We start from the raw sequence: 72,089 nt of genomic DNA on the forward strand, positions 1-72,089 counted from the left end.
ATTCAGCAGTCCTGTGAATGATCTTTCAAGCTTCTCCAATGGTTGCAGAAAGAGAACTGACACGGGAGGAGATTTTCATGGACAGGTTTGTTATCAAATCTTCTTTGAGAAGAAAGAAAAATAAAGGTTCTATTTTTTTTTTTTCTGAAGAACGTTGAATCGCTCAATTGCTTTGAGGAGATGTCATTTCATAGAATAACAACCCTTATACTCTGTTAATCTTAGAACTTGAAAGGAAATTCCGCTGCTACATTGCCACTGCCAGGAGACGTTTGAAGCAAAAGGGGGAACTTTGAGTCACACTATCAATTTGGCAACGCAAGAATTCCTTGAAGCAAGATCCAATAAATGATAACACCTTTCGTTGCCTCTACTTTTGCTTTTCTTTTCAGATCTTTCGCTTCCTTTTCCCTTGCTTTCAAAGGCGTGATATAGTTGTTAATGTATGGTGAGGAACTGATTTGTTCATGTAAACCCTCACCAGAATGAGGCATGAAAGACTTTTGAAGAGAGAAATCATAAGATCGTGAGACATTTTAGATTACCAAAATGCATCGCGTTCAAGATTTAACATTTCCTACACCCTGACACTGCCACACAACTAAACGAGATTACAAAGATGCGAAAGGTATACACTACTAATCAAGCAGCCTTCTTGGGGGATTTGGTCGCCTTGGAAGGCGATTTGGGCTCCTTGGCAGCCGTCTTCTTCGGTAGCAGCACCGGATTGATGTTAGGCAGCACGCCGCCGTGGGCAATCGTCACGCCGGCGAGCAGCTTCCCTAACTCCTCGTCGTTCCGTATCGCCAGAAGCACGTGGCGCGGGATGATCCGGTTCTTCTTGTTGTCGCGCGCCGCATTCCCGGCCAGTTCCAGCACCTCCGCCGCCAGGTACTCCAGGACGGCGGCGAGGTAGACGGGGGCACCCGAGCCCACGCGCTGGGCGTACCGCCCTTTCTTGAGGAAACGGCCAATGCGACCAACGGGGAACTGGAGGCCGGCCTTGGTGGACCTAGAGACTGCCTTCTTCTTGGGCCCTCCGGCTCGGCGCCCAGCTGCTCCCTTCTTCGCCTTCCCGGCGGTTGCTCCACTGGCGTCCATCCCCTTCAGGCGAGATCTCGAGTCGTGCGCGAGAGAATTCGAAGAGAAGGCGGCGGTTTGGATATTTGAAATCGCGGCAAAGCCGAAGCGAACCGAAACCATTTTATAGCCATGGGTTGGTTTTCGTGAGCTGTGCAATCCTCAGATCGACCTCCGTAGCCGTTGGATAGGTTTCGATGGACGGGTCGAGGAAGCGCGCACTGGTGATCCGTGAGAACCGATTACCGACCAATGAAAATTGGCCACAGATGGATGCTCTGATTGGCACCTGACACAGCCTCATTCGCCACCTCTCCTCCGTTGGATTGATGAGATTTAATCACAGACATACAATATCGAGCAGTTAAAATTAAATTATGTGGGTTGAAAATTGGCTTAAAAAAAGTGTTCTTTATATTTATATTTCTACAATTATTTTCTATTATACAATGTGCCATCACTATTTATTTATTGTATTTATTTAATTATATTAGATATTTAATGTAGGTCGACTAATTTTAAAAGAATCATCTGTTCAACTCTATAAAAATTTCTCAGTAACTATAGTAAATCGAAAAATACACAGTGAATATTTTATCATTAATTTATATAGAATTTTCTCTTAAAAAAACAAACACGCAGCAGAAAGATAGAAAAAGAAAAGAAAGAAAGACAAACGAATGAAAGCAGTTATAAAACTACTATTTGTATATTACCATAGTTCAAGACTTCAGAAACATCGTCATCCTGAAGAATTCTTCAAAGTTCAGTTGTCCATCACCATCAGTATGAGCTTCCCCAATCCATTATGCTGAGAAACTCATTGAACTCTATGGTCCTAATGTCATTACATCAACCTATGGTCAAATTCTGTAGTTCTTGTTTAGTTGGGTCGATGCGTCTTGATCTCGTCTGAAAGCGTGAAATTGGAAAGCTAGGGGGTGATGACTTCGCTGACCAAACATAGACTTAGCTTCGTTCTGCAAAACAAATGATGTTAGTGTCGGGCCAGGGAAAGGGTCTCCGACATTGGCCCTTCGACACTTAAATCAGTCATCGGAATGTAGAGAAAAGTGGAGCAACAGTAGCAATAGTAGAACTCAAAAATAATGCACACCTCCATCGGTGATGAACCTCCTTTTATATAGAGCTCTGGTGGACGACGTGAACGCTTCTCAAGGCATGAGCACAGTCTCCAATATATCTTATAAAATGACCTATCAGGAAAGTACCTCTGACACCATACATTAACAGGGCATGCATATCTCTGACAAGACAATAGAAGCTTCCGCCGTACGATCCGCCTGTCGACCATGCCTCTTGTCAGCGGCACTATCTCCCAAAAGGATGTCGAGAAATACTACAATGGTCTCGTTGCTAGGCCGAGCGGGATAGTCGCTCTCCTGCTCGGTCGAGACTCTGATCCGTCCGCGGTCAGGTTTCGCTGCTTGGCCGAGCGGGGTAGTCGTTCGATCGGAACCCCTCCGCTCTGACGACCTCAGGTGTAGGGCTGCAAACGAATCGAGTTGGCTCGAAAAATATTTGATTTGCATTTGAATTTATCGAATTCGAGTCGAACTCGAACATGTTTGAACTTTTTTTTCGAGCCGAACTAGAGCCCAAATTATATTGTTCGAGCCGCTCGCAAGCCTTAATATTTATTAATATAAGTTAAATATATATTAAATAAATAAATTTCGAGTCTTTCGAACTTATCTTCGAGCAATAATTTGAATAGTTCGCAAACATGAATATTTCGAGTCGAACTCGAACTCGAGCCCTAATTCGAACCGAACTCGAACCAAACATTTTGAATTTTTCGAGTTCGAATATACCTATTTCGAGCCGAATTTGAGCCTTAAATTTTTCTGCATATTTGGCTCGATTCGATTTGTTTACACCCCTACTCAGGTGGCTCTTCCATGCGGTGACTGTGTAGTAACATGACTGCCCCCGTTCGAACCAGTTATCCGATCTCCCTCGACGTCCTGTTGTGCCGTATTGAGCATCGGTTGTCTTACGCGTCATCCCGAGCTGGACGGGTACGCTCAGACATGTCTCCTGCCCGGTCGAGCCTTGACTACCCGACTGACTATTGCAATTGTCCTCCGTTCGACTCTCTAACACCCAGGCGTTGGTCGTTGACCACTTTGACTTTGACCTCCACCCTGGCAATTGACCCCGTGCTAGGTTGACCTCCCCCCATCGCCGTATCACAAGCCTTCCCCTCAAGTCTAGTCGAAGGAGGTTGCAAGTTTGACTGACTGAACCAGTAGAGTCTTCAATGACTTCCACGCCTTTGTCGTTTGGCTTCACATCATCAGACTGGTATATAACTGCAGCTCGGCCCAAGCCTTTCAAAGCAAAATGTATCTCGGTCGTTCGACTGTGTGATAATCGCTTATCTGTGCCGCTCGGGCAATGGGTGGCAACACTTGGCGAAAAAATTCTTCTTCCTTTTTTTGCGCTCCTCGGCTGAACGCCCTTACGTCATCTAGATTTCTCGAAGACCGTATAAATCCATGATTATTATGGTCGAGCACGCGACCATACCTTTTAATTAAGTCTCATTAATATCGTCTTATGGTTGAGCATCGCATGTCTTCCTTTTTGCTGCCGCACATTTGACGTGACAGACGTCTTCTTCACTTTGCGGGCCTTCGTCTTCAAGCTTCTTGGTGATGTTTCGCTTCTTCTGCCTCTCCGACGATCCTTCCTGTAAGCCTCTTCATCTTTTTAGTCAGATCTTCCCATTGTTCCTTGTCGTCCTCCTTGTTTTCGATGGCAAGCTTCTCACAACCTCCTGCCTCTGTCTCTGGACTCTGGTACACTTCCATTGAGTTCAGGTTCGATGGGGGCGACGCTGAGAGTTTGAAATCCGCTTATGAATTTCCATCTGGCTATCAAATCGTTCTTTCTTTTGCTTTCGACCCACCGCATGGACCATTGCCAAGTTTTTACTGTTTCTTTAGGGACTAGTTCACCGCCGATCTGCGGTTCCCTGTCCACCCTTTTTTCTCCACGATCTGTAAATATTTCTGTATTTCCATTAACCAATTAGTGTCAAACTCCTTTCAGTTGTTGTGTGGGGTCATCGTTTTGTTCCACCTGCACGACATTCCTCTAACTCCTTGGTTCTTCTATTATTTCTAATATCCGAAATTGTCCAAGTTAGAGACTGTTCTCTTCCAAGTCCGAGTGGGCTTAGTCTTCTTTGACAAGATATCGTCCTCTAACAAACATTGGAGAGACTACTATTTCTTCGTTCGCTTTCCCAAGCGGCTAGATTTCCTGACCAGCTGGCAGCTAAAAGTGTCGAACCCTTCGGAGCTCAAAAAGTATAAAAACCGATCGGACTACCTTCATGCAGCCTCCAGCTTAGCCATCAGAAGTATCATATCCATAAGTTGCTACTAGAGGGAATCCTCTATGTGTTCGGCTTGAGTCCGATCTGCACGAAGCTTCTGTCCAGCCTAGGTATACTCTTTCTTCTTCCAATTTTTTAATTTAACTGATTTTCCTCCTTTTGTGTAGCTCAAATCTTGTTGCGAGCACGGCTGGTCAGCAAGTGCAAGCTCGCAGACGTAGAGATCAACGCTACGGTCGTGCCCGAGTTAGAGAGTCGTGGCCTGCAGCCGGTCGGCTCCCATGAGGACCCGCTCGTCGACGAGGAGGGAACACAAGAATTGGAGAGCAGAGGTGGAGCCAGCCAGACAACAGCTAGTGGAGCGCCAGCCAATGCTGACATTCCGCCCGAACGTCCGTTGATGGTTCCGATCACGGTTGTTTCAGAGTCAACTATCTTCTGTGAAACACTACCACAGCGCAAGAGACGCCGAGCAGAGGGGTCCTCCCGATTTACAACTTCTGCCTTGCAGACCCCAACAACAGTCGTCTCCCAACCCTCCTCCGAGCGGTGTGAGACTTCCCTTCTGTCTCTTGAGCAAGGAGTCGTGGAACTCCCTGCGTCCTTATCATCCGACTGGATACTATCGCTGTCCAGGTTGCCTTAAGGGATGATTTGTGCGATGTCGGTCGCCTTCATGCCACTACCTTTGCCAGCGACGCAGGTGTCTCGCATCTAACCAGTTCCAACGTCCCGAACTTCTGGCAGGGCGACTTCAGACTTCTCTGGCCCGAACAACCAAAGGCAAATAACAACAATCATCCATCTGTCGACGGACAAGTATCGCAGCGCAGACAACCCAGTGTCCCTCACCCCCGAGCACTAGATTAGGATACAAGGGTGAGTCGATGCTCGGGCTCACGTGGCGGTTATCTCTCTGGGGGAGCTCGCCAACAGTCACACCCAGATGTCCACTGGGGTATGTACGTTGCTTTTATACTTACTTTTTATCCGTTTGACTTTTTACATTTCTTGTTGTTACAATTCTAGGTTGAGAGTCTGGTCACTTGCCACAGACTCTACTATTTAGAGCACGAAGTCCAGGAGCTACATGCTCCGAGAGGCCAATATGTTGCTTCACAGGCGCAAGTGGAGCAGATGAGCGCCGAAGTGGCCTAATTAAGGATTGATCTGAATAAGAACTCCGAGCTGCTAGAGGTGGAGAGGGGTAAAAGCGCCGAACAGACCACACAATTGGCTCGACTTAATAAATAGGCCAACACCTTCGAATCTAAGATCCACTCGACCAACACCAGGAAGCTCCGGGCCATCGAGGATCTACAAATCAAGAACAAAGAGTTTCAGGTGTTGGCTCAGTACCTGAAGGAGGCGGAGGCCTCGCTGAACGTCGAGCGAGAAGGCAGGTCGGCCGATCGGTCTGCAGCGAAGGCCCAGCTCGACGCCAAAGATGAGGAGTTGGCCAAGTTGAAGGCGGAGATGAAGGCATCCTGAGTGGCCCTCAAGACTTATCAGGGTGCTGAGACTAACCGATTCGAGCTCATGAAGCGAGCCTACCTCCACTCGAACACCTTTAATGAAAAGGTCACCAATTGGGCACTTCGTCTTTTTAACCATGCCATTGACCGGACGCTTGACCAACTGAAGGGCGACGGCTATATCCCGACCAGCATGATGAGCAAGGTTATCAGCCGAGACAAGATGATTAAGTCGCTGCTCGACAACGTACTCGACTACCTCGAGTAAGCTTGCTTCTACATATCTTGTCATTCTTTTTGTATTGCCCCTTCTGGCCTTGTAAAAACTAAAAGTGTTAATGCATGGTCACCCGTTTGGTGCACCTTTTTATTTGATGTCGCTCTTTCATGCTACGTCGTTCGATACTTCCTTGTTTTATTTTCTGACTTGTTTGTCCCTGTGTCATCGCTCAAGATCGATTAGGACTATGAACTGCTTACCATTTTGCGAAAAACTTCCAAGTGTGGCTCCGTGGCCCATCGGTCAACGCTTGTACTACTCGTTTGGATAAGCCATTTTTCGTTGGTCTCATGTTTATAGTCGTCGCTTGGCTGTTGGAGTCGTAGACTTGGATTTAAGGTCGTTGCTCGACTGTAGACATGCGTAGACAAAGATTTAAGGTCACCACTCAACCGTTGACGAAGACCAGGGTTTAATGTCGCTGCTCGACGGTTGATGAAGATGAGGGTTTAAGGTCGTCGCTTGACCACTGATATAGACAAGGGTTTAAGGTCGCCGCTCGACCCCTGATGACAACAAAGATTTAAGGTTGCCGCTCGATCGCTGATGATGATAAGGGTTAAGGTCACCGTTCGACCGTTGATGAAGGCAAGATTTTAAGGTCGTCGCTCGACCGTTGATAACGACTAGGGTTTAAGGTTGCCGCTCGACCGTTGATGAAGACGAGAGTTTAAGGTCGCCGCTCGACCGTTGATGATGACTAGGGTTTAAGGTCGCCGCTCTACTGCTGATAACAACAAGGGTTTAAGGTCGCCGCTCGACTGTTGATGACAATAAAGGTTTAAGGTCGTCGGTCGATCGTTGACGACGACTAGGACTTAAGGTCGTCGCTCGACCGTTGATGAAGATGAGGGTTTAAGGTCACCTCTCGACTGCTGATGACGACAAGGGTTTAAGGTCACCACTCGACCACTGATGATGATAAGGGTTTAAGGTAGCTCCTCGACCACTAATGACCACAAGGGTTTAAGGTCGTCGTTCGATCGTTGACGAAGACGAGGATTTAATGTCATCGCTCGACCGCTGATGACGACAAGGGTTTAAGGTTGCCGCTCGACTGTTGATGACGACGAGGGTTTAAGGTCGTCGCTCGAACGCTAATGACGACAAGGGTTTAAGGTCTTCGCTCAACCGTTGATGACGATAAGGGTTTAAAGTCACCGTTCGATTGTTGCAATGAGAAGACAAGAGTTTATAGTCGTCGCTCGACTTTTAACTTGGTCGATCGACTCATGAGTCTGGAATACTTGTGATTTTATTCATGTTCATCCTGCATCCAGAAGACACACATACACATATACAGGTACATCTATATTACTTATGCTCCTCTCACCAAACCCTGTAAGGTTTGAGATGATTCACACTTCATGGTCGCTCGAGCCGTCTTCCGTCTTCGTACTACAAGTAGTAGGCTCTTGAGCGGAGTTTATGCATAATATTGTAAGGTCCCACCCATGGTGCATCGAGCTTGGTGATGTCGTCGGCTGACTTTATTCTCTTCCACACCAGATCGCCGACCTAGAAAGATCTCAGGATCACCCTTTGGTTATAGTTCTGCTTCATCTACTGTCGGTACGCCATCAGTCGAACGGTAGCCTTATCCCGCTCATTGTCCACCAAATAGAGCTCCATGAGTCTTCGCTCGACGTTCTCCTCATCGTAGAGCTGCACCCAGTTGGATTCTACTCTGACCTCCACGAGGACCACCGCCTCACCACTGTACACCAGATGAAATGGTGTTACGCCGGTCAACTCCTTTGGAGTCGTGTGGGGGTCCACAGAACACTCGGGAGCTCGTCGACCAAGCTGCCTCCTGCGTGGTCGAGCCGAGCTCGTAGGCCTCTGAGGATCTCCCGGTTGGTGACTTCCGCCTGGCCGTTGCTTTGGGGGTAGGCCACAGAGATGAAGACCTGTAGGATGTCATAACCTTCGCATCACTCACTGACACTCCGACCGACGAATTGCCTCTCGTTATCCGAGATGAGTCGTCAGGGGGATGTTGAACCGACACAGGATATTCTACCAGATGAATTTGACAACCATCTGTTCACTTATTTTAGCCAACGGTTCGACCTCCATCCACTTTGAGAAGTAATCCACCGCGATGAGCAGGAATCTCCATTGATCGGTCGCTATTGGAAATAGTCCCACATGTCCATACCCTATTGGTCGAACAGGTAAGACACTGTGGATGCCTTCAACTCCTTGGTGGGTCGATGTGAGATGTTATGATACTTTTGACAGGGGGTCGTTCAGAATCCCCTCCGAAAGTTGCTGATTGTGTTAGTGAGAGCCTTAGAGCCAATCATGTGATGGTTACTTTTTGGACTCTTTGTATCATATTCTTGTACATATATTTCTGATATATAAATAAAGGCATTGTGATTATTATACTTGTGTGTATTTGTGCTATATAAATAAGTATAATAATGTCCTAGGGTAGTAGGTTCATATCTATATCAATCGATTAGTTGAATCGATAGTGAGATGATATAGAGAACACTACACTTAATTATTCCTAGTCAAGTATTAACATAGAAGGACAATGTTAATGCATTGAGACTAGCATGTAGGTCAACATGATGACTTGATCTCACAAGTCATGGATATGAGATATCAAGTTGACACATGGGTATACATTGGAGAATGTATACTGAATGACCCGCCATGAGAAAGTATCATGGATCGTTATATGAGTGTCATATACTTTCTCAAGTGACTATTAGTATGACTTTAGTCCTTAGACCTGAAGTCACCATGGTTCCTTACATAAGGAGTTATGTACTTTGGTTTCGTCAAACGTCACCCGTAACTGGGTGTACTGTAGAGGCGATTCTTGGGTATGTAACAAATTATGCGGAGGGATGTGAGTGATGTAGATGGGATCTATCCCTCCTATATTACAGGAGTGATATCATAGTCTTGATAGAGTGAGATCACTAAGTGCATGACCATGCCCAAATAAGGCAATATGTGATATTGCGCTTATTTGATTATAGTGAGTCTACTTGGAGTTCAAGACACTTAGATTGATTGGAGGATGACACGGTCTATGCCTCATATAAGATCAATCTAGATATCAAGGATAGAAGGACAATGTCACATATTGTGAGAGTCACAATTATTAGTCATATTGGTGATGTTGGATCTCAACATTCTTGTAACTTGGGTAGCAATGATGTGTTGCTAGATACCTCTCATTGCTTATGTCCCTAATTGGATTTAGGGACATTGCCAACGTTGACAAGAACCTATAGGGTCACACACATAGAGCAATAGATGGAGACTAGTTCATATGATGAACCAAGAGGAAAGATGAAGTCAAGTTTGACTTGGCTAAATATGGAAAGTCTATAAAAGGCAAGTTTGACTTGACCTAAATCCACAAGTTTGACTTGACTATGAGTTAGACTCAAGTATGATCCAAATGTTGGATAAATCAATTAAGGGAGTTAATTTGGTCATGTTTGACTTTGGCCAAATTAGGAAGGTTGAAAGTCAATATTGACTTGACTTGGATGCCACCACATTTGATGAGGTGGCATGGGAGAACCAATGGGGATGCTACACATCACCATGCCACCTCATGCTTGCCACCTCATGTGAGGTTACCCATGAGTGGCCGGCCACATTAAGGGGGCAATTAAGAGCATTAATTGCCCACTTAATGACATTTATATGGCCGGCCACATGATATGGTGGATTGATTGAATTTTTTGAATTCAATTTTTTGATTCTCCTTCTTCCTTGGTGCTCTCGGCAACTTCTCCCTCTCTTCCTCCTCTTCTTGGCCGAAAACCACATAGGTGCTAGCACACCTTGTTTCGGTCATCTTCTCCACCTAATTGCTTGTGTGGACACATATAGAGGGGCTCTACTTTGTGCCCTCTAGATCCAACTTCAACCTTGGTTGAGCGGGATAAGCGAAGGGCACGCATCAAAGGTAGTTTTTCTTTAAACTATAGATCTAGGAGTAGATCTAACATATTCGGGTATTAAGCATGATATAAATACGTGGAATTTTTCGAATCGGATTTTTTCTTTGCACGAGATCCTTGGCTAGGGTGTTTCGGGGTTTCCGCGACGCGAAAAGCGGTTTTCGTGGCCCGAAAAATTCTAACAGTGGTATCAGAGCCATCGTGCGAAGCACGTATTTATTTTTTTCTGTATTAGATACAAAATTTAGATGCTTTTAAGTTTCTGTGATTTTTCTAAATTTTAGGAATTTTTGGGTATTTTTCTCGTAGAGGCGAAAGAACGAGTGCGAAGCACTTGTACACTTTTGTCACCGAGAAAAATTTCTCCGAAACGGCAAGTTTTACCCAAATAGATTTTGGGATAGCGGGTAAGGGCGCTGTATAATCGCAAGAGGACACTCGCGAAGGTTATTTCGCGAATAGGGGCGCTGCCCCTAACCCCGCAAGGGGCCTTGTCCCGCGATTACGCCCGAAACCCGCTTAGAGGGACCGCCGTGGAGAAGGGACTCAAAAATTCAGAAAAATCAGTAGAAAAATTTTAAATAAAAAAAAATACACAATTCTGAATTATGTACAGTATGTGTTGGTCATGGCCCAAGTCCCAAAATTTTTATGAAAAATTATGCGTGTAATTCATAATACGGCCTGCGTGCCGTCATGTGTTGTGTGTGCTGTATTGTGGATGCGACCTGCGTGTTGCCTTTTTCCATTATTTTATTTCTGTAAAACATTAGTTTTAAGACTCGAATGTAACTCGAGTATAAATTTTGTAATGTACAAAATTTGAAGATGACGAAATTCCGGAGAAGACGGACTCGCGGGAGCATGCCGGCAACACATGGGGATCGGAAGGAGGAGCTTGGAGAAGCTGCCACCTAGACCCTAGGATGACCATTGGATCTTCTCTTTGGCTAGAGAGGATCCTAGTAGGGCCATGACCAATCACATAATTTAAATGTATATATTTTATTTTTGCTTATGTGTATGTGATGCATGTTTGTGTAGAATAGAATATGCATGAGTGTATGTGATGCACATGTGATGTGGGAACCACATCTTGATGTGCACAATACACATTTAGGATTTAAATTAGATTTAATTTACGCCTAAATATGATGCACATCGTCGATTAGATTAGATCTAAATCGAAATCAACTCGTAAACGCCTACCGGGCCATGATACCCATCACTACCTCGATCATATGCGATTGTCGTATCTGCCAAAGCAGAGCAACGCATTTAATCTTGGTAGGATGCGGAGGGACAACCTTGGTCCCGCCTATCACGCTCGGGTTAGATTGAGCTCAATTAGATTGAGTAGCTAGCAAAGCTCAATTGGATCGAGTGAAGCTATAGGCGTATTCCAATAGTTGGAAAGGTAGGACAAGATCACGTTTATAAATAATCTTGGGCGATTTAGCCAAAGCTAACTCAAGATTATTTGTAAAAGTTAAATCTTGATCCTATAAACAAGAGTTGCATGGAGATGTAATTGGTAATTAGCTACCTACCGATCATACTAGGTCTTGGGCGATTCAGCCAAAGCTGACTCAAGATGTAGTATGATGTGGATCTTGTCCCACAAAATTCAGTGGGAGCATCATTTAATTAAAGGCCTAATTAGATGATAGAATATGATATTGATTCTCTGCATGTTTAATATGTTGTAGATTGCCATGTCACCAAACGCGAACACTCTCTCCCTACGATCTGTCCTTGAGAAGGACAAGCTCACAGGAGCTAACTTCCTGGACTGGTACAGGAACCTGAGGATAGTCCTCATGCAGGAACGTAAGCTGTACGTTCTGGAGCAAGCAGTTCCTGAAGCACCACCAGCCTCTGCCGCCCGTAGCATTAAGGATGCTCATCAGAAGCATCAAGACGATGCGTTAGACGTGTCGTGCCTAATGCTATGCTGCATGTCCTCTGAGCTTCAGAAGCAACACGAGAACATGAATGCCTTTGATATGATTGGCCATCTTAAGCAATTATATCAAGGGCAAGCCAGACATGAGAGGTTTGAAGTGACTCAGGCCCTCTTTTCATGTAAGATGAAAGAGGGAACCCCTGTAGGAACTCACGTACTCAAGATGATTGGGTACGTCGAGAACCTAGAGAGGTTGGGGTTCCCATTGGGCCAAGAGTTGGCCACTGACTTGATCCTGCAATCGTTGCCGGCAAGTTACCGTCAATTCGTCATGAACTATAACATGAACGAATTAGACAAACCACTGCCCGAGATGCTCAACATGTTGAGAACTGCTGAGCCCAATCTCACCACTACCAAGACCAGTACCGTCCTGATGGTACAAAAGGGCAAGGGTAAGGGCAAGTGGAAGCCCAAGGGTAAGGGTAAGACCCAGACCAAGGGCAAAGCCAGCTCTTCAGCACTCAAACCCAAGGGCGGGGTGCAAAAGGATGCTACCTGCTTCCACTGTGGTCAGACAGGGCACTGGAAGAGGAACTGCAAGATCTACCTGGAGGATCTTAAGAAGAAAAGAAGCGAGGCTTCTACTTCAGGTATAAATGTTATAGAAGTCAACCTTTCTATTTCTACATCATGGGTATTAGATACTGGATGTGCATCTCACATTTGTACTAATGTGCAGGCGCTGAGAAGTAGCAGGGCATTGGCAAAGGGCGAGGTGGACCTACGAGTAGGCAATGGAGCAAGGGTTGCTGCTGTTGCTGTAGGAACATATTTTCTATCTCTGCCCGCTGGGCTTGTATTGGAACTAGATAATTGTTGTTATGTCCCTGCACTAACAAAGAATATTATTTCAGTTTCCTGTTTAGATAATAAAGGTTTTTCATTCATAATAAAGGACAAATGTTGTTCTGTTTATTTGAAAGATATGTTCTATTGTAGTGCACATCTGATGAATGACCTCTATATTCTAGATTTAGAGAGCCCTATCTATAACGTGAGTACCAAGAGGTTGAGATCAAATGAGTTGAACCCAACCTATCTCTGGCATTGCCGCCTAGGCCACATAAACGAGAGTCGCTTGTCCCAGCTCCATAAGGATGGTTTGCTGGACTCATTTGATTTTGAATCATATGAGACATGTGAGTCATGCCTTCTAGGCAAGATGACTAAGACTCCCTTTAGTGGACATAGCGAGAGAGCGACAGACTTGCTAGGACTCATACATAGTGATGTATGTGGCCCTTTCAATATCGCTGCTCGGGGTGGTTATAGGTACTTTATCACATTTACTGACGACTTCAGTAGATATGGTTATGTGTACTTGATGACACATAAGTCTGAATCCTTTGAAAAGTTCAAGGAATTCAATGAAGTACAAAACCAGCTCGGCAAAAGTATTACGATCAGATCGAGGTGGAGAATACTTAAGCCATGAGTTTAGTGACTATCTAGCCGAGTGTGGGATTCTATCCCAACTCACTCCTCCTGGAACACCACAGTGGAATGGTGTATCTGAAAGGAGGAATCGTACCTTATTAGATATGGTACGATCTATGATGAGTCACGCAGATCTTCCTATATCCTTTTGGGGATATGCTCTGGACACGGCAGCGTTCACACTTAACCGTGTTCCATCAAAGACGGTCATGAAGACACCATATACGATATGGACTGGGAGGAGTCCCAAGATGTCTTTCATGAGGGTTTGGGGTTGTGAGGCTTACGTTAGACGTCAAGTCTCAGACAAACTGGGACCCAAATCTGATAAGTGTTATTTTATAGGATATCCCAAGGAAACTAAGGGATATTACTTCTACATTCCTAGTCAGCACAAAGTGTTTGTTGCTAAGACTGGGGTCTTTCTAGAAAGGGACTTTGTTTCTAGAAAGGCTAGTGGAAGTTCGTTTGATCTTGAAGAAGTTCAAGACAACGACCAAAACACTGAGCCATTGATGGATACTGAACAGGAACCACAAAGAGTTGTGGATGATGAGATTGTTGCACAAGAAGTTGTGGAACAACAACCTGTTCATGTAGACCTACCTCTTCGCAGGTCTGATAGGGTACGTCGTTAGCCTGAGAGATACTCATTTCTCTTGCCTGACCAGGATGACGTTATGCTCATTGAGAATGAGCCTACCACCTATCAGGAAGCTGTGATGAGCCCAGATTCTGAGTCATGGCTAGAAGCTATGAGATCCGAAATGGATTCCATGTACACCAACCAAGTTTGGACCTTGGTTGATCCACCTGAAGGGGTCAAACCCATTGGGTGTAAGTGGGTCTTTAAGAGAAAGACTAACATGGACGGACTTACTCATACCTATAAAGGTAGACTGGTAGCTAAAGGTTTCAAGCAGATTCATGGTATTGACTATGATGAAACCTTCTCTCGATAGCGATGTTTAAGTCCATTCGGATTATGCTTGGTATTGCGACCTACCACGATTATGAGATCTGCGGATGGATGTCAAGACCGTTTTTGAATGGAAACCTCCTCGAGGATGTGTACATGACACACCGAGGGTTTTGTAGATCCACAGATACTAGCGTAGTATGCAAGCATAGGGCCATTTGTATGGTCAAGCAAGCCTCTCTGAGTGGAATCTTCGATTCGATGATGCAATCAAGCAGTTTGGTTTCATCAAGAACGAAGATGAACCTGTGTCTACAAGAGGGTTAGTGGGAGCACAGTTGTCTTCCTCGATTGTATGTGGATGACATACTTCTCATTGGGAACGACATTTCCTCGCTACAGTGTGAAGACTTGGCTAGGAATTGTTTCTCAATGAAGGACTTAGGTGAAGCGACTGCATTCTAGGCATTAAGATCTATAGAGATAGATCTAAGAGATTGCTTGGCCTAAGTCGAATACATACATTGACACCAGATACTTGTTTGCCATGCAGAATTACAAGAAAGGAAATGCCGATGTCACATGGTGTGAGTCTTTCGAAGACTCAAAGTCCCTCTTCTAGAGAGGAGAGGGACCGCATGGATAAGATCCCCTATGCCTCGGCCATAGGATCTATCATGTACGCCATGTTATGTACTCGTCCTGATGTCTCGTATGCTTTGAGCATGACGAGCAGATACCAGTCAGATCCAGGTGAGCATCACTGGATTGCGGTCAAGAATATCCTTAAGTACTTGAGAAGGACTAAGGATTATTTCTTGATATTTGGAGGTGATGTGCATCTAGCTGTAAAGGGTTACACTGATGCTAGCTTCCAAACTGACCAGGATGATTACAGATCGCAGTCAGGGTTCGTGTTCTGCTTGAATGGTGGAGCTGTGAGCTGGAAGAGTTCGAAGCAGGACACAGTTGCAGATTCTACAACGGAGGCTGAGTATATTGCTGCATCAGAGGCAGCAAAGGAGGCAGTTTGGATCCGCAAGTTCATTTCTGAGCTTGGGGTGGTTCCTAGCATATCTGATCCCGTAGAGCTCTACTGCGACAACAATGGAGCTATTGCGCAGGCTAAGGAACCTCGCTCACACCAGCGGACAAAGCATATACTACGGCGCTTCCATCTCATTCGAGAGATCATCGATCGAGGAGATGTGAAGATTTGCAGAGTAGCCACAGAGGCTAACGTCGCAGATCCCTTGACCAAGGCTTTGGCACAGACTAAGCATGATGGTCACACTAGGTCATTGGGTATTAGATACTACAGCGATTGGCACTAGTGCTAGTGGGAGATTGTTAGTGAGAGCCCTAGAGCCAATCATGTGATGGTTACTTTTTGGACTCTTTGTATCATATTCTTGTACATATATTTCGGATATATAAATAAAGGCATTGTGATTATTATACTTGTGTGTATTTGTGCTATATAAATAAGTATAATAATGTCCTAGGGTAGTAGGTTCATATCTATATCAATCGATTAGTTGAATCGATAGTGAGATGATATAGAGAACACTACACTTAATTATTCCTAGTCAAGTATTAACATAGAAGGACAATGTTAATGCATTGAGACTAGCATGTAGGTCAACATGATGACTTGATCTCACAAGTCATGGATATGAGATATCAAGTTGACACATGGGTATACATTGGAGAATGTATACTGAATGACCCGCCATGAGAAAGTATCATGGATCGTTATATGAGTGTCATATACTTTCTCAAGTGACTATTAGTATGACTTTAGTCCTTAGACCTGAAGTCACCATGGTTCCCTACATAAGGAGTTATGTACTTTGGTTTCGTCAAACGTCACCCGTAACTGGGTGGACTATAAAGGTGATTACTGGGTATGTAACAAATTATGCGGAGGGATGTGAGTGATGTAGATGGGATCTATCCCTCCTATATTACAGGAGTGATATCATAGTCTTGATAGAGTGAGATCACTAAGTGCATGACCATGCCCAAATAAGGCAATATGTGATATTGCGCTTATTTGATTATAGTGAGTCTACTTGGAGTTCAAGACACTTAGATTGATTGGAGGATGACACGGTCTATGTCTCATATAAGATCAATCTAGATATCAAGGATAGAAGGACAATGTCACATATTGTGAGAGTCACAATTATTAGTCATATTGGTGATGTTGGATCTCAACATTCTTGTAACTTGGGTAGCAATGATGTGTTGCTAGATACCTCTCATTGCTTATGTCCCTAATTGGATTTAGGGACATTGCCAACGTTGACAAGAACCTATAAGGTCACACACATAGAGCAATAGATGGAGACTAGTTCATATGATGAACCAAGAGGAAAGATGAAGTCAAGTTTGACTTGGCTAAATATGGAAAGTCTATAAAAGGCAAGTTTGACTTGACCTAAATCCACAAGTTTGACTTGACTATGAGTTAGACTCAAGTATGATCCAAATGTTGGATAAATCAATTAAGGGAGTTAATTTGGTCATGTTTGACTTTGGCCAAATTAGGAAGGTTGAAAGTCAATATTGACTTGACTTGGATGCCACCACATTTGATGAGGTGGCATGGGAGAACCAATGGGGATGCTACACATCACCATGCCACCTCATGCTTGCCACCTCATGGGAGGTTACCCATGAGTGGCCGGCCACATTAAGGGGGCAATTAAGAGCATTAATTGCCCACTTAATGACATTTATGTGGCCGGCCACATGATATGGTGGATTGATTGAGTTTTTTGAATTCAATTTTTTGATTCTCCTTCTTCCTTGGTGCTCTCGGCAACTTCTCCCTCTCTTCCTCCTCTTCTTGGCCGAAAACCACATAGGTGCTAGCACACCTTGTTTCGGTCATCTTCTCCACCTAATTGCTTGTGTGGACACATATAGAGGGGCTCTACTTTGTGCCCTCTAGATCCAACTTCAACCTTGGTTGAGCGGGATAAGCGAAGGGCACGCATCAAAGGTAGTTTTTCTTTAAACTATAGATCTAGGAGTAGATCTAACATATTCGGGTATTAAGCATGATATAAATACGTGGAATTTTTCGAATCAGATTTTTTTCTTTGCACGAGATCCTTGGCTAGGGTGTTTCGGGGTTTCCGCGACGCGAAAAGCGGTTTTCGTGGCCCGAAAAATTCTAACAGATTGATCCGCTCGGGCGAATCATCCTCCCTAGGTGCCTTCCCTTTCCTTGCTTCCCGAACGGGTGCGTCATCCGAGAAAGACCCCAAGTTCTTGTCTGCTCGGCCCCGTTCCTCCGATGGGATCCTGAACAACGCTCGGTGGAAGGCGATAGGCTCATTAGGCACTTCCCCATACGTGTCAGTCGACTTCTTGCTATTACCCTGAGTAGATATTCGGTTCGCTTGGTCACCGTGTTCAGCTGGTCGACCAGCGGCTGATGCTGTGGACTCCTGCGCTTGGCATTCATCCAACGTCTGTTGTTGTTGTTGCTCTACTATCTTCGTCGTTCGGGCTTGTATTAGAATATCGAGCTTCTCTTGCGTCAACATTACTATTGTGAATCGTCCACCGTTTTCCATCTTTTCGTTCAGATGTAGGTTGCGTTCTCACAAATTACGCCAAAATGATCATGTCTGAAATCGTGAAGTTGGAAAGCTGGGAGGTGGCGGCTTCGCTGACTGGAGGTCGACTTAGCTCCGCTCTGCAAAATAATGACATCAGTACTGGGCCAGGGAAGGGGTCCCCGGTGTTGGCCCTCCGACACTCAAGTCAGTCATCGGAATGTGGAGAAAAGCGGAGCAACAGTAGCAATAGTAGAACTCAAGAATAATACGAACCTCCGTCGGTGATGAACCCCCCTTTATATAAAGCTTTGGTGGGCAATGTGCATGCTTCCCAAGGCATGACTCTCTCCAATATGTTCTATGAAAGGACTTGTCAAGAAAGTAGCTTTGACATCATACCTTAACAGGACATGCATATCCCTGACAATACAGTAGAAGCCTCCACCGTACGATCCGTCTGTCGACCATGCCTCGGTGTCAGCGGTACTATTTCCCAAAAGGATATCGAGAGATACTACAGTGATCCCGTTGCTGGATCGAGCGGGATAGTCGCTCAGCCGAGACTCCGATCCGTCTGCGCTAGGTCCCGTTGCTTAGCCGAGCGGGATAGCCGTTTGGCTGGGACCCCTCCACTCTAACGACCTCAGGTGGCTCTTCCGTGCAGTAGCTATGTAGTAACATAGCCTCCCCTTTCAAACCAGCTATCCGGTCTCTTTCAATGTCATGTTGCGCTGTATTGAGTATTGGCTATCTTATGTGTCATCCCGAGCTGAACGGATGGTTTGCTCGGACATGTCTCCCACCGGTCGGGCCCTGATTGCCCAACCGGTTATTGTAATTGTCTTTTGTTTAACCCTCTGGCATCCGGGCGTTGGGTATTGACCATCTTAACTTTGACTTCTATCCTAATAATTGACCCTGTGTTAAATAAGTCTCTTCTATCATCGCATCACGTTCCAATGACCCTGGCCAGTTCTTCAATTGTGATGCAACCTGAGATTTATTTCCACGGCAAAAAGGGCAAAGATTCATTATTTCTTAATGATCTAAAATGACTAAAAACTAATTCATGTCGTAAAGAAAATGTCAATCACCAAAAAATGTCAAGCAATATACCAAAAATTGAGAGAGATAAAGAGAGAATCAAAGTACAAGAAAGAAACCGAGCAAAGTGTAAGATCATCTCCAACTCACATCATCAAATTTGATGTAATTTTCACATCAAAATGGTGCTATTTCAACACTAAACATTATTTCAACTCCAACCCATTATTACTATATCACACCCAAAAAAAAAAATTCTTTAGAATATTTTATTATTCTTATTAATTTTTTTATATGATAATTATTATATTTAAAATTAATACTTCTTAATATTTGATTTTAAAATTAATACACTTAATTTAAATTTATAATAAATAATAATTACATTTAATTATACTATAAATAAAGATAAAGAAAATAATAATTATTAACTAATTATATTTGATTTTATAATAATATAATAAAATTTAAAAAAAAAATCTCTCTATCACCAAATATGGTGATGTGAATAGTGCAACACCATATTGGTATTGTACTATTCACATCACCATATTTGGGATGGATTTTTGTGTATTGGTTGGAGTAATTTGGTGTCAAATTGACACCAAATTTGATGTTTTGGTGATGGGCTGAAGATGCCCTAAGAGCACCTGCAACGCGGCGTTAAACGCCGCGTTATAACGCTACTGTACGTTAACGCCACGTTGCAGCATGCCAACATGACGTTCAATAACTTGAACGCGTTCAAGTAATTGAACGTCGTTCAAGTGTTTGTGGGGCGGGCCCACCCCATGTGCAAAATTTTTTTTTATTAACGGTACATGCAACGACTTTTTTTTAAGTTGTTATTTTTTTTTTGTTTTTTTACCAACGGCAGATGCAATGCAACGGCTTTTTTTTAATATAAGTTTTTAAATAATGATTTTTTAAAATAACAGCTTTATATTTTTTAATTAAAAATTAAATAACGGATAGTTATTTAACGGTTACTTTTTAACGGCTAGTTTGAAATTTCGACTATAAATATCCATCCATATGTGCACATATTTTCATTCTCACTCACTACTCTTTCAATTTTACTCTTAAAATTCTCTCCCCATCTATTTTTTCAAGTTCCTACCATCTTATTTTCTATCCAAAATGGATGAAAATAATAGGGCATTTTTTACAAATTTCTTGAATTCTACAAACAACTCGCAAGAATATTCATCTTCCCAAAATCCACAAATTCCACCAAATTATCAATACCCACATCCATTTCCCAATATGTCGTTTCCTCTACAAAATCTTCAAAATGTCCAAGGTTTTGAAAATTCTATGAATCATCTGAATTATGCCCCTCGAGGTTCATATCAACCGCTTCCAGCCGAATATTGGCTAAACATGAGTCATCCGTATTTCATGCCGTCGGCTGTTCATGGATATGGTACCCCGCATACAACAGGTATGTCTTTCACTCCTTCGATATCAAATGAACATGCAACTTCGACTTTTGTCCTGGAGACTCAACTTTCCGACTGTGAATCCCCAATTGAGGTGGTTAATTTAGAAAAGGCGATTTCAAATGCTGAGGGTACAAGAAAGCGTTCAAGTTGGACAAAGGTTAAAGACGAGGTCTTAGCGAGAAGTTTTGTCACTATCAGTGATGATCCAATAATCGGAAATGATCAAAAGGCGGATACTTTTTGGGGACGGGTTGCAAGCTACTACAATGAGAATCTTCCCCTAGGTTCAAACACCAGAAGTGCAAATGTTATACGGTCACATTAGCACAATACAATCCAAAAGAAGATATATCGATTCAACGCAAATTACAATAGTATTTATAGTTCATATCGAAGTGGTCACAGTGATGAAGATATATTGAGGTTTGCGTACGAAAAATATCTATCCGAAAACAATGGTGTTGCATTCAATCTCGAACATGTGTGGAGAATTGTCAAAGACCGTCCAATGTTTACTTCACAGTCCGCTGATCACTTTGTAGCGACAAAGAAGACGAGGACCTCAGAGTCTGGAGCAAGCAACACCTCCTCCAACCAAGATGTGAGTATAGACCTGGATTATGAAGATACTCGTCCAATGAGGTAAAAGGTAGCAAAAAGAAAGGGAAAAGACAAAGTAAAATCGACCATGGAGGATCTGACAGTAAACTACAACAATATTATCACAAAGTTCACTGAGTACACAAGCGTGAAGAAGTCCGAAGTCGATTTGAAACAAAAACAACTCGAAGTAGAGGAGATTAAGACAAAAGCTGCATTGTCCAAATCTGAAGCTAAGAATCGTCGCTTGAAGTTGAAGGAGTACGAAATATTGAACAAAGACACCTCGCAGATGACAAAGGAGCAACTTATCATACATGAATGCCTATGCAAGGATATTAGGTCGAGATGGAATATCTAAATTGTTTACTTAACGTTCATTTTCTAGTATTATTATATTTTCGAGTGATTGTAATTTTTAATTATTGTATTTCTCATTTCGATTAATATGATTTTTAATTATTATATTTTTTGTAAAATAGTCGTTATAAACAAGTCGTTGGAAATTAGCTGTTACAACTAGCCGTTGGAAACTAGTTGTTACAACTAGCCGTTGGAAACTAGCCGTTGCAAACTAGGCGTTACAAACTTACCGTTACAAATTAGCCGTTGCAACGCGACGTTGCATACTCGTCATTGCAAACTAGCCGTTGCATGAGAAAAACAATATATATAGACCATCATCCCATTTCTCAAACACATATACTAAAACGTGTTTTCTCCAAAAATGTCTCATTCTACAGGCAGCTCTAGCTCAAGTTCCAGCTCGACAAGTGAAGACGAAATCTATGTTGAAATCGATGAGCAAGCTTATGATTCGGGTGAAGAACTGATGTTATTGGTTCTTCAACAACACCAACAACTTATGGAAGCATATCAGAGGAGGGACACGCGCAGAAGAAGGTTCGTCCAAAGAAATCGTGAAGCCGGGAATGAGAGACTTGTCAATGATTATTTCTCTATAACCCCGGTATATCACGATGAAATATTTCGAAGACGATTTCGAATGCGAAGAGAGTTATTCCTTCGCATAGTGAATGCATTAGAGAATCATTCAGCATTTTTTCAACAAAGAGACGATGCTGTACGAAGAAAAGGGTTGTCACCACTACAAAAATGCACCGCTGCGATTCGTCAACTGGCTTACGGAGTCCCCGCCGATCATCTTGACGAGTACCTACGTATGGGTGAATCAACTTCCATCAGGTGCCTTTTCAAGTTCTGCGAATACATTGTTGAAATATTTGGTGATAGGTACTTGAGAAGGCCAAATGCTGATGATGTTCAACGTCTTCTTCAAATGCATGATGAGAGACATGGCTTTCCTGGCATGTTAGGTAGCCTTGATTGTATGCACTGGAAATCAAAAAATTGTCCAGTTGCTTGGAAAGGTCAATTTACAAGGGGACATGGGTCACCAACAATCATACTTGAAGCGGTCACGTCTCATGACTTGTGGATATGGCATGCATTTTTTAGGGTCGCCAGTTCACGTAACGATATTAACGTGTTATATGAATCTCCCATATTCAACAACGTCTTACAAGGAAATATGCCGGAGATTAATTTCACGGTGAACGACACTACATATACGAAGAACTATTATCTAACAGATGGAATATATCCCGAGTGGGCTACTTTTGTTAAGGCTTTTCCTTGCCCGGAGGATTCCAAGAGGAAGTTGTTTAAGGAAAGACAGGAGTCTGCAAGAAAAGATGTTGAACGGGCATTTGGGGTGCTCCAATCTCGATGGGCGATTATCAGAGGTCCAGCTCGGTATTAGTATAGGAAAAAGTTAAAACAAATCATGTTAGCATGCATTATTTTTCATAATATGATTGTTGAGGATGAGGGAGGTCACGTGACAAATTGGTACAACGAAGAAGGTGACGAACCCGCACAACCTATCCATGGCTCAAACCGAGGATTTCAGGATTATCTTCGAACAAATTCTGAGCTATGTGACACTCAAGTTCATCACCAACTTCGCGCCGACTTAGTTGAGCATATCTGGGGGCAATACAACAACAATCCATGAATTAATATTTAAAATAAATTTTATTTTCTCAACTTTGTAATTTTATTTTCCCGACTTAGTTGTAATTTCATTTTCCAACTTTATAATTTTAGGTGTTCAGTTGTAATTTCATTTTACTAACTTTTTACAATTTCGTTTTCCTAACATTGTAATTTCGTTTTCTCACAAATATTTATTTTATTTAATAAATATATTTAAAAATTAATATTATTTTTGAAAAATAATAAAATTTTATTTTTAAACGTAAAATTATTATTAAAAATAATAATAATAATTTAAATATTTTAAAACATATTTATTTAATATGATATAATGTTAAAATGAGTGAGTGGACGGTGGGACCCATGAATAATGAATATGAATATTAAAAGGAATGTGAGTGAAAGAAGGATGTTGTTATAACGAGTATATAGTAGTGGGTCTCATATTTTTTTTGATGATGTAGTGGGTGTTATAATGCTAGAACATTATGGATGCTCTAAGAAACTAATTAAACCATCTCCATTTTTGTCGAAGAAGGAGAGAGAGCACATCCTTCAACACTAAGTAACAAGGGGACAGAACTCTCTTGTTTAATAGGCCGAGTATATATCGCCGGAAGTTAAGTTGTTTCTTAACACTTTCATGCTTCATTCTATCTCATTTCGATCGTGTTTCTAACTCAGAGTTTCCAAGAAAGGGTGCTCGAGGCCAAGAGTGGATTTGCTGTTTTTCCACTTGTATCTCCCAGTGCTGGCTGGCCATTGCTGCTCTTACCACACTTTGTGCTTTCATCCTGAGCCATTTGCCACTCACCCCCGGCCGTGTGATCCCACTGTTCCCATGCTGCCCTGCTCTGCTCTGCTCTTCCCACCATGTCGTACCCTTTTGTCCCATGGCCACTTGGTTTGAAGTGATCACAACTCCCATTGTTCTCCCCATTTTGACCGACCACCACCGCCCACTCCATGATCAGAACTCCTCACCCTCTTGCAACAGCACATTTTCAAAGCAACACAGAGGCCAAATGAACTTGCTAATGGTGTAATCCTCCAATAGCTCATTTAGTGGTAACAGACGAAAATCAAACTCAAGCTTCCTTCTCCACATCTGCTTGTTAAATTTCATTCCAAAGTTACCTATTTAATGCCAATGACTACACTACAGACATCAACTTGTACAAAGAATCAAACTATCCAAACATACAATTCTTCATCTAAGATAGTTATTTTATTATCAAGAATGAATCGCATCAATGATTTTATTTATTTTTTAATCTTTCAAGTTTAAATTATTGTTTGAGGAAATGATAAAATGTTTTTCCCATGGGCAAAGTGATGATACCTCCTACCAAATGAATGGCTACATGATCATACATCCCCACAAGGCAACACAAGGTCCCGCCACTGGATCTCTACGAGTCAATTACTCGGATCAATTAATTATGAATAAATATTATTCCACCAACAAAAGAAGTATTATATATAGCTCCTTAGGTTCTTCTCCTCCTACTCACTTGTATACAACTCTTCTTTACAAACGCACAAACACAATGAAAGCTAGTCATCTTGGTGATGGAGGGACTAAATGCCTTCCGAGAAGAGGATCAGAGTCGGGCAATCGGAGAGCGAGTCGAAAACCGATGATGGTATCAGCAACCGTGATACCGCACAGCCCGGCCATATACACAACTCTATCGACGGCAGACGAGATGAGGGCGTTGCTAGTGCCGATAAAGGGAGACAACAAAGAGAGTTATAAGTACAAAGATAACTGGTTCGACCTCCTAGCCATCCATTACCTGACAAAAGCCATCCAAGCAACCACAGGTTTGTTATTATTTGGATTCCACAACAGATTAAATTAAAGATGCTCCTGTTCTTCCTCTTGATTGCACCATAGGAAAGAGTGAAGGAAAACAATAAAAAAGCATGACAAGAATTAACAAACTTTTTTTTCTAGTAGGTTTTATTATGGAGAAAATAACCTTGGAGACTGGTGGTTTGAATCACAGGGACAAGCAACAAGAAGCAAGGATATGAGGGACTGGTTGAGGCAGCAGTGATGATCTCCAAGAAGCATGGAACAAAAGCGCAGCAGAATCTAGTGATCCAAACTCTGCAGAAGGCCTTCCCAGTCGCCATACTGACAATGGCAAGTGAGCTTTCCTGTTTCCAACATTCTTGTCATGGTTTTCTAAGGAGAAAAAAAAAGGGTTTTCGTCAAAGGCACTGTGTTATAAAAATACTATGCAGTTTTAAAGAGAACAATTATGCAAAATTTTGCTTTCTTGTATCAAGATTTAAAATTATTATCTTAAACATATCCTGTGAATTAAGCAAGAGAAAATTATGTATTATTATACAAGCCATGCAGGTAATACACACAATGATATAAATAATATTGAGTGCTTAAAAGAAAACTTTGACAGAGATGGTCACGCAATGGATGTCAATTGGAGAATATACAAAGTCAATCAGTAAATAGTTGTTAGACCAAAATACACAAAGTTAAACAATATTTTGATCCATTATGCCGTGCTTACTTAGGCAAAAATAAAAGAAATAGAATTTTTTTAAAAAAATAATTAATTTCTCTTGCTATTTTATTCTCACCCAAATCAGGCTAAGTAAACATGGCATTCAAGAAACTTGAAGGCTCTGAAATTGCAAAGAATACTTAAAACATAGATCTTGGCAATTTAATGGATTCTTAGAATAAAAAATGTATCCTATTGTTTTGTTTATTGATAAAAAAAAAAAAAAGAGAAAAAAAACATATGAACTAAAATGCCGGACACAGACAGATGGTAGGTATATCACAGCTCATAAATCTATGCCTTCTGCGTTACCTGATTGCTAATGGAAAGTCTGTGCTCTTGTCTCTTGTCACGGCAGATAAAGATTTTATTGCCTCCGTCCACGTTTACAAGAGAATTCTTTGCAGCTTTCACTACATTGTTCTTCCCATGGCTAATTGGCCCCTGCGAGGTACATGATCTTCTTAAATTACTCAAATATGCAGTAACGTTGAATCCCCCGGAACAAAAATGAGAGTGATTCTTCTTGTCTGAGAAAGGTCAGGGAATCAGAAGTCAAAGGGAAAACAGAGAAAAATGTGGTATACATCCCTAAATGCAGGTACTCTTCTACTGTTATCCATAAAGATGAGCCAAAGACAAATTCTGTGTGTAAATATGGTATGCCATACGTGTTCATTATTTCTTGTAGGTTTCTTGAGAGCACCAATTGTGTGGGGATGTGCACAAACTTATGCAAGATCCCATGTCAAAGCTTCATCCAGGATTCACTTGGAATGCCAGTCTATATGAATCCAAGTATATTCCTTATAAACCCATTTTCTATAAGAACATCATATATGGCTGACTTATTGGATCTATGATAACACCAACTAATTCGTATCCTATTAGATAAGATCGGTTATATGAATCTTTATATGTCATTACATTCTATCTCCTATTATATCATCATATATATTTAAATAAATTTTATTTTATTTTATTTTATTGTTGCTAACTATTTGTTGGTCTTCCTCTTACTTATTTCTCTTACTTATTTGATATGCGTATTTATCATAGTTTCATATCAACTAACTGGGGCATTTATTGGTCGTCTAAGTACATGTCTGTACCATTTTAATTATTTCTTTTAGAGTTTTCCCTTAATAGATACAATTTTGATTTTCTCTCTAATGATCTCATTTTTTATTTTATCCATCCTCATATGTCTACACATCTATCTTAACATCCTCATCTCTGCAACTTTCATCTTCTACTCACATACTTGAGTCATAGTCTACCATTAAGCGCTATATAACATAGAAGGTCTAGCCACCATTTTGTAAAACTTCCTTTTAAGTTTTAGAGATACTTTACGATCATATAAAACATCCAACGTTAACCTCCATTTCAATCATCCTGTTTGTATTATATGTAAGACATTTCTCTTAATCCCTCCATCATTTTATAAAAATAATTTTAAATACTTAAAGTTTTCCATTCCAGACAACTCGTCATCCCCTATCTTAACAATTATCGCATTACGTCTAATATTACTAAACTTAAATTTTATATATTCTATTTTTTACTCTACTAAGTCTAAAACCATTTACTTCTAATATTTCTTGTCAAAATTTTAGTTTAGTATTTTTTTATGTATTTCATCTATTAAAATAATACCATATATAAACAGCATGTACTACAGTACTATATCGAGTGAGTTTGTCCATATGATTAGTATAAAAATATAGGGACTTGGAGTTGATCCTTGATATAATTTTATCTTTATTAGAAATGTTTCATTTAATTCACCTAAAGTCTTTACTTTGGTCGTTATATTTTTATACATATCTTTAATTAGTTCAATATATGTTACGCTAACACTTTTCTTTTCTAGAATTCTCCATATAATTTTTTTTTAGACTCTATCATAAGTTTTTTCTAAGTTAATGAACGTCATGTGTAGATCTTGCTTTTGTTTTCGATACTTTTCAATTAGTTATCTGAGAAGATATATAACTTCTATTGTTGACCTTCTAGCATGAACCATGAACCCAAATTGATTTTCGATCATCATTGTCTCCTTTGTTAATCTTTTTTCTATTACTCTTTTTCAAAGTTTCATGATAGTTTAATACTCCTATACTTTGCACAAGTTTATATATTTTCCTTGTTCTTATATAAAAGAACTAAAATACTCACCTTATCATACATATAAGGGATCTATGATAGAATATGGAGAAATACTTTCCCACGAGCCAATCACCAAACTTATGATTCGAGAATTTCTAACCCAAATCTCACCAACAATTTCATAAAGAAGAATGTGGGAAGGGCTTAGAAACTTTTGTTTGCTATACAAGGGAAAGTAGGACAGCACCAAACACTGTCGATGCACGACTTAATTTCAGAAAGAAGGAAAAAAAAAGAGTATAAAGAAAAAAAATGAAAGAACAAGGACCACAGGGCAACCATTTGGGGAACAAGACCAAGGAACCGAGATCCACAAAAGGAGTATTAAATGCTTCACGTCGAGGAGCCTACGTGCCTGGAGTCCTCCATGCAATGAGTAAGCTGGATCTCATAGGCCATAGTTGTGCTATTCATCCATTCAATTTGGCATCTGAGAAGAAACATTCAATTCCATCACTTCTTTTCAAATGGCTGCTTCAAGGACGCCCATTTCCAAATGAAGTGGACAGAACACCAGTAACGTCAAATCTCATTCCTCAGTAACAAGCACTACACGGTCAAAAATTCAGTATTCATGTTAAACGTCGTAGGTTCAGGCATCATGATATCTATATGACCAACCATGAATAATGACCAATAGTTCACAAAAGATTCAAATCAATCAAGTTTAAATGATCCATAGAGCATCTGAAATTCGTAATGATGCGTACTTTACTATAGTCATAAGAAATGTGAAAGTTTTTCTACTTACTGCAATAGTTCTCTTGTAGATGCTTATCAGCTAGTAATGGCCCATATTCTAATGATGCTTAATTCCAGATTTTGAGGACATGAGTTGTGAGATGATCTTTGGTCAGCAAGCACCGATTGATGATCCCTCACTGAAACAACCATGCTATCGCAAATCATGTAATAACCTTAATCCAAGAATGTAAAGAAGAATGAAGCATCCTTAATTTCTAGCTATTTAGTGTTTTTTTGTTTTTTTGCAGGCATAGCAAAGCAGACACATGGAGTGAACTGCTCCTAGTGGATGATGACACGTACCAGAGGGATTTCAAAGCTATCAGTATGTAGTTCATTTGGAAGTCTCCACTGCTGGAAATTTTTCCTGTCAACTGTACAGTGATTCCATTTCCTGATCCGTATCAGTATAGCTAATGTGTTCTGCTGTTGCTTTTAGTAATTATGTGGTGGAAAATAAAAAGTGTTGGTCTTGGTTCTTCTATCTAAAATTTCTAATGCGAGGTTATGATGATTGTTGGCTTCTGAAGAATCGCAACATGGAATCTAGTGATTCAACAAGAAGCCAATTATGAAATATCCATACATGATTCTTTGACTCCCTTACTAAATGACATGACAAGCATATAATGGGGTAATTCAAAGTCAAAACATGTATATTGATGTTTCAAAATCGGCAACAAGAAGTTATTAAAAAAAACATCTCTGTGGTAGAGGCTCCAACAGTGTCGGATCATTTTTCCTGAGTAGCTGAGCTCATTATTTCGACCAGATGATTCTTAGTGGAAGCATAATGGAACGTTGGCTAACGTCTACGTCTGGTTGAAATAAATGAGCAAGTTGTATCGATCTGAAATGACTTAGATGCTCCACTAAAATTCTGAGGAATTCAACACACAAATTATTGATCAAGTGGGTTAAAAACCAAGTGTTCTGCATCACTGACAGCCCTTGGAATTGACTGAAATATCTGGAAAAATTCTGCAGGCAAAGCTCGACTGTCTAGACAAAGATTAACTCTTAATACAGGAAAAGTTTTACAAGCAAAGTTTGACTATTACAACAGGAACAAAGCTGGCTCGAAACCATCAATATAGTTGGAATTTTATTCATAATATAAGGCCAGACTATGACTGATAATAATAAATAATAATTCAATTCTAATTTTCTCACATAAAATCAAATAAAAGAATTGGAATGACTATATGTAGGTGATGCGGTGATTAGGAGGGATCCCGCCCTGCTACTACGATGGAGGTCAAAGTCAAGATAGTCAACGTATATAGGGCATCGTTCGGTCAGACGAAGCATGCCCCGGCCGGACGAAGCATTCCCCGACCGAGAGTAAGGATTCGATTCACTGTAGCCCTCGACATGGGGAGCAGTCAAAGATCCAACGCTCAAGGGAGAACGACGTACAGAAGCTGAGTCAAGCGGCTGCCCTGCTCGGCTGATCAGTGGACTCAACATCAGCTGAGCACGCGGACAATGAGCTTCCGACAGAGCGACAATCTCGCTTGGCCTAGCGATAGATCACGACAGAGGATTTCCGGCCGAGCGGCTATCCCGCTCGGCCTGACAGCAGATAATATACGGACAGTGGACTTTCGGACGAGCGGCTATCCCGCTCGGCCTGGCAGCATACAACAGGCGGACAAGAGATTTCCGGCTGAGCTGCTGTTCCGCTCGGCCAAGCAACAGACACGGCAGGATATCTCTCGACATCCTTTTGAGAGCTTGTGACGCTAACAGACGGCATGGTCAAACAAAGGATCGTATGACGGAAGCTTTTACTATCACTTCAGAGATATGCTCGGCCCGTTAAGGTACTGTATCAGGGACACTTTACTGGCACGTCTTTTCATGGAAAGCTTTGAGATGCGTGCTCACTTTGGGAAACGTGCACGCGCTCTTCCGGAGCTCTATATAAAGGGAGGTCCAAGTATTAGCGGAAGTATGCGTTACACGCGTTATTTACTGTTGCGCTACAATTCTTGCTTCGCCGGAGACTGACTTAAGTGTTGGAGGGTCATCGTCGAGGACCTCTTCCTTGGCTCAGCACTGATACTGCTTGTGTTGCAGGTGGAGGTGAAGTCCACAAGAGGTTCGTAGGAACGCCACGTCTCCAGTATCTATCTCATCGATTTTCGGAGAGGATTAGTAGGAATTCGTATTCTCTTAGGACAAAAATTATTCCCAAACAAGAGTTAAGTACTTTGTGTAAGCAGTAAGCCTGGAGTCTGAGTGCAACAAAATCAAATATCAACCGGAAAATTTTCATCAGCCCAAATAAAAAGAAGCAGAATAAGAAAAGCCCTATAAACTCTCTAAGTTCAGTATTGCAGTCTAAGCCCAATTTTACCTAACATAAATCCATCATTTGGGCTCACCACATGACCAGGGCCGAAGTCAAATTTTAAGGTGATTAAATGAGCAAGATAGGACTCAACTAATTCCAAAGATTTGGTAAAACTGATAAACTTTATAGAAGATGATATGATCAAATGAGCAGGCTATTATTACCTTAACATCATATAGGAGCATGCAGGATGTATGAATCTTAACTTCAAATTAAAACGAATAGGATAATGATACGGCTATATACAGGTTGATCATCTTCGAGTTAACTTGGCAGTCAAAGTCTAAGATAGGTCAATTCAGTAAATGATTGATCGGGACATCAGAGATAATAATCTGATCAGATCTTTGATTCACGGGGCTCTGCTCTCCTACCTCCTCCTGATCACACAAGATCATGGGATCATGCTCCCCTAGATCCTCCCGCTCAGTTCCCGATCGAATTTCTGACTCACGGAGTTCTACTCTCTTACATCCTTCCGATCGACTTACAGGATTATGGGGCCCTGCTCCTCTATCCTCCCAGTCGAATATCTGACTCACGAGGCTCCCTCTAGGAGTATTTAGGTTCAAGTAACGGCAGAACATCATAGGCTTTGCATAAAACTGTCCTCTTTCGTCATATTTGACCTAGGACACAGACCCAAATCTGCACAGCGGAGCATGCAGCGGCCGGTGCTATCTCTGCTCCATGAGCAAATTAACGTCAGATAGGCTACAGATGACACACTCACCGCCTCGTTAGGCCATCATTATGCCCATTCAATTCTCGGGGACCTATACAACATGCATCATAAAAAATCGTAACCTGTGCACGCGCTCTACTCAAAAGAAGCCTGGACTCGCCGGCGGCAGCGCTACCGAGGTGGCGAATCGTTTCTCTGACGAGATCCCTAAAGATCATCCGCTCAATCTGGAGGACGGCGTCGGATATCTCGGCAGCGGGCAGGAACCGCCCAGCGGCCATGCATTTCGTCAGGGTCCTGGACGCGGCGTTTTTGCCGGCGTCGGACGCCCTGAGGGAAGCGAGGAGGCCAGGCGTCGCGCACGTCAGAGTCGGGACTATCGGTGCAATTTCCATTATGGCTCCTCACCACAAGTACGCCGTTTTGGGCTTAAAATTACGAGTTACATCCAATTATATATAATTTTTTCAATTTGATATATTATATGTTTCTGTGCTCACTTAAATCAATCATCATCATCATTTAGGAGTTACTAAGCACTTATGTGAATGTCCTTTTTCATAGGAATACAGATGAATATAAGCCCGTGAATATAAACGCAGGCCGTTTCAAGTTCTATCACGTCCTAGGGCGAAAAAAAACCATAAAAATAATAAAAAATAAAATTTAAGTCTTCAATGACTCTTTTTTAAAAAATAAAATTTCCCCCGTGTTAGGCGACAACGGCAGATTTAATTTTTTTTAAAAAACAAAATGTTAATTTAAAAAATAGATTTCTAACTTTTTAATATAAAATTATTAATTTTTTATATTCAAATTTTAATAATAATTTTTTTAATTGATAAAATTATTAGATTATTTAATCTTTCTTGAAATATTATTGAACGTAAATAAAATTTTATTAATTTTAATTTTGAAAAACTTATTTCTATGAAACTATATTATCAGATATAGTTAATAATATTCTATAAACTATCCAGAAAAGAATTTAATTTTTTTTATAAGGTTCAATACGGCAGTTTTTTAATTCTAAATTTATTATTTCTTTTAAAATTTTTAATTCTAAAAATAAATCTAAACCATCAATATCAAATAACATGTCATGTGTTAAAAAATTTTCAAGATGTAAACATTTTATTTTTTTAAAAAAATCATCATCAAGTAATTTTAATTTTTCTACATCATATAAAAAAAAAATTATCTTTATATATTTTAAATTATTCAAATTTACTTTGAAATGAAAAAATAGCATGGTCGATAATACAATTAAAGTAATTAATTTTAAAAGATTCTTCAGGTGAAATCTTCACCTCATTAATTTTATTCTCATCAAATTGATTATTTCTTTTAATTACATATTTTTTAATGAAATTTTAATTCTATATTTATTTTATTTACAATATCTTTAGCAGAAATCACACTAGATGTGAATTCTTTTCTCTATAATTATTAAAAAATAAAAATAAACCCCTGATATAATGCAATAGTAATGGTAAAACTTTATTAATAGTATTAATCACAAATAATATATCATACCAAATAATTATACTTAATAAAAATTCAAATTTTCAAATTCATATATTGCTAAAGAATTTACTTCATTTTTTGTTTTAGGATCATCACTAGTTTCTGCAATTTTATATAAAACTTCTCTTATCTGTGGAGCTTAATATTTTATTACTTTAGGAAGTGAAAAACATATTTCAAGCTCAAATGAACATTATTCAAGGCGCCTCCGGGCTGTTGGAAGCGCCTCGAATGGCTTGGCTGAAGGCCTACACAGAAAGGCATGGAGGTGCCTTCCATGTGGCTAAAGGCGCCTTCTGTGAGCTTGAAGGCGCCTTTGAAGGGATAAATTTCACAAATTACGAAAGTTATCGTCTCCGACGCTGCAGGGATAAGCTGCACCGGTGGAGGCACCTTCAATGGAGTTGAAGGTGCCTTCAACAGTCAATAAAATGAGACTTTAAGCAAATGCCTGAAGACTATCCGATGAAGTTGTAACGCGACTCCGACGATCGAAAGCCTAAAATTTCTCATTCTTAGTTGTCAGAATAATTTTAATTATTACAATTAAATTATTGTACTTGTAATTCTCTGATTTATTAGTGAATTACTCAAAGAAAACATCCAACGAGTTTGAGTCTTAGAGTAGGAGTCGTCACAAGCTCTGAACCAAGTAAAACCAACTTATGTCGTTGTTTTCTTTACTTGCTTTTACTCCGCTGTGTTTTATTGGATTGGTTTATAAACGAAAATGAAAGTCATGAGTGTTATTCCCCCCCCCCCCCCCCCTAGCACGTCTCAATCCTATGCATTATATCACACCAAAAAATGTTATAACACTAGGATAAAAATTAGCATATCACATAGTATTAAATTAAGACTACGACAACCACATGGTATATAAAAAGCACTAAAATTTATATCTAACAATCTCTTTTATATGACTTGTTGTTTACCTTTCATATTAGCTTCATTATCCTATCCTTATCCTCTTATGTCATTTACATCCAATTCAATTTTCTTTATTATATTAATAAGCATATCAAAAAGACATTTTCTTGATGTATCATCTGTAAGTACCTAGGGGTAGTTTTGATGTGGTCAACCAAGTTCAGCTAGGTCTTGTTGTGTTTGATCCTTGTGTCTAAGTGTGCAGGAGCTTAGGAACATAAAAAGTCGAGCAGAAGACGCAACTAGCGAGAAAGCTGACATGGGAAAGGAGCTGATGGGCTTGGTGCATCCGAGGGACGAGATACTGCAGAAAGTACATCGGTGAACGAGAAGGACGTGTGCGACGTTCGATAGACTAGAAGCCGGGGAGAAACCCTGCTCGAGGAGAAAGTCAGAGTTGGGTTCATGTGAGCTCAACTCCAGTTAGCCAAAGAATCACCTAAGTGAAGAGATCAGCTATTAAGAAGTTGATCTGCCACTTGGAAGACACCTTCCATGGTTGGAAGGCGCCTTCGATGAACAATACGAAGGCATCTTCCGATAGTCATTAGCAAAGATTTATCTTTGCATGGATAAAACTTAACTGATTGAAGGCATCTTGAACTCTCTTGAAGGAGTCTTCCACACTCGGATAAGATTTTTCAAGAGTTATAAAAAGGCTCCTGAAGCTCGGAAAGAAACAACAACTGTAACTACAACTCTTGTACTTTTTACTAGTCTATTTCTTGGGTTGTCAATGTCTATAAGAGGTTTCTCTGCCTACAACGAAGGAGATCTACTAGTACTTTTCACTGTCTTAAATTAACAGCCATTTAGGTTGTAACCAAGTTAATTTCCGGCCTTCTTATATTTTTCTTTTAAGTTGTTTAGTTCAGTTTTATTATTATTATTGTGCTACTAATCAAGTCCAAAGGACGAGAAGAGGTTAGTTTTTATTTTATAAACAATTCACCCCTTCTTGTCGGGCCCACTGGGCCAACAAGTGGTATTAGATCCAGAACATCTCAGAAGGACTAACCTCTGACTGAAGCATCGAGACAATGGTCGGACCCGACATCTACCCGCCGAAGTTCAAGGGAGAATTTGCATTATGGAAAAAATGCATTGAGGTATTTTCCAAAACTGACTTTGAAGTTTTATTAATAATTAAATATGGTTTTGAAGCTTCAATTGATCAAAAAGATGAAAAAAATAATAGTACCTTTAGACAAAGAAAGAGCAAGCGTACTTTGTGGCGAATAGACGAGCTGAATTCTACCTACTAAGCGTACTGTCACCTCAAGAAATCAGTAGGATCAGCGCATACGAATCAGCAAATGAACTTTGGGAAAAGTTCCCGAAGCTACACGAAGGAATGTTTGAAGCAAAGCTCACTAGACGGGATCTTCTCCAGAACCAACTGTCAAACCTCCAGCTAAAAGAAGGAGAATTAGTAGTGTAACTGCATGCTAAACTGAAGGAGTTGATCACCGAACTCACAAATTTTGGAAAAATGGTACCAAACCGAGATTTTCTAAGGTACGCATTAAATATTTTTCTAAGGACGCCCAAATGGTCATCAATTGTCGACTCATATTATATTTATAAAGATTTAGAGGTAAGCACATTAAAAAGTTTATTTTCTACTCTAGAACTTCATGAATCTAAATGTGCAGAATTAATGAGTCAAATCAGACAATTATCCTAAAAGTAAGAATAGATGATCCAGACTCTGAAGCGTCAATCGACGAAGATGAAGCAGCGTCATTGCTAAGAAAATTTAGTAACTTTATTAAATCTAACAAATTTAATAAGTCATAGAAGAAAAAGTACTTTCGGAGTAACAGGAAGGTACGATGCTATAACTACCAAGGAGAAGGGCATATCAAGGATGACTACCCTAAATTGAAGAAGAAGGAGAAGGACAAGGGCAAAAAACTAACAAGATCAAGCACAAGAATTTGAAGACCACATGGGATGAATCGTTGTCCTTCGAGTCCGAGATTAAAGCTTACGCTGGACTAGCTCTAATGACAGATCACCAAGGAGAAAATGAAAGCAACTCAGAGACGAGCATCGATGAAGGGAGAGGATCTTCATAAGAAAGCTACGATGAAGCGGGAGCATCAGAACACGAGGTAAGTGAGGTACACACACTAACTTCCAAGCAGTCTTTCAATTTTATTAAAATGCTTTCAAAGAATATAGTACAACTAGAAAAAGAAAATGTTGGTGCGGCTAGCACTAACAGTCTAACTCAGGTTTTGATGAATGACAAATTAGGTTAAGTTAGGTTTGTCGTTGTCTAACACTCTGATCGAGTGTGCAGGCGAAGTCCAGACAGGTCGACAGGTTGACCGGATGTCTGGCACGAAGCCCAGCTAGGTTGACAGGTCGACCGGATAGTTGGCACAAAGTCCAAATGGGTCGAAGGGCTGACCGGACATTTGGCACGAAGTCCAGCTAGGTCAACAGGATAACCGGATAGCTGGCACGAAGTCCAGACGGGGTCGAAGGAATGACCGGACGTCTGGCAGGTAAGTAAAGGTAAGTCACTGGAGGGAAGTGACTGTGAGGACGCATTCCCGAGAAGGGAACTTAGGCGTCGATCCGACTTAGATCCATTTCGGAAATCTAAGTTGAGATCGTGACTAGATTCCGGTTTCGAAAAGATGGCATCTAAGTCATACTCTTTATGTTAAAATTATAAACTGTGCTAATACTTTGTTTTACAGGATATACATTGCCTCGGACTAACCTTGTCTTGCAGGAGAAGAAATCTCTGGAGAAAGGTGGTCCAGGCGCCCGGAGGGGATCCGGGCACCCGGAGGCAAGTTTTATCCCCTGATGCGACGTCGACACGTGGAGCTCGCTGGTTGGGCTTGCTACGTCATGGTCGAGGTGCCCTGAAGGTTCTAGGCACCCCGAGCATCATATAAAAGAAGGATCAGGGGTGGAACTTCAAAAACAATGAGATCTACAACTGCCTGCTCTACTGTGCTCTTGCGACGCCGCGAGGCTACTCCGACAAAGCGCTGTCTTCAGTTTATTTCTTTTCATTTTGTCTGTATTTATTTTTTTATTAGCATTCCTGTAATTCATTATTATAACATTCTTCGAATTGCAAGTGGATTGTCCAACGAAAGCACCCTTGTGGGCGAGCCTTGGAGTAGGAGTCGCCAAAGGCTCCGAACCAAGTAAAAGGTTCTTGTGTTAGCGTTGTTTCATCCTTATACTTTCTGTTGCGTACTCTTTTCAACGTTTTTTTTGTAAATCGCTATTCCCCCCCCCCCCCCCCCCCCCTCTATCGACTTTCACAATCCAACAGAAAATGCTAAGATAAAAATGACTTTAGCCAATTCATGCCCCTTAGAAATGTATGATAATTTAAAATTAGAAGATGAAAAATTGAAAATAAGAATCAAAAAGTTGAAAAATGACCATGCATGTTCAAACGATTTTAAAAAACCAAAATTTAGAAATTATGGTAGAATCAACTGATACATTAGAAATTATCAAGGACAAATTAAGAAAATTTCTAAAAATTATGTACCTCCCAAATTTTTAGTAAATCCAGTAGGCAGGAACCTATATTGGGTTCCAAAATTTTTTTAGATTAAACTCTAATTTTTCTTATTATTAAGATAGAAATTGTCTCAATCAGAAAAATATTTTTTTTTTATTTTTTTCTGTTCGTATTCCGTGTTGAAAATTTTGCTATGCTATCTGATGATTTAATCTACAAACAATTTTTTTTAAAATTTTTGTTTATTGTTGAGTTATTTTTTCATACTTTGAAATTTAAATTTATTTCATAGGCTTAAATTTTGAAAATCTTTTTTATGTGATAAAACATAATATTCTCTATCCTTACAAATATTTTCAATTTTTTTAAATAATGTTTGATTTATTATAAATTATTTCATAAAAATATTAGCCTACTAGTAATATTTGTAATGTAACCCTAGAAATTTTTTCAAAGCTTTTTTTAACTATTTATTGTATTTTTCTATTTTTTTTATATGATTAAAGGGAGAGAAATAGGTACAAGTTAAGGAGAATATTTTTTTAAATTTATAATTTTTTAAAATTTTTACTTATTTTACCAGCAATTTGTTATCTACTTTAATTATGTTATTCCATTTTTAACCTTGACTTGAACTTGGGTTGATATACATAAAAAAAGGAGAGATTGTAAGTACCCTAGGGTAGTTTTGATGTAGTCAACCAAGTTCAGTTATGTCCTGTTGTGTTTGATCCTTATGTCTAAGTGTGCAAGAGCTTAGGAATACAAGAAGTCGACCGGAAGACGCAGCTAGAGAAGAGTGGCACGGGAAAAGAGTCGACGGACTCGGTGCATCTGAGGGACGAGATGCTCCGGAAGAGTACATCGGTGAACGAGAAGGATGTGCACGACATCCAAGGGATGAGAAGCTGGGAGGAACCCAACTCAAGGAGAAGGTCGGAGTTGGGTTCAGGTGAGCTCAATCCAGTTAGCTGAAAAATCACCCAAGTGAAGAGATCAAATACTAAGGAGTTGATCTGCCACTTGGAAGACACCTTCCATGGCTAGAAGGCGAAGGCGTCTTCCGATAACCGTTAGTGAAAATAAATTTTATTTTCGCACGGATAAAACTTAACCGATTGAAGGCACCTTGAACCCTCTTAAAGGCGCCTTCCACCCTCAAATAATATTTTCCAAGAGCTATAAAAAGGTCATTGGAGCTAGGAAAGAAACAACAACTATAACTACAACTCTTCTATTCTTTTCTAGCATATTTCTTGAGTTGTCAACGTCCATAAGAGGCTTCTCCTACAACGAAGGAGATCTACTAGTGCTTTTCACTGTCTTGAATTAACAACCATCTAAGTTGTAACTAAATTAATTTCCAGCCTTCTTATGTTTTTCTTTTAAGTTGTTTAGTTCAGTTTTATTATTATTAGTGTGATATCCAAAGGACAAGAAGAGTTAGTTTTTATTTTATAGGTAATTCACCCTTCTCTTGCCGACTCGCTGCTCAAACATCATCCACTTTTACAAATTCTATAAAATATTCTTCTATTTTGGTTGGACTTGTTGAAATATCTAAATATCTTAATATAAGAGACATTTATCCTTGATAACTTATATTGGAAGTACAATCAATAATAATATTGTTTACTTCTTTTCTTAATATATTTATTAACTTATTTTTTATATTATGATCAAGATAATGATTATAAATTTTATCATTTTAAATATGTTCAAGGTGTTCTTGCATTATAGAATCAAATTTTACAATCATTTCAATTAAATCTAAAAAATTTCATTATTATCTTGATAAATTTTTATTTGTACCACAAAATATCAAATTATTTTTTGCAAGATTTTTAACTATAGCAATAATTCTTATTAATACATTATTCTAATGTTCTTTTTATTTATTTATTTATTTTTTTTATTATAAATTTTGATAAATAATTTTATTTTTAAGCAATCTCATTCTAATATTAAACAAAATATTCATATTTATAATATGTTCACTGCTTGTTTCATTACTTTTAAGTTTGGCACTAAGATTTTTCCAATCTAACACCCCTTCATTTGCTAATTATATGAATTATAATTAATTTTTGACTAAATAATTTACAACAAAAATAAAATACTTTATCTAATTTTTTGATTATATTAACCATTTTCTATCATATTTTTCTCTATTTAGCAATTTTCGTAATGAATCATAGAAAACTATCTAGAATTTCATCACTTGGAAAAGAAATATATTTATTTCTTTAATTGGACTTTTTTCAACTAATAAATTTATTAAATTTATATTTATATTTATATTTTTTCATTGTGTTGGATGATATATATTTTGAATAATAGTTTCATTAATATTATTAAAAAAATATTATATTCATGATCTACTAAGCCGCCTTTTTCTTCTTATGAATTACAATTATTTTTTTTTTGGTTAATATTAACATTTGATGAATTTGTTGGTCCTTGGGCCATGGTAGCGCGGTAGGACATCCAGGTTGTCACCCAGGTACCTGTGGTTCAAACCTCAGTTACGACATATTTGTAGTAATTTTTCCTCCTAATGGGGGGCGTAATCAAAGGATGTTGGGCTTCTGGGCTGACCGTCGTGTGCACTTCCCGATTTACCCTGGTGTCCGATGGAAAACTTCTGTGGGACTGGGTCGGTCACCTCCATGGATAGACAATGAAACTAACTAGGATTATCATTTTTTTATCCCCAGGGCCATGGTGTCACGATATGACATCTAGGTTGTCATCCAGACACCTGCGATTCGAACTCCAACTACGGCGTATTTGCAAGAATTTTTCCTCCAAATTTGGGGGGGGGGGTAGCCAAAGGATGTTGGACTTCTGGACTGACCACCGTGTGTGCTTCCCGATTTACCCTAGTGATCGATTGGAAACTTCCATGGGACCGGGTCGATCACTTCAGAGATAGTTAATGAAACTAACTGGGATTATCCTTTTTTGTATAGATTTCTTTTTTCTTAAATTATTAGCTTTAGGTGAAATTTTAATTACTTTTTTATTTAAAATTTTAATTATATTATTTTATAAGTTTTGATTATTAAATAAATTCTTCTATTTTTTTTTTCATACGTTCTATATATTCATAATTATATTTTTTTGATGGACATATTTATATTAAAATAATAATAACAAAAAAAATATAAGTCTTTACTATTTTATCAAAATAAAATTACTTAAAATTAAATCAATAATAAAATCTAATTTATGTCGTGTAATTTTAATACTAATAATATATTTCTAGTGATATTTGGATCTATTCTATCCATAATTTATTATTTATATAAAACAATAAAGAACATTTCGAAAAGGAAAAAAAGATCGAAAAAAATATTACTAAGTAATCAAATGAAGAACGTCTTCTCATATTGAGAGAATTATCGACAAGGTGATGAGAGAGAAAAATATATAAAATCAAATTTGAGAGAATAAGTGAGAATATGAGAAAAAGAATGCGATGAAGAGAAAATGAAATTCAATAGTGGTAGTTTTAGATAGAATTGTATGGTAATATAATAATTATAATTAATATATCATTAATTAAAGTTAGGATAGATAAATGTTTAAAACGGAATCATTGTTCTGTCCAGAATTAAATTTTAATTGTTAAATATATTAATTTTTTTTTAAATAATAATGAGTCGTAATTTGATTGGGACCCTAAGCATATGCTCCACATCAATTACTCTATTCAAAAATTTTACCCTAAATTTTAGATAGGTTAACTAAAAATCCTCTGCATCAGTTATCCTACCCATTCCCTAAATTTAGATTTGATGAATAGTGATTCTCTAAATTTAGGGAATGAAACCTCTACCCTAAAAATAAAATAATATTTTTTTTAATCTCTCTCCTTCCACTCATTCTATAAATATAATAATAAAAAATAGAAAAAAATAATAAAAAATTAAGGATGATGAAAATTTTAAAGTATTTAGTATAGTGTGTAGTGAAAAATGATTATCTAAATTTAATAAAGGGGAGTATTTATCTTAAATTTTAAATATAGTAATAGAGAAATTGATATGGATATGACTAAAGCCAGGCCGGTCTTGTATAAGGATATATGTGTCTCCAACAATTTTCATGGACCTACTATAATCCACATCTATAATTTCCATGGACCTACTACAGTCCCAGTCCACATCTAGGCTTGAAACCTGACGATCCCGCTCAACATCCTTGAGATTGATTAGTTGATGTCATTTTATACCTCCTCTTTGGATCGTTCTCTTTCCCTTATTTAATGACGTTGCATTAATTTTCATGTATCCAATGAAGTTATAATACATGCATAATTAATGAAACCGCATCCAATGAAGGAGATTATCGTCTTACTCTTTTCAATGGTGGAGTTAGCTCGGGTGATTTACCTAGGCTGTGGGCCATGAGCACCAACGCCGACAACAATGTTGACGATGCCCGTGCTTGTCTTTTCTTTCTCTTTTTTTTCTACTTTTTTCTATGATAAATTTAAAATTTTTCTTTTCTCATCACCGCTGAGTCCCCGGGCTACAATCTAGATAATTCTGTACCTGGCTCCGCCTGTGACTCTTTTTAACTGTTCCCATTTCTGATACACTAGGAGACTAATAATAGACATTTAATGGAAGCGACATTAATTCACCGAGATATAAATACTGTTGGAACAATATTTTCCCAAGTTAAAAGAGGTATAGGTTTCCCGATAACCACAACGTCCGATCAAGGAGGACCTATAGCTGAGTAGTTAAAGACTGGTTATTTTCACTATGCACCCGATTGAGAGTCACTATAGCTGCTCGGCTAGAACATGATTATATATATTGTCCATGATTCTGACCGTCATGTCACCCCTTATATTGACTTTTTAACACTACGTGGCTGCCTCTTTGAACCGCCAGATCACCAGAAAAAGTACACAGCTTCATAGATGTAGCCATTGGTGGGTCCATTTAAAACGACACAACTCAATTTGATTTGTTTGCTTCCTTTTGCTCGCCTTACGAGCTCGACTTATTTGGTTTGCTCATTTAATTTGCTGGATTCGATTATTAAGAAAGAAACATTATTTTAGGACAGGTGAAAGGTGAAGTGAAATAATTCTTTCCTCGAGTTGATTTTTCTACCCTAGGCATTTGTGGTTTGTGGATTCCCTTACTCTTGATCATGATAATTCATCTTGTTTTTCAAAGTGTGTATCTAAGAGGTGATCATTTATCTCATGTATTTTGTTGTTAGTGAACTAGCCGAACCATGAAAAGTTTGCGTTCTCTTATTCGATCTCATTTTAGTGCTTTATGCACCAACAATGCAGTTCAGATTGTTTTGCGCCGATTGCATTGAGCTAATATTTTGTTGCGCTGATGAATGTTAAGTAAGTAACGGTGGAAGTTTTCTGTGGCCCTATGCTTTGATATTTCAAATAATAATAAACAAACAATTCTTGTTTTGCTTATTTATCTTCCTTTTATTTTTTTACCGAATAAAATTAGAAAAATAATTAACCGAAAAACTCAAAAATCAAAACGGGTGGTGAGTCCGGGCCAGCCCGTTCACACTCGCGAAGAAGCCGATCAAATCCCGCTTGTATGGAAGGAACGATCGCCGGCCGGCGCCGCCCTTTCCCGGCAGTCCTTTCCGGTAAAAAATCCGATGAGCTGTGACTAGGTCCATCCCCGCCGCTTCCTTTACCACTTTCGCTCCCGCATCGGCTTTCTCCTTCTTGTTCGCCGGATCGGCGCGCTTGGTCTCGCGGCTAGGGCTTTCCTTGCCCTTCTTTTCCTCCGCGGCGAGGAACACAAACTTCTCCTTCCCGTCGCTCTGGCTCCGTCCGACCACCAGATCCCGCAGCCGCCACCTCAGTGACGACCCCGTGGAGCCGCTTTTCTTGCAGCGCGGCGGCGATGGAGACGCCGATGGGCTACGGGTCCACACGCAGTAGCTCGCCGGCGGGACCCCCTCCAGCTCATCCGTCCTCGAAGAAGCGGAAGACGACGACGACGACGACGACAACGACAACGTGGGGCCGGGATTATCCGTCCGGTCCTCCATCAAGAGCTGCAGAAGAGTTCCTTGGCCCGGTTCGGTTTCCTCATCCACCGGCGATTCGCAGGGTTTCTCTGCGGCGACGACACGGCCGAAGACGGGGTAGACGGGGCAAATCTGGCGGGTGGAGAAAATATCCTCGGCAGTGAGGCCCGTGCGGGTCTCCGGATCCTTGGCCACGAACTCGAAGTCGTCGTCGTCGTCGAAGACGAAATCCGATCCGCCGTCGTCAAGCGGCGGCGACTCGTACAGGGCGACGAAGGGCGCCCGGAAGCTGGGTGCAGCCAAGCAGAAAGGTTCGTTTTCCTCCTCTTCTGCCATGACTGCAGCTGCCACTTCTTCTTCTTCTTCTTCTCGTCGCATCGTCTGTCTGTTGGTCCGCTATCTGTTTGTGCAAAAGCGGCAGAGAACAGAACGACGGCCAGAACAGAGTTGGGCGTCGTTAATAAAGGGCAGGGGAATTCTACAAGGACAGCTATACTGGGCCCCAAGTGGGTAGGTAATCAGGTAGCCGTCGTGCTAGTTTGGGAACAGCTCTACGCCCCCCCGGCTGCTGGACTGGATGCCATTTTCTTTAATCTTATCATCTGGAGACTTAATTTTTAAGTTTATTTTCTTTGGGTTAAAAATAATGTTCTAGAAGGTATTTTCCTAGTCGTAGTCAGAGATATGTATATACTAGAAATAATTGACTTGGAATCTTAGTGTCGAATAAATAGTTTGGCAGTGATCACTCGGGACTTTTCCTTTTTCCCCATATAGATTCATCCGATGATAAGATGGGATCTGTTTGACAGGAGGTCAAAATAATCAATGTTCGGGGTGTGTTATCGATCGAGCAGCTATCTTCCTGATCGGTAGGAAGAATAGCCGGATCGACACTATAACAGCTCGGCCTGACGCCGAGCTTTTGACATTCATAAGGCAAAGCGGGAAGAGACGAAGGCCGAGCGGACATCCCGCTCGGCTAAGAAAGGGACACGGCTTCGACCCGACAGTTAGGGCTCCCTCGCTCGACTGGGTGGAGCCGGACAGTAGCTCATGGGTCGAGCGGACGCTCGGCCCTACCATCGCATCACCTGAACGGCGGACTGGCCAAGCGGCTATCTCACTCGGCCTAATAGTAGACAAAAGGAGCAGTTGACAATATCTTCCTAGGGACCACTGTCATCGACAACCGACATGATCAGCGGCATGGTTAGGCAAAGGATCGTACGGTGGAAACTTCTACTGTCATGTCAGGGATATGCTTGGTCTATTCAGGTATGACGTCAGACACGTTTTTCTGACACAACCTTTCCAGGTATATTTTGAGAAGCATGTACGTCTCGAGAAACGTACACGCGTCTCCTAGGAGCTCTATATAAGAAGCCCCACTGCTTCATCAGGGGTATGCTTTTGATCACTGTAGCTACAGTTACGCTGCTCATTTCTACTTCATTCTTCATTCGCCTACTAGTGATTTACTTGAGCGTCGGAGGGTCATCGTCGAGGAACCCCTCCCCGATTCGACACTAACGACTTGTGGTTAATACATATGGTGTAAGATCATACATCATCTGGGATCAACAATAGACCTGCTCATATATATATATATATATATATATATATATATATATATATATATATATATATATATATATATTTATTTATTTATTTATTTATTTTTTGTGTGTGTTGTTGTTGTTCATTAGACATGCTTTAATTCATTCAATTATTCATGGCATCGAGATCTTCTAAATTAATCTGTTATGGATTTAACTTAATAGCCAGTACTGGCCGGATAAGTGCTGTTATACTTCCTAAACTTGCACCTGAATCACGTGCACTATCCTCTCTGATAGTGGACATACCTTTAGCATGATATGCAGTAGTTATCTAACTTATTGGGATTATCTTGCGAGTAATTTGACCTCATCCGAAATCATATTTCTTTTGGCTAAAGTATTGAGGCGTTTTAGAATACGTGCAACGTATGGGGCAAATATGAAAGTATAACGTAACCTGACGAAGAGAATGTTTCCAGCGCTCAGAGGTCGACGCGCGTGTCCAAGTACAACGTTACGCCAAATTGTGTGACGGAGCCGAATGACTGATTTACCCGAACCATGATCATCAATGTCAAGGTCATCACTCCGGGCTGCCTTTCTTTTTCTCTCACGTTTTTCTTTTCTCCGGTCGCAAATCTAATCTGCACTCCTTTTCAATGCCATCAGGCCCCGGGCTAAAATCAGGGTAACCCAAGACGTGGCTCCCCCCTAGTGGCTATCGTAAACTCGTATTTCATTTATCACTAAATTAATGAACAGATTGAGCATCGTAATGGAGTGGGCGTTCGTATGATTCGCCGAAGCTCCTTCGTGCTACGGCCACCAACTTTCAACCAAAACATTTGAAATTGTCAGTCACCGTGAATTTTGTACCTGTCTTCATTTCTAATGCAAAAGATCTTTGACTATCAAATCTTTGACATTTTCTTTAATTTTTCTAATAGAAGATCCTCGTGCATTAATGCACGTTCAGGTCATTATAGCAAATATTGGGGAAAATTTTTAAAATAGATATAAACAGTAAAGTTATTACAAAAATAAGTAAAATTAAAACTTTTTATAAATATAGGTGAGAGGGGTTCATATCCGGGATTTAAATCCTGATTCTTTTTTTTTTTTAATTTATTTTATTAAATTCCGGGATTTAAATCCCGGATATGATGAATATCCGGGATTTAAATCCCGGATATAAACAATTATTACGAATTTAAATTTTTTTACAAAATAAAACTTAAGCATGAAAAAAGCAATAAGTGTTCAAAAAATAAAAAAAAAATACCGGGATTTAAATTTTTTTACAAAATAAAACTTAAGCATGAAAAAAACAATATGTTCAAAAAATTTAAAAAAAAATTACCGGGATTTAAATTTTTTTACAAAATAAAACTTAAGCATGAAAAAAACAATATGTTCAAAAAATTAAAAAAAAATTTACCAGGATTTAAATCCCGATAATTCATCATATCCGGGATTTAAATCCCGGAATTTAAAAAGAACCGGGATTTAAATCCCGGATATGAGCACCTCTCACCTATATTTGTAAAAAGTTTTAATTTTACCTATTTTTATAATAACTTTACTGTTTATATTTATTTTAAAAATTTCCCCCAAATATTGCACCTTGTTTTGTTTTATTATTATTATTCTCTCCCTTATATTTTAATTTTCTCAAGACTGTTCCTCTTCATTTTTTTTAAATATACTGAACTGCAATCACTTTTACTTAATACAAATAGATTCAAATGAGAGTCATTAAAAAGAATTATTTTAGTTAAAATAGCTCGGAAGCACCTGCAACTCAGATATTTATTTTATTTAACTAATTGTTACTTCAACCAGACTCAATCGTATGTAGATTGTAGTGAGGGTTTGGACATTCTCTGTTGAGGCTTAGAGTATCTGATAGTTGTTTCTTCTGTGGGACGATGATTAAAATATGAGATATTATTATATAAGATTTTATGGTGGAAATTTAACGTATCTAAGAATACCTCTTAGATACCTCCCCCTCATGCTTTGCCACCTATATATTAATAGCTAGTTCTCATCCGTGATTTACCTCATCAGTGTTAGCGTAAGGATAAATTGACGGAGGTGCTAGGAAAGAGTGAATCACCTTTTGACACATTAGAGTATCTGATAATTATTTTATCTAAATATTTTATTATAAATTTTGAATAGAATAACTAAAAAAAATCTTTACATTAATTATTATATATATTAATTTTCTAAATTTTATATTTATTAATAGCACTTCTTTAAATTTAGGAAATAAATTTTATTTTTTAAATAAGAAATAGAAAAAATAGGAAAACTAATATATAATAGTGAAAAATGAATATTCAAATTTAATAAAATAATTTTTTTATCCTAAATTATATATTTTAAATAAAAAATTGATTTGGATACTCTTTGTATACATGTTTTTTTGTCCGTAAGGAAACCTTGAAAGTCTCTTCAGTTCATTAAAAAAATGTATTGGTATTATAAGTGTATGTGAGCTCATTGAATGGGCTTTAAGCATCAATTAACATCGAGTATATTAAGTATATCAATTAATATCAAGTATACTAAATGACTAGAATTGGACGGCTATAATATACTTTTTAAAGTCATTATTAAAGATATCAAAATAAAATTATCTTTTTCTATATTAATAATTAATTATAATTTAAGATGACATGTGATCGTGTCCGAGTGCTGAGACGATGGTCGCTGGGACGTGGCGCTCCCCGTTGACTTAACGTAGACTCCGGGAGGGTGTAGACCTCTGTCGAGAACTGCCAATTTGATCCTGTCCGAGTGCTGAGACGATGGTCGCTGGGGACGTGGCGCTCCCCGTTGGCTTCACGTAGACTCCGGGAGGGGTGTATACCTCTGTCGAGAACCTGCAAGTACAAATCGAGCCGGGAAGGGGTTCCCGGCGACGGTCCTCCGACACTCAAGTCAGTTCCCGACGGCGAGAAATTGAAGCAGAGTAACGAACACTGTAGCTACAGTGGTGAATAGCGCATACCTCCGTTGAAGTCTGGGGGTCCTTATATAAGACTCCCTGAAGACGCGTGCATGCTTACCAAGACGTACACGCTTCTCAAAGTATACCTGTGATGAGTGTGTCAGAAAAGCGTGTCTGACGTCATACCTTAATAGGTCGGGCATGTATCTGATGGGACAGTGGAAGCTTCCACCGTATAATTATCTGCCTGACCATGCCGCCAACCACGCCGCTTGTTGGTGGCATCTACCCCGACAAGGGCGGAGCCAAGTTCATGACTACCCGGGCTGTAGCCCGGGTAGCCAACGACGGCAAGAACGAAAATTACAAGATAAGAAAGGAAAAAAATGAGAAAAATTAGGGATTAGTCTGGGGCGGCAATGTCGGCGTCTACGGCTAGCCCGGGGCGACGACGTCGCCGTCAGCGGCAAGCTTAGAATGACGACGTTGGCGATCTTTGTGTCAACACTTGTGACCCATATCTTGAGATCAGCCCAGGTAATTGACCCGGGCTAGCTCCGCCATTGTACCCCGAGAAAGATATGCCCCCTGCTCATCTTGTCGTCTACAAGACTGAGCGGGGGAATCCGCTCGGCAACGCCTCCCTCCTATTGAGGGAGTGACCTAGCCGAGGAGGAGGCCCACTCGTCCCCTAGCGTCTCACCCTGCTCGTGCCCCGCTGCGCGAAATCAGGCAGTGTACATCGTCCGGCCGAGCGGTGACTCCGCTCGGCCCCTGAGCGTCGGAAACCCAGCCGAGCGGGGACTCCGCTCGGCCCCTAAGCGTTGGGAGCCCAGTCGAGCGAGGACTCCGCTCGGTCCCTGAGTGTCGAGCCGGGCTGTCGAGTTGCTGCCCGGATACTACGCCGGCCGTCCGACCGAGCCCGGGATGTTGACCGTGTTACCTCCGACCTCCATATGTCATTGGCTCCTCTACCATCCGGGCCCCACTTTACCTCCGGATCAACATGTATTGTAATTCATTTTCTGGCCAATCAATTTTCTAGTTGGCGATTTTAGCCAACAAAATTTATTGATTAAGATATTAAGTATATTAAGATATGTCCAAAACTAAGACATGCAATTAATATGCATGGAGAAGGCTCCCTCTTCCTTATTATGATGAAAGATTAATACGTTCGCCTCCAACATCCCCGTCGGAGAAGGCTCTCTCTTCCTGTTTAATGCATAGGGAGCCCATTTCAGGGTTAAGATGGCTCATTCATTGAAGAGAAACAAAGGAAAAAAAACAAAGAAGCAGTGGCTCATCTTCATAGAATTAAACATGTTAAAAGTCCTAAGATGCAAAGCTCATTAAATATACAATATCAAATATAAGACATTAATTCACAAAAAAATAGCGTCACACATTTTTTATTTATCTCTAAAAAATATTCTTGGTTGTTAAAATTATCCATTTATTCTTTTAAGCCAATATATCTCGGAGAGAACGAGATGCCTGGGCTTCTGGCCAGGTCACCACTGGCTTTGTCTGGTTTGTATAATCAATAATAAATTATGATAATATTTGAAATCTTTAAAGATTAAAATGATAAAAATATTATTACATGCAACATCAATAACATATTAAATCATCAAAAGAGATTAAATTGGATGTGTATTTAAGTTCATAATTAAAGACAACATACAAATTTATATACACAATCGATAGTCTTCCACATCTAATTTTTTCTACATATTAAAATCTATAATCTATAACATTAAATATTTTAAAAAGTCTAACTTAATAGAGAATCCACGTGAGGTATCCTAAGTTTGAGAATTTATTTTAAATTTTACATTTTATATAATTTTTTTTTACATCAGTACCCAATTGTTTCCCTAAATTTAGATTTTAATAGTACTTCTCTGAATTTTAAGAAAAAGGAAAAGAAAATAATAAAAAAATAAAGATAATGAAAATTTTATGATAGCTAATATAATGTATAATGAAAAATGATTATTTAAATTTTATAAAGTGGACGATTTATCTTAAATTTTAAAAATATTATAAGAAATTGATATGAATACTCCAACAACATCTCCAATGGTTAAACTTTTCAATAATTTTTTTTTTGTAGTTTTTAATATGTCACATCAATATCATACCATAAATATAAAAATATGATATTCTCTACATAGTAAAAAAAAAATAAAATCTCCATATAACTTTTTTATATGTCCTAGATTGTAAATCACGAATCTTTATTTATTATTATTATTTATTTAATATCTGTATATAATTTTCAATTAATTATGTTTTTTTAATCTATTTATAATTTTTAATTAATAAATTAATTAACTTATAGTTTTTAATTTAATTTAATTTATTATTTTTATTTAATATTTAATTAACTTATGAATTTTAATTTAATTATAGTGTATATTTTTTTAATTTATTGAATATATTTATTTAAAAAAAGAGAGAGTACAATTTTAATTATTATTATCAATTTATAAAATAAAATATTATAATTAAATATTCATCAAATGATATTTTTTTATTATTTAAAAAAATGTCAATTGTTAATTATTAGCTCTATTTTTTTTAAAAGTAAGTTTAATTTTTTAAATCGGCTTTGAACTAAAAATCTGGCAGCTCAATAGCTCATATAGAGTCATTCAAACTTTTTTTTAAAAGATTTTTTGATTTTGTAAACTTTGACAAATCTTACATTAAGATACTCTGAGTAGTAGAGCATGCAATGAGACAAATATCGAGTCATTATACACGCGCATTTGATTAAGTCTGCATTTAATTTATTCTGGTGCATTGATAAGACTTTGCGGGAGGCTCATCTTGCATTCCTGAAACATCAGTGTCAATTGAGCGAAAGATATTTTTTCAAATATTCCTTGTCAAATATCTCTTAGGGATATTTGAGAGATAAATAAAAATTATTGGATATAATTTTATATCCGATGATTTTATTTTAGATGGTATGTAAGTGAGTTCACAAGGAGTAATGATTATTTTATTCTTTTCTTTTAATTTTTAGTTTAGGTGGTATGTAAGTGATTTTTTTTATTTTAATTGGTGAGATATTTTATTATATAATTTAAGATATTTGAGAATAAGATATTTGATAGGTGTAATTCATACATATTTGATGAGAATATTTAATTATGAAATTTAAAATATTTGAAAATTGAGATTTTAATTGATGATATAAATATGAAAATTATAAATTTTTTAAAAAATATTTAATGTTTTTTATAGACGTCAAACTCCTGCCACTTCGGAGATTTCTTAACTTACGTTGCTTGTCTGCAATTAATGATCTCTCAGTGTGTCACAGTGTACTTTCTAAAAGAGAGGAGTCAAATGAGTTTTACCTTGCATTTGTACCACGGTGCTGCTTTGAAAAACCTCTTTTACTCTGGTTTTTTTTTTCTCTCTCTCTCGGGTATGGGCATCGATGTGCTTGTTTTCTTTACGATTATATTTTGTTTGACAGGGGTGATACGATTCGAATTAGATTGATTAGGAATAAAATTAATAATTATTCTTCATGTCTAAGTGAATCCTACTCTTAATTAATCCTAATTTTACTTTTAATCAATTCTATCAAACGGCATATTAATAATTTTTTGAAAATATAATCCTAATTCTATCCTCCCTATCAAACGGAGCTTTGAGGATAAACATCTCAGTAACTTTAGCAAAATTAAGGGAGTACTTGGTTGGATGGAATGAGAGTAAGGAATGGGAAAGAGATTGAAAGTGGGTGTTTGGTTTGGGATATTAGTGATGTGTCCCATGGATTTATTACCCTAAACATGAGAATGAATCATTCCCTAGTAAAAGGAGGAGAATGGAAAAGCTCCTATTTCCATTCCCTGCTTCTATCAATCCTATTCTTATTCCCATTCCTTTGAATGAACCAAACACCCCCTAACTCCTGTTAGATCTTTAACTGACAAAACACTATGTTCCACCAAAGGCTCAACAATCTTTATCAATCTTTTAAGATGCCAATGAATGAGATTAGAGACTAGAGATTAGAGATTATTACAAGCGCCGCTTAATAGATCTGATGGGGTTGGCAATTTTTATTGCATAAGGGTTACCAACACTTATTTACTTGAAGTGTTTGATAGACCTAAAAAGACTCACATATGTAAATTGCTTTTCTCACTCCCTCTACACAACACCCCCTCTCTCTTCTATTTTAAATGACCTTTTTATCCTTTTTCTTTAAAATAACAAGTGATTTAACTTCAATTTTATTTACTTTTTTCTTTATTTTTATTTTAATTTTTTTTTATTTTTTCATCATTTTTTTAGTTTTTATAATTTTTATTTTTATCTATATTTTATACTTTTAAAATTTTTATAAATAATAATTCCTAAAATTTACTATTAAAAAAATAAAAGATTACAAGAGATTGAATCCTCAGTCTCAAATATCATTTATCCTCGTGTCTCACTTGTGACCCCAATTCATCGCCAGCGGTTTCCAGTCGTCATCCCGATCAAAATTATATGCTAAGGGGAAGGTGAACGCAGGGGGTCGCCACCGGCACGATCGACGTCGAAATCCGGCCGGATCTGAGCAGATTTTCCTCTGCCGTCAATCTGAGTCCCTATTCAGATTTAGTCGGATTCTGACGTCGATCGCGTCGATGGCGACCTCCCTGGGTTCACCTTCCCATTAGGATATAATTATGGTTGGGGCGATGGTCGGAGGTCATCGACGGTGGACTAGAGGTGACGAGTGGAACACGAGGATAGAAAAAATTGAAGACAGAGAATCTGATTTTAATTGATTCTCCCCCTGCCTGACAGTAATCCTCCTTTTAAATGACCTTTATACCTCTATATTTTTTGAAACAATTTTATTTATAATTTTTTCATCAAATTTTTATATATAAATTTTTATTTTTATTTTAATTTAATCAATTTTGTTTTTATTTTGATTTAATTTTAAATTTTATATTATTTTTATTATTTTCATATATATATATATGATATACTATTAAAAAAATATTAAAAAAAATAAAATTGATTAAAAAATAATCTTTGTTTTTTTTATATTTTTTAACACTGATTGATAAAAGGGTACAAGAGTAAATTTTAAGGTGGGACCGGGAAAAGAAAAGAATCAGGAGGTGGGAAAGCAGGTCTCAACATATATGCACTCATGGTGAAATTTTTTTCTTGAGAATTTTTATTTGGGAAATAATGCTTCTTGTAGGGATCTTATTGGCACTATAAAATGGCAAACTCAAACTAAAGATACATATTCAATTCATTATATAAAATTTCTTCGAGTGGAAATCCTATAGGGAATACAAGTACTGGCTGAATATCTGTAAATATGATCATTGAAAGTTTACATCACTCACTTTTCAAATATATGGAAGTAAGGCTTCCTTTCCTTTGGATGAAAGTAGATATTGAACCTTAGCAACTATAAATATAGTAGTCCAGTAGCTTTACCTTTGTTATGAAAGAGATACCCTCAGAAATGCATCCCTAATGTCATGGAGCTCTCTCACTACTACTTCCATCTCCATTCGATCTTTCGGTGATTCCATGGAACACTGCATACCAACTCTAAGGACTGAACTAACACTCTCTATTGCTCTCATTCTGAATTCCGTTGTTGATAGATTAAGGTGATTTGTTTCTCCTTCCCATTCAAATAATAGTTTGCTGTCGATGATACCAACAACTTGTTCAGGAAGTGCCATCTCAACGTATTTATGAAGATTCATACCTTCATTGAAGGCTTCATTTATCGGCGATTTTCCAGTAAACATCTCCAGCAAAAGTATTCCATAACTGTACACATCCCCTTGGACAGAAGCTTCATTGGCCAATCCATACTCTGAAATGCAGGTATAACAATTAGATAATACATCAAATTCTTGTTATGAAAATATGACAAAGTTCAGTTAGTATTTTTGTCTCTCTTGTTATGTTTTGATTGTGTGTGTCGTCCTTAATTAGTGCTCACATGCCATTGCTATTACAAATGAATCTGTTGGTAGGAATGAAACTGACCTGGAGCAGCATATCCAATTGTTCCTTGTAGTATGAGTGAACTTGTCGTTGTCGATGTCTCAACCCTTGTTCTAACATTTGCATTATGAAACCTTGCTAATCCAAAGTCACCAATGTGTGCAACAATGTCGTGGTCAAGGAGCACATTAGCTGGCTTGAGATCACAGTGGAGAACAGGGAATGGATCATGGCGGTGAAGATACTCCAGCACGGAAGCAATATCAATGGATATATTCAATCTCTGTTCTAGGCTCAAGGTTCTCTGTCTGCCTTGCTCGTTCGCTTCAGGATGTAGCCACTGGCTCAGGCTTCCGTTAGGCATGAACTCAAACACTAGAGCTTTGAAGTCATTCCCTTGGAAGTCTATACTTGAGCACGCTGTTAAAATCTTGACGAGGTTTCGATGTCTGACAGTGCTCAAAATTTGACATTCTGATGTGAAGCTTCTTAGAGCCCCTCTTCGTTCAAGGTCAAATATCTTCACCGCCACTTCCTTATGATCTTCCCATTCCGATAAACCTTTGTAAACAGATCCAAAGCTACCCTGGCCAACCAGATTGGCAGGTGAGAATCCATCCGTTGCTTTTTGGAGCTCAGCAAAAGAGACCTTCCTGTATGGGCCTTTGATGTTCGAGTTGAAAGAAGCAGATCTCCTCCGCCTATGGCGAGCAGTACGGAAGCCAATGAGAAAGCTGATACACAAGATTCCTCCAGCAATGGAAATAGCTACGACCAGGATCCAAGACGAATGCTTCTTCCCCATAGAGCATGGTGCCAAACCGAGCTCTGGAACACCACCACAAAGTCCTTCGTTTCCCACCACAGAGAACACAGTAACGTTACTAAAGACTCCATCTCTTGGCAGCTCGCCCTGTAAATTGTTGAAGGAGAGGTTAAGATAAGTCATATTGTGAAAGCTCCTAAGAAAATCCGGTACGTTTCCAGACAAGTTGTTGTTGGAGACGTCCAGAACTTGAATCCCTTTCAATTGGTTAAATTCCGAAGGAATGGATCCCTGGAACAGATTCATTTGCAGGTAAAGATTCTGAAGGAGTTGACATTGAGCAATGGCGGGAGGAATGTAACCGGTGAGTTGATTGTAAGAGACGTCGATAGTTTGAAGATTATTCAAGTGTCCAATTTCTGGAGGCAGAGGTCCTGACAGTGAGTTGTGTGAAACATTGAGCAGTATGGAAAGTGAAGAAATTAAGAGAATCTCTTTGGGCACTGCTCCAGTCAATCTGTTGGCAGCAAGATTCAGTCTCTCTAGCCGACACTTCCCAAGACTGTTTGGAATGGATCCGTTAAGTTGATTGGAAGCCAAAATAAGAGTGGTTAGTCCAGTTATATTGCCAAGAGTTGCAGGTATTTCTCCAGCAAAGTGGTTTCGACTCAAGTCTACGTCTACCAATTTGGAAAGGCTTCCCAGTGCAGTGGGGATGACACCATCGAGATAGTTGGACGACATATTAAATCTTGTCAACTTAACAAGCCTCCCAATCTCTGCAGGAATGCCTCCAGTTATATGATTGCCACCGAGCCTCAAAGTATCAAGAAAACTGGACAAATTAGCTATGGATTTTGGCAACGTTCCACCTAAATTATTGTTCTCCAAGATCAGCACTCTAAGTTTGGTGCAGTTGGTCAAAGCATCCAGGAAACTCCACTCAGCAGCATTCTTTGCCTCCAGCATATTACCCCTCAGAATCAATGCATGTAAATTGTACAACAACCCCAAACTCTTAGGAATTCTTCCAACAAGTTGGTTGCCACCCAAGAACAGAGTGATCAGGTTCGCAAGGTCTCCTATCTCCGTTGGGATGGACCCGGAGAGATCATTGTCATACAGAAAGAGAAAGGTGAGGCTGACAAGACTTCCAATAGAAGAAGGGATAGTACCTGTGAGATTATTCTGGTCCAGTCGAAGCACAACGAGAGAGGAGAGGTTCCCGATTGAAGCAGGAATTGTGCCACTGAGTTGGTTGACGTTCAAGTGAAGCCGTGTCAAGCTTGAGAGATTACCAATCTCAGGAGGAATGGCTCCTGTGAGACGATTGTTATTCAAGAAGAGACTGTGGAGCCGCGAGAGGGAGACAAGGCTGCGGGGTATGTCTCCTCGGAGCATATTACTCGCCAGACTAAGGAATTGCAGTTGTGAACATCGGCTAATGTTGGCCGGGATTTTCCCATAGATGTTGTTAGAGGAAAGGGAGAAATTTTGGAGATTTGAACAATTCTGGAATAATGACGAGGGGATTGCCCCCGTCAACAAATTGGAGCTCAGGTTGACATGTCGAAGGTGCATCAAAGAATTGTACTCCGGGATCACCCCTCCTAATCTGTTGTCCGAGAGACTGAGGTGTCGGAGAGCAGTGAGGTTGGCTATCGAGGGAGATAACGAGCCAGCCAAGTTGAGGGATTGCAGGTCGAGAGCAACGACCCGTGGTTGACGACCTTGGTTGTTGTTGCTGCTGCAAGTGACCCCTCTCCACCTGCAGAAGTGGAGTGATCGGTCGTCCCAAGATGTCAACGCTCCATGTGGATCATCGGAGATGAGAGACTTGAAGGATGAAAGTGCGAGATGGTCGTTAGAGGACTCTGCCTCTAGAAGCTGTCGAGGTGAAGAGAAGACTAGCAACCATGGAAGAATTAAGGAGATGAGCCACACGATGAAGGTTAGAGAGGATTGCAAATGGAAGATTTGGCCCATGGGTAGAGTTTCTTGCAAAAAGAATGCACTGTGTCTATATCCGAAGAAACGCAACGCTCATAAACTTATATAGCCAGATTTGGATCATCAAAATGAATTCATTGTTTTTTCGTTGGGTATAAAATAGGGTGTCCATTTAACCTCCCTCTTCATTCTCGGAACTGACGACCTGGGGTTTACCCCGCCATGCGCCTATGGCCTGTGTACCTGCATGAACCTCCCTCTATATCCGTGGGGCCGGCACTAGGGGGGCCGCTAAAGTAGCGGATCTACCTTTTTATAATGCCCACTCTTAATTTTTTAATATTTTTTTTAAATTATAAATTTTTTAATATTATTTAAAAAAACTAATAAAAGGGATGAATAAAAGTGGATGGTGGAGCCATAAATAATAAGTGTTAATGTTAAAAGGGATGTGAATGAAAGAGATATATTGTTATAATGAGTATGTGGCAGTGGACCCCATACTTTTTAATAAGGTGGTGGATGTTATAACTAATTAGCGTTGCGGATACTCTAATTGGTTTATTTGTAAGTTATATATGGAGAGTATATCCAATTCTTTGAAAGTGATCTAACTTATATTTAATAGGTTTTAGATTTTTGGATGTGGGTTAAACGTATAGAATCCTTTAGTCCGATCGGGCTGATAACATATTGATTTTCTATATAAGGGGAGGTCTTTAAAGATTTAGGGTATTATCTTGACTTAGTTTCTTATTCCAATTGACAAGAAGTTTTTCAGCGCTGTCATCCCCCAAGCCCCTTAGAAGATCCTCCTTGCTTACTTTCGCTTCTTCTTTCTCAGGATATTTTAGACGAGGTTAAAGGACAAAGACATGACTTTTTAATCAGGTGCTTTGTGTTTATGTTATGTTCTCGAAGAAACGAAGGTCCATATTCATATATTATTGTATTTCCTATATACAAATTTTTATACGATTTTTAGAATCTATATGACTTAGGTTTTATAAGAATTAACAATTGGTATCAAAGTCAAAACTCTATTTCTTTTTATTTTCATGACAATATAGTATATATTTTTCTTCCATTTATTATTTATTATACTAGATTAAATTTTTCTAGTATTATATTATTTTTTTTCATCTTTGAAAATCATATAAGAAAAATTAGAAAAGACTTAATTTTTTCCTACTTTTTTACTGTGGTAAAAGGTAAATATATTCGTCCTAGCACCTCCGTTAATCCATCCGGACTAACACAGATGAGGTAAATTACGGACAATAACTAGCTTTTGGAATAGTGACTAGTATATAAAAAATATATTTATCTCAGTTTTATTAAGATTCGAATTCCAAACTTCATAATGATAATATTTTATGTACTAACTACTATACCGTTCTAAGAAAACTTCTATATTTTTTTATAGTTCTACACAGAATAAAAAAAATAAAATGGCGGAAAAATTGATTACCAGTACTATATCAATTATTAATCAATTGATATCTTTGATTATTTTTTTTTAATCGATTGGGTTTCTTGGAATCGATTAATTAAGTTTTTTTTTCCTGAAACAGTATCTTAGTGTTGCAATAATCGTGAAACAATATTTTCCCGTTTCATTCTCATCATTAAAAAAAACTCTTCGTGAAACACTAATGACTGTTTCATGTTTTTTATTTTAAAAAAAACACTTTCAACATGAACAGTGCAGAGAAAAAAAAATTATTTATTTATTTCCATCCGCACTGTTTCATGTTGAAACGGTTATACATGAAACAATAACGTTTTTTTTTTAAAAAAAAACAGTGTTATTGTTGAGAAAGAAAATGCATTAAATAAATTTTAATAAAATGATTAAAGGATTAAATAGTATTAAATTATACTATTTAATTATAAAATTTAAAAAAATATAACTTTTTAAGGGAAGATTATATATATATATATATATATATATATATATATATATGATCACGTAGTCACATATAGTAAACTTTTAAATCAATTATGATAATTGATTGGATAAAATCAATGACTGTCATATGATATAAATCGATTAATAAATCTAATTTAGAGTTATCAAGACTGATTAAGTAATCTATTCAGTTAAAATTTCTAATATTTTCTTGAGTCTATCTACATAATATGCTACTAAGTTGAACTATCGTGTCGGTTTAAAGGAAGACATTTTAGGTAGATTTAGTATATTTTTGTGTTAGTAGACGTATATCTATGCTAAGAGTAATCGACTTAAAGGAAGATTAATTTTATGCCAGATATATGCTCAAAGTAACCTACAACTATAGAATAAAATTATTATTTTATTTAGATCATGTACAAAATATGTCGGCTCAAAGGAAGACATATTATGTGATTGATTAAAGCTGTTGTAAGCTATAGACCAATTTATAACTTATATAAAGTGTCATATTATGCCCATAATGAGCCGGGCCAAAGGAAGACACATTGTGTGACCAATTAAAGTTTGAGTTATCTCAAAGAGTATCGCTAACAAATAATGTGTCGACTCAAAGGAAGACACATTATGTTATATTTGGTATCTCATAAAGAGTCCATTTATATGTATTTAAAATTTTATTTTATTTGCATAATCTTATACCTATTCTTAGCTTTAATTAAATCATGAGTTTAAATAAATTTCTTTCTTTAATTTCAGTACAATTTGTAACTACTAGTATTAATAACATCCCAACATTAATTGATTCGAATTTTGCTGAATGGAAAGAATACATGATCGTAGTCTTAGGCTGCATGAACTTAGACTATGCATTAAAGAATGATCGCCCCACACCTCTAGAGCATAGAGTTGAATTTCAGTTGTGGAAGAAATCAAATCGCAGGTGTCTGAGTATCATGAGACTTTCCATACCAGCACCAATAAAGGGCTTAATAACAGAGGGAGGAGATGCTAAGAATTTCCTGCACCAATTTGCAGACCAATTCACCTCAAATAAAAAGGTCGAGAATACCACATTTTCTTACGAAGTTGGTAACTATGCGATATAATGGTAAAGAAAATAAAAGGGAGTACATTATAGAGATGTCCAATATAGCGACAGGTCTGAAAATTAAGAGTAATCCTAATTGGGCTAATTGAGTTGGACTCAAGTTGATTCATGTGTTCAATGAATCTAATTTAGATCATGACTCATTGAATCAATTTAATTAAATGAATTAGATTTATTATATTAAATTGGCTTTAATTAAATGGTTGGATTAGATCAACTATGAGAGAGATTAAGTCAAGTTTGACTTGACTTGAGAGGAAGATGAAGAGTCAAGTTTGACTTGACTTTATGCCACCTCATTGGTGAGTTGACATTGAGTGGGCCAATGATGATGCTCCACATCATCATGGTTGCTTAAGTGGGATGCCACCTCATGGGAGTTACCAAGAGTTGTAACTCTTGGCATTCCATGGAGGTTACAACTCCTCTTAATTTGGCCGGCCACATCAATTGCAAGAGTTTCATTTTGTGAGCAATTCTCATTTATTCACATCATCTTCTTCCTCAAGCTCTCCCTCTCCTTTCTTGGCCGAACACCATAGGTGCTAGCACACATTTGTTTGGTCCCCTCCACCTAATTTTGTTCGTGTGGATACTTCTAGAGGGTTGTCTACTTTGACAATCTTGAGATCCGGCAAACCGTTGGACTAGCGGGATAGCGAAGGGCATCGCATCGAGGGTAACACTCTTATCTAGTGTAGATCTAGACTTTAGAAACTCGTACTCGTATTTTGTTTTATTTTTCTTCGCACGGATCCGGTGGCCGGGGGTTTCGGGGTTTCCGCGACGCGAAAAAGCGGTTTTCGCGGTCCGAAAAACCCAACAACTACTTCAAGTACGCCAACTGGTGTGTAAGAAAGGGTAAACTTCTCAACTTTGTTAGTTTGGAAGTCAATTTAACTATTGCACCCACTAACACTTGATGGATAGATATCGGTGATACTACTCACATAAATGCCACTATGTAGAGTTGTCTCAGGAGCATCTATAAAGGAAATAGAAAGAAGGCCAAAGTCTAGTCGATTGATGTTTTTAGGCTTTGTTTAGGAATCACTATCTGACCGTGGAGGTGAATATTACGGTCGATATGATGGATCAAGTGAATAACGTCCTAGACCTTTTACGAACTATCTTACTAAGTGTGGGATTATGTCTCAGTATACCATGTCTGGTACTCCTAGTCAGATTGGTGTAACTGAACATTGTAATCATACCCTAAAAGACATGGTAAGAAGTATGATGACTTTCACTTCTCTATCAGTCTTTGTGGGGTGAAGCACTCAACTACAGTTTATCTACTCAATAGAGTACCTAGTAAAGCAGTAACTATAATTCCATTTGAGATGTAGACGGGTAGAAAGTATAGCATTAGGCATTTACACATCTAGGGTTGTCCAACTAAAGCTAGGCCTTACAAGCTTAACTAAAGAAAACTGAACTCAAGAATAGTTAGCTGCAATTATGATCTCTTTAATAGATCCTTTTTCGAAACAGGAAACACCAAGTTCATTGAGAACAGTAGGAGTGATAAGGTCAGGGAAATATCTTTTGAGGAATGCTTTGACAATCCTCCTGTGGTCACTACTAGTGTGATCAGTAGCGGTGTGATTACCATACCGCACATTATGAGTATTACATATCCAGTGAGCGTAGTGATCAAGATATTTTCATGACATCTCCAATGCAATTGGAGGAGTCTGCTACTACCTTTAAGGTGGATGAACAAGTATTGATGAACAAGTATCTCAACCACCTCAAACACAAGTTCCTTTAAGGCGATCCACAAGAGAACGGAGAACCACGAATTTTCATGATTATGTTTATCTTTAAGAGCATGACTTTAACATAGGGTTGGAAAATGATCTTACATCTTTTCAAGATGTCAAACAATGCTTTAACCCTGAAATGTGGATTAACACCATGCAAGAAGAGTTGAAGTCTATGACAGACAATGACGTTCAGGAACTTGTCGAATTGTCTGAAGGTAAGAAGCCCGTTGGTTGTAAATGGATATTTAAAATCAAGCGGGATTCAAGGGGCAATGTAAAAAGGTACAAGGCTCGTCTTGTTGCTAAGAGATTTACACATAAAGAAGACATTAATTACAAGGAGACTTTCTCACCTATGTTGACGAAAGACTCCCTTAGGATAATCATAGCACTTGTAGCTCATTATGATTTAGAGCTATATCAAATAGATGTAAAGACTGCATTCCTCAATGAAGATATAGAGGAATCTATATATATGGTGCAACCAGAAAACTTTGAGTCTAAGGACTCAAAGCACCTAGTATGTAGATTAAAGAAATCTATTTATGGTTTGAAACAGGCGCCCCATCAATGGTGTCGAAAATTTGATCAAGTGGTTATCTCATATGATTTTAAAGAGAACACCGTTGATCAGTGCATATATGTCAAGTTCAGTGTACGTGGACAATATAGTGCTTGTGAGCAATAATAAGAGCTTGCTGTATCAAACCAAATCATTTCTATCTGGTAATTTTGAAATGAAAGATCTTAGCAAAGCATCGTTTATTTTAGGCATACAAATCTATCGTGATCATTCAAAAGGTATTCTTGGACTTTCACAACAAGCCTATATTGAAAAGATGCTTATAAGGTATGGTATGCAAAATTGTACACCTGGTGACACACTTATGCCAAGAGGTGACAAGTTCAACTTGCAGCAGTGTCCACGGCTTGAACTTGAAATAAAGGAGATGGAACAATTCTCATATGCATCAGCGGTGGGAAGTCTTATGTATGCACAAATTTGTACTTGACCAGATTTAGCATTTATAGTAGGGATGCTATGCAGATATGTTAGTAACCTAGGACCATCACACTAGAAAGCGGTAAAGAGAGTGATATAGTGTTTGCAAAGAATTAAATGACATATGCTCATGTATCAGAGATTAAGTCATCTAGAGGTGATTGGATATTCAGACTTTGATTTTGCTAGATGCTTGGATAGTAGGAGGTCCACTTCAGGCTATGTTTTCATGCTGGCTAGAGGAGCTATATCTTGGAAGAGCGTCAAGCAGATGTTAATAACTACTTCTACTATCGAAGCAGAGTTGATAACATGCTATGAAACATCCAATCACGAGATTTGGCTGCAGAATTTTATCACAGCATCACAGATCGTTGATGACATTGACAGACCACTAAGGATCTATTGTGATAATAAAGCCGCAGAACTTTATGCCAAGAACAACCGTAGTTTGTCGGAGTCTAAGTACATCGACATCAAGTTTCTAATGGTTAAAGAAAGAGTTCAGAGTTGTCAGATCATAGTAGAGAACATCAACACAGATTCCATGTTGACCGATCCACTCACCAAAGGCTTGGTGCCTATTACATTTCATGCGCATGTTGTGGATATGGGAGTCCTTCTTATGAAAGAAGAACTCATTTAGTGGGAGTCTGTATATATTTTATTGCTCTATATTTGATAATAAAAATTAATATTTTGTTTTGATTATTGTACGTACTTAAAGTTCAAAACATTAATGAGAATTTATATGTTTGTTTGACATTCTGACTATGATATCATCATTTACTGTTGTTGTTTAGCATTTGATGTTTATAAATATAATACAGATTTCTTTTAGAATCATATAGTTTGGATCATGATTTGATATTACAGTTTAGCATAAAGTATTTTGTAAATATGATCTGACTTCTTTTGAGATCATCTTAGAACTAGTTGGAAATTGACATGTACTGATCATATTTCATGTAATTTTCACTCTACACATCCACATCTTGATCTATGTCGTTAATGACATTAGTATTGTGATTACTGTTAGGACTTGTTATGATTATATACAGTATTTATGACCTCTTTAGTCTTATACCAATAAAGTTAATGGACCAGATTATTTACAGGGGTATTTTATACTTATAAAGTTTGATATCAACTACAGTTTTACTTATATTTCACATACAACTTACATATAGGCCAAGTGGAAGATTATTGGATATAATTATTCCTATTAGGTGGATTTATTTGTAAGTTACACATGTGGATACAATCCGAATCGTTAAAAATGATCGAACTTATATTTAGTGGGTTTCGGATTATTGGATATGTGTTGAATGTGTAGAATCTTTTAGTCCGATTTGTTATCATCTATGGACTGATAATAAATTAATTTTTAAAATTTTTATATGATTTTTAAAATTCTTGTATGATTTTTAAAAATCATATAAGAATTCTTATATGATTTTTAAATTCATACCGCTTACATTTCAGAAGAACTAATATTTTTCTCTTAAAATATAATTGTGACGCTGTCGGTAAAATGTTTGCATTGCTTGCCACAGAGCCATGGTTTGTCTCGGAACCCAAAGATTTGACATCTGATTTGGTCGGTGTCATGACTACTGAAAAGGCAAGGGATATAAACGTGATTTATCTGGTAAGATTTTGTTTCTCCGTGTTAATTTATAGATTGTCAAATCTTGCGTGACGTGGCGTTAGGCGTCGTGGGTACATCGAGCAATGTCATTTCAACGATAAATTTTGAGCTTTTGCGTGATGTTAGGCCCATCTTGTATGTCACTACCATGGTCAATTTCGCGTCGCGTTTGAATTCGGCTTTGCTTTATTGCTAAATAATTAAAATCTTTGAGCAGTATTATTATTGGAGCATTAATTAATTATATATGATGTTTACATATACTTGTCCCTAAGAATTAACGCAATTGACATCTAAATGAGTGAGAATTAATTTTTAACGAAAATAAAAAATCTTGTTGGGTATTTAATCTTTGTTATATAAAGAGTCATTATACTAAAATAAACGCTCTCATAATTTATCCTAGACCGTTCTTAAAAAAATCACTAAGATGACGATTTCTTTTGTTACTCTCATACATGAAACCTAGCTGATATTTTCTTACCAGTTAACCACTTAAGAGTTAAGTGATTTTTCTATTATTGATTTCAACCCACGCCAAACGTACAGAGAATCTCGCGATACTACTGATTTATTATTGTTTTAATGGCATTTCAAAAAGAAAATTTGAATTTGTTTATATTTTTTAGTTACTTCAATTTTAATTTATTTGTAAATCAAAGCAAATAGCACAATATATTAAAAAATTGGGGGATAAGATTAAGTATTTTTGAAGTGTCATATGGTTGTGTTGAATACGAATTTGATCCGGGAAGGGTTGAATGAGGAAAAACGATTCAGTATTCTTTGGAGAGCAGATCTCCTGATTAAAAAATCAATGAATAAGAAGATGATTCATTTTTAATTATGGTTGGATTTCAGTTATGATCTAGTTGTAATTAATTATGATCTCTTCCTGAGTTCATTATTTTCACTGGATTATAATTTGGATTGAAATGGACGGTCGGAGGTTGCTCGGAGGCTGTCGAAAATAGGCAAGTGTTCAGGTTACCGGGCGCTAAGTAGGGACAGTCTTCCAGCGGTCTTCAGTCACTCGCTCTGACTCAAATTATAATCTGGTGGAGACGATAAACTCAGGGAAGGATCACAACTAATTATGTCTGGATCATAGTGGATTGGACTATTCCCTGATGTATTTTTGTATGGACCAAAAAATCTGATCTGGTGTTCTTCTTGCCATAATACGTTGATTCTCTCAACTAATCAAATTAAAAACAGTTGTGATGTATCCGAGCTTTATCAATTGCATTGGTCCAGTCTAGAAGAATTAGGGTGCCTCTTATAGAACTGAAATATCATTAACTCTTTCCTTTCTTCAGCAGACGTCTGCTATGCTTTAACACTAGGTGGTATCGTCTTTATGATAATGATCCGGGAAATGGTGGGTAAGATATCTTGTGGATGAAAGGAGGTTAGTAAATTTGTTAAGATGATTTTAAAGGTCAAATTGATGCTACTTGAGTCTCTTGGCTCTTTAACCTCTCGGTCTCTCAATTACCTAACCTCTAGGATCTCTCGGCTCTTTAGTCTCTCAAGTCTCCTAACTACTTGGCTTCTCGAGTCCCTCAACTCCTTAACCTCTCGGATCTCCCAACTCCCTAGTCTCTCAGGTTTCTCGACTACTTAGTCTCTCGAGTCTTATAGCTCACTAGCCTCTTGAGTCTCTTGATTCCTCAGCCGATGCCTGACTACTCAATTGGGCCTCCAAGCTCTTCAGCCCCTTAGGCCTCCTAGCTTTTTAGCCTCTCTGATCTCTTGATTGTACCTTCTTAGGTCTCCCGACTACCTAGCTTTTTGGAACTCTCGACTGTTCAGCAATACAAGATAAAGGACCATATCAAGAAAAGAATAATCATGATACAAATCTCGGTTATTTTAGGAAAAAGATAGTAACATGAATAAATCTTATATTATTTAAAGAATTAAATAATGGCAACATAAAAATTAAAACGGAAGAAAAAATTCTATCAATCTTGGTTATTTTAGGGAAAAGACAGCGACATGAATAAATCTTATATTATTTAAGGAATTAAATAATGACAACATGAAGATCAAAACGAAAAAAAAGTCTACTCCAAGGTACGCAGATACATACACACCACTATGTATATAGAAACCCTAATATTCATCTTCTAACTTGAGCGTTGGAGTGGTTGTGCTAGAGAACCCCTTGATTGTCATTGTAACCCTCTTCTTGTTATTTGACTCCATTATATAGAGTTTGAAAAAAACCAGCAAGCTAATTTTACCTTTACCAATCTAATGATGCTTGCACCAGTCGACTGGTGCTGGCCAACGGTTCTCTGCAGAACCCGTAATTCTGCCAACGACTCTCTACTAGTCGACTGATGCCTTCATCAATCGATTGATCCCTTCAACCATCGAGCACATAAGCTTTCTGTGCCTGCCCTAGTCGACGGGTAAAACCCTAAACCTAGGGTTTCCCTTCCCGAGTACATTTCTCTCACACTCAGACCCTCACGACTCACTTGACTCTTCTTTACAACCTTGACCTCTTGCCTTCAAGTCTCCTTCCTTTGACTCTCATCCCTTGGATGCATTCAAGTCCGCGGCTTGTCCTAATGTCATCTTTCACGTATGTCTCGAAGTGTGCTTCCCTCGGCTCTTGTCCTTGCGGCATTGTCTATGGTCCCTCGGATGTTCCATCATTCACCAGACCCGAAGTCATCAAGCTAAGTTATATATGTATCCTACAAACTTGCACAACTCAAATACACATATCAAATATAAGGGTAAACCTAACTTAAACCCTTTGTCCAAACCATCAAAACCCATGGTCACACCGGACCATCTTGAGACAAGATTGCTTCCAACAATCTTCCTCTTTTTGATGTTTGACAATACGTTTAAGTTAGGAAAAACATAATAGCAAATAACAATGCTAAAGTAATATGCAACATGCATTGGAACCTATCGCAAGACTCTCCCTACACCTAAACTCCCTATTGAGCTAGGAATTTCAACATAAGGATATTTAAAAACCTATTCCAAGGCTTCCCATACACCTAAGCTCCTCATTGAGCTAGGAATTTCACCACAAAGGTAGTTAAGGTTTTCTACACTTAAACCTTACTTCTCTCACTTTGCCTAATATTAAAAAGCTTCCAACAATATCCTAATTGTTGAAACATGGTCATCCAAACTAACCCTAAACTCATGTACTTATTCCCCAAGGATCTCATATACATATACGAGTTGTCCCAGTCAAAACAATGTTGAAAAATAGTTTGCAAATTGTATAAGTCGAATGCCATGGGCATCAATCGACTGGCCTCGTCGAAATAACCCTACAAAACCATTCTGTGTTCGAAGAACAGTGTTACCATTCGATTGGTAATTGCATTAGTTGACTAACACCCTATTTTCAGCCAAAATAACATTTTTGACCCAACTTCAAAAAGGCACTAAAAATTTCACAGATATCCAAAAAGCCCTAAATTTTGTGAAGAGGTCTATTTTACTAGTGTCTACTTGGAAAAAATATATTTAAAAATGTACATATCTTTAATCCCAAGATTGATACAAAACTCAAAAACCATTTAAATGGTTCAATTGAACCTTAACTTAAAGTTCTAGTTTTGCTTTCCTTTTGATGTATCTGCTCATACTAAACCATAATGCATCCCTAGCATTGAGTTATATAACATATATACATCTAAAATAAATTTTTATGCAATATGAACTTAATTTATATTTCCATACATGAAATCAACCTAATTGTGCCAATTTCATAGGTTTGAGATTCAAGTCCATCACCAAGCCACTTTAGCACACTCCATGACCCATCTAGAATCCCAAGTAAGGTGTGCTTGAGATCCATTTACCATGGGCCCCAAAGACTATTTGAGCTCCCCTAGAGCTCTTAACTTTAACCACCATCCTAGGTGACTCATCTATTGTAACTAAACCACAATGATGCTCCTTAGAAGATTTCCTTATCTTCTTAACCTTGGATACTTCATTTTTGCCATAATTATATGTAACTCTAGCATATTTCTTCTTATTGGTCTTGGATGACTTTCCCTTGCCCTTATCATTTGCCACCCTAACATATGATTTCTCCTTGACCTTGGAGGAACTAGATCGGTATCCGAAACCTGATCTATCATTGTTGGGTCTTTGGCTACCCAACACCATACTTAACCCTTTAGATCCAATATTGAATCTCTCTAGGTTTTTTCTAAATTATCAAGCTTTACCTTCAAAGCTTAATTTTCCTTTTCTAGACTCCTAATTCTAGAATTAACTTATTCACATTGGACATTTCTAGACCTACTCATCTTTCTAGGCATATGTCTCCCCTTCTTGGGATTTTTGTCTAGGTTCTCCATTACCTTTTTCTCCTTAGGTAATGAGAATATAATATGTTTAGGTTTCACATGCATAGATACCTTAGGGTTAATGTCAACATTTACCCTATTTCTATCATGATATTTGAAACTAAAATTCTTTAGTGCTAAATGATGATTATCATTATTTATCCTAGCATGCATGGGAACATAAGAATTTGAATTACAATTCAAGTTAGGGTATACCTTCCTTACCCTTGAAGCTCCCCTTGATGTGAGCTTTTCTTCTTTTCCTATTTCTTCAAATGCGCTAGCTTCTTGATTTCCCTCTTCTTAGGGCATTTGATGTGGTAGTGGCTCTTCTCCCCACACGTAAAGCATACTATACACATTCTCCTCTTTTGGGTTTCTTCATTCCTACAACCCATACTAGTATTTAAAATAACTTGATTGAGTTTAGGAGTTACCTTTTTCTTATCCATAGGATACCTACTCTTGTAGTGTCCTTTCTCATTGCACCTGAAGCAAATGATATGGTCCTTTAACTTCACTTCGGTGGAGGTGCTAGCTAAATTGTCTACTTCTAAGACCTCTTCTCAATGGTTATCCCAGAATAAGCAATGGGAATCTTCGACCGACACAAAAAGTGATTCGCTGATCCCAGTACTCTCACTAATTCATCTCTAGGTCAATATGAAGGAGATAAATTATGGATAGCTACTAGCCATTACTACAAATGACCAAGGTATGTGGGAGGACATGCTCGGGCGCTCCAAGTTTCGACCCCCAAGACCTCATATAACAATACCCCATGCCTCAACCATTGCGTCACTCTGAGAGGACAATCATTGACCTAAACATGCCCTTCGACGAAGGAGATGAATCAATGAATGGACTAAGTCATGTTATAGAGGATAAAAATTGGTAAAATATGACTGCACTGGCCCAGTATCTCAGTAAATTCGTCCTAGGGTCAACACTGAGGAGGTAAATCACAGATAACTACTAGTCCTTGGAATAGTGACTGACGGCCTGAAAGAGATATTTACCTTAGCTATGCCGAGATTCAAACCTCAAACCTAAGTTGGTAGCACCTTATGTATTAGCCACTAGATCATCCTTAGGAGACATTATAGAGGATACAAATGATTAATCAGGTCAGGTAATGTCGAATCTAGGATGACTGACCTGACTATATCAAAATTTTCCATTGACTATCAGGATAAATAAAAAATTACTTCTAACAGGTAACCCAAAAGCTCAACATCTCTTAATTACAAAATCTATTTAGAGGAAAAATTCTATACACATTTGAAATTAAATCGTAAATATATGAATGATAATGGAACGTCCTCCTCACTGGACTATGGCTCGAGGAACAAGAATCCATTAAAGATTGTAGAAAGGACTAGAGTTGCCATCGGATCAAAGGATGCAGATAAGTGATGTGATTAAGAATTAATGACAATCGGAAAACTTTATTTGAACTCAAATTGAAACAAGATGGAAGTAGAGAGAAAACTCACCGTGAAGGAAAGGGTACATCTACTACTATCAACTATTAAATTAAATCATGCATGGTTTATCTTTTTGCAAATTTCAATCGATCCCCCTTCACCCAAATAAATGCTTCCTGTAGTTTAAATTGTGATTAGGGAGTGCATACAAATTTTCCCATATCTTATCAACAGCAACAACAAAAAACAAGAGTAAAAAAAAACGACATATGAGTCCAGGTGCTCTTGTGTTGTTGTATTTTGATATTTGCCGCATATTTCATGTTATAAAAAAACACACTAACCTTTTGATTTCAACTGAGAAATATGTCTTCTATTAATATTTACATGCATCTATTATGATACATAGTGGTGATATCGCAAGTAAATATGATAAACAATCAAATGCCTAATCTTGTCGTAAAAAATGGATCAAATAATGAATTTAAATGATTGTTTTTGAGAGACAAAATTTAGCCGCCAGAAGCCTTCCTTTCTTCTTTTTCCTAGCGATCAAATCATAGTGAGCTCTCAACTGTTACATATCAAAAATAGGTATCTGACTTAGATAAAGCAAAAGTACAAACTTCTACAAGGTGCAGTTGAATCCGGGAAAACCTCCGAAGAACTCTTGAATAAAAATATATAGAGAGATGGTCATGCACCAGAGCTGCCTTTCTTAACCTTTCACGGAACTGGAACTTGAGATGCTTTAGATGATCTTGGGAAAATGAAGTCAGCTGAAGCAAGAGAACTTTAAATTCTTGCGGTATTACTAGGAATTTTTTTTTCTGTCTTTCAAGAGCTTTATCAAGAGAACTTAATATCAAAAGGCTAAATTAAAGGTATTAATTTGACACTTTTTTCAGCAACAGCGAAGGACTGGTAGTTAATAGCCTTGTATGTATGAAATGTAGGATTAAGTCTATATAGGACTAAATCCAATTAAGTCCATAAGCTTAATTTTCATAAGGTGGATTTATATTTAATTAACACATATAAAATTAATTTTCATTAAAAAAAATTAAATTCTAGTTAAGTGATCTAATACTTTATTGTATATAAAGGAGGTTTGGATTAAATAGATATGGATCCAATGTATAGATCAATTAATCCGGTTCATTAATATTGATGGACTGTTAATGAGGGATGAACTTTACGATGGATAGTTCCCATAGGTTGGGTTAAGTATATAAAGGAAGAGATATAGTTCATAAGAACATGCTGAAGTTAGCTATCTGATCCTCTTGCTTCTTCTCCCCCATTGAGAAAGATCTTGGATTGTCGGCTCAATCATATGGAAGGCATCCGCTGTGCTTACAAGATCTCTGGTGATAAGTAAGAAGCAATAGCCTTGCGATGGATTCAGGTCAGCTCTTCGCTAGCTATTGTTTTGATTTCAATATTGCTTTAGAGATTGATGATAGCTAGATTATGTTGTAAATGCATCATTTAGTTTATCATTGATGTATCATAATTCCTAACAATTGGTATCAGAGCTAAGGATTAGTTTATTATCAGTTTTTAAGGTCATTTGGCACATATACATCAATTTTTCCATTTGATGTCATATGGATGAGTAAAATTGTTGTATAGTCGTTGAATGTAGCATGGTTAGATTAGGATTTAACCTATGAATCGAGTTTTTCATATTATCCATGAAAAACACGATTGATGAGACAATTTTAGGGGTTTTTGAGTTGAAAATCATGTTTAGAAAATCAAATTTTCTAATATCAATCGATTGGAGAATGACCCCAATCGATTGGTAATAACAAATTCACAAACAGAGGGTTACCAAATCAATTGGGCTAATCGATTGGTGTTTACTAATTGATTAGCATAAGGGCCAATCAATTGGGATGCCCAAGATAATGAACAGAGCGTTTATGAATCGATTGAGTGATCAATTGGTGAACACCAATTGATTTTCATGAGGGTTGATTGA

General features: G+C 38.4%; 7 protein-coding genes across 8 annotated transcripts in view; 4 read left to right on the forward strand and 3 right to left on the reverse strand.

Annotated features, from left to right (window-relative positions):
- Window positions 1-522, forward strand: part of LOC121978723 (FCS-Like Zinc finger 8-like) — a 1,385-nt gene extending 863 nt beyond the window's left edge. The window contains exons 2-3 of the mRNA XM_042531026.1: window positions 1-85; window positions 226-522. The exon at window positions 1-85 is cut by the window's left edge and continues 594 nt beyond it. Coding sequence (XP_042386960.1) covers window positions 1-85; window positions 226-276 — 136 coding nt within the window. The 3' untranslated portion in view covers window positions 277-522. The remainder of the gene's footprint in view (window positions 86-225) is intronic.
- Window positions 523-541: 19 nt separating this feature from the next.
- Window positions 542-1,218, reverse strand: LOC121978730 (histone H2A-like). The gene has a single exon (XM_042531032.1). The coding sequence runs from the start codon at window positions 1,201-1,203 to the stop codon at window positions 643-645; it is 561 nt and encodes a 186-aa protein (XP_042386966.1). The 5' UTR covers window positions 1,204-1,218; the 3' UTR covers window positions 542-642.
- Window positions 1,219-20,485: 19,267 nt separating this feature from the next.
- On the forward strand, window positions 20,486-21,175 carry LOC122042091 (glutathione S-transferase T3-like). Its single transcript, XM_042602032.1, has 2 exons — window positions 20,486-20,844; window positions 20,935-21,175. Exons 1-2 carry the CDS (start codon window positions 20,486-20,488, stop codon window positions 21,173-21,175), a joined length of 600 nt encoding a protein of 199 aa, XP_042457966.1.
- A 681-nt stretch (window positions 21,176-21,856) lies between these two features.
- LOC122042100 lies at window positions 21,857-22,912 on the forward strand. Its single transcript, XM_042602046.1, has one exon. It carries the CDS (start codon window positions 21,857-21,859, stop codon window positions 22,910-22,912), a length of 1,056 nt encoding a protein of 351 aa, XP_042457980.1.
- A 1,750-nt stretch (window positions 22,913-24,662) lies between these two features.
- Window positions 24,663-29,064, forward strand: LOC121998663 (beta-carotene isomerase D27, chloroplastic-like). The gene is made up of 7 exons (XM_042553704.1): window positions 24,663-24,975; window positions 25,161-25,300; window positions 26,044-26,136; window positions 26,225-26,286; window positions 26,377-26,483; window positions 28,677-28,766; window positions 28,850-29,064. The coding sequence occupies exons 1-7, from the start codon at window positions 24,699-24,701 to the stop codon at window positions 28,885-28,887; spliced, it is 807 nt and encodes a 268-aa protein (XP_042409638.1). The 5' UTR covers window positions 24,663-24,698; the 3' UTR covers window positions 28,888-29,064.
- A 13,929-nt stretch (window positions 29,065-42,993) lies between these two features.
- Window positions 42,994-44,279, reverse strand: LOC121998742. The gene has a single exon (XM_042553807.1). It carries the CDS (start codon window positions 44,019-44,021, stop codon window positions 43,134-43,136), a length of 888 nt encoding a protein of 295 aa, XP_042409741.1. The 5' UTR covers window positions 44,022-44,279; the 3' UTR covers window positions 42,994-43,133.
- Window positions 44,280-53,483: 9,204 nt separating this feature from the next.
- LOC121978740 (probable LRR receptor-like serine/threonine-protein kinase At3g47570) lies at window positions 53,484-56,954 on the reverse strand. 2 transcript variants are annotated; one of them, XM_042531050.1, is made up of 3 exons: window positions 54,213-56,954; window positions 53,926-54,036; window positions 53,653-53,861 (listed from the first exon to the last, which is right to left on the reverse strand). In XM_042531050.1, the coding sequence occupies exons 1-3, from the start codon at window positions 56,920-56,922 to the stop codon at window positions 53,794-53,796; spliced, it is 2,889 nt and encodes a 962-aa protein (XP_042386984.1). In that variant the 5' UTR covers window positions 56,923-56,954; the 3' UTR covers window positions 53,653-53,793. The 2 variants fall into 2 exon arrangements, with proteins under 2 accessions (XP_042386977.1, XP_042386984.1); XM_042531043.1 differs by having other exon boundaries at window positions 53,484-54,036.
- Between the last annotated feature and the right edge of the window lie 15,135 nt (window positions 56,955-72,089).

This window comes from Zingiber officinale, chromosome 1B (genome assembly GCF_018446385.1).
Source record: "Zingiber officinale cultivar Zhangliang chromosome 1B, Zo_v1.1, whole genome shotgun sequence".
NCBI classification, from domain to species: Eukaryota; Viridiplantae; Streptophyta; class Magnoliopsida; order Zingiberales; family Zingiberaceae; genus Zingiber; species Zingiber officinale.

Coding starts and splice junctions, on each gene's coding strand:
- LOC121978740 (XM_042531043.1), bottom strand. CDS start 56,922: ATGGGCCAAATCTTCCATTTGCAATCCTCTCTAACCTTCATCGTGTGG. Junction 54,037..54,212: donor AATTGGATATGCTGCTCCAG/GTCAGTTTCATT, acceptor CCTGCATTTCAG/AGTATGGATTGGCCAATGAA.
- LOC122042100 (XM_042602046.1), top strand. CDS start 21,857: ATGTCTCATTCTACAGGCAGCTCTAGCTCAAGTTCCAGCTCGACAAGT.
- LOC122042091 (XM_042602032.1), top strand. CDS start 20,486: ATGCCGTCGGCTGTTCATGGATATGGTACCCCGCATACAACAGGTATG. Junction 20,845..20,934: donor AGAAGTGCAAATGTTATACG/GTCACATTAGCA, acceptor AAGTGGTCACAG/TGATGAAGATATATTGAGGT.
- LOC121998742 (XM_042553807.1), bottom strand. CDS start 44,021: ATGCGACGAGAAGAAGAAGAAGAAGAAGTGGCAGCTGCAGTCATGGCA.
- LOC121998663 (XM_042553704.1), top strand. CDS start 24,699: ATGAAAGCTAGTCATCTTGGTGATGGAGGGACTAAATGCCTTCCGAGA. Junction 24,976..25,160: donor AGCCATCCAAGCAACCACAG/GTTTGTTATTAT, acceptor TTTGAATCACAG/GGACAAGCAACAAGAAGCAA. Junction 28,767..28,849: donor ACCATGCTATCGCAAATCAT/GTAATAACCTTA, acceptor GTTTTTTTGCAG/GCATAGCAAAGCAGACACAT.
- LOC121978730 (XM_042531032.1), bottom strand. CDS start 1,203: ATGGTTTCGGTTCGCTTCGGCTTTGCCGCGATTTCAAATATCCAAACC.